A 72,089-nucleotide genomic window follows, 5' to 3' on the forward strand; every position below is an offset into this window, starting at 1 on the left:
TTTGTGAGCTACTTGCTCCATCTGCTCTTCCTGAGCTTTCTGCTGCAACATTCCTTTGTCCTCCATTACCTCGGCCTCTGCCTCTGAAGTTTCTTCCTGAGCCATTTCTTCCTCTCCCCCTTCCTCTTGGATTTGACTGAGCCTTGAATGCTTGCTCTTGGGTAGAAGAAGATGTGGATCTATTGATCCTATACTCATGGGTTTGAAGAGAACCCATCAATTCATCTATTGTCAAAGTAGTGAGGTCTTTTGCTTCTTCTATTGTCATGACCAAATGGTCATATTTATGAAGTAAACTCCTCAATATCTTTTCCACTATCCTCTGCTCTTGATAGTCTTCTCCATTTGAGTTCAATTGATTAATTACATTGGAGGTCCTTGAACTAAAGTCTGCAACTGATTCATTCTCCTTCATTTGAAGGTTCTCAAACTCCCTCCTTATATTCTGTAGCTTTACTGTACGAACTTTATCTATCCCCTTGAAGTTTTTCTCAAGGATATCTCATGCTTCCTTTGCATAATTTTCTATTGCAATCTTTGGGAATACTGTCTCTGTCATTGCTACTTCAATCAAACTTAATGCCTTAGCATCCTTCCTCCTTGACTCTTTCAAATGAGTCTTTTGTGCATTTGTGAGAGTAGCATACTGAGTTGGATCGGTCACATCATTGAATCCATTTACCACAAACTCTCACAAATCATTTGCAACCAGTGTGGTCTTCATCTTCTTTGCAAATATATCATAATTTTGTCCATTAAATGATGGTGGCTGCTGCTATATCTTTCCTGTATCTCTTGCCATGTCAAATATCCCAAAAAAAAAAAATGCCCTAACTCAATTTGGATGTGGGGCCTCAAATCTTTGATACCATGTGAGAAAAAATTAATTAAAATTTCAACAACTCACAACCCTAAACCTAAAATTTATACTCGGCACTTAAAAACTGCTCGGCACATGAAGGTGTCGAGTGCCAATTTTGCACTTGATGGTGTTGAGTGCCAGTTACACTCGACACTTGCTTGGCACTTGAAGGTGCCGAGTGACAGGGAAAGTATAGGTGTTGAGTTAGCTCGGCACAAGGAAGCCGAGTAAGCTCGGCACACAAAGGAAATGCTCGGCCACAATGGATGTTGAGTAAGCTCAGCTCCAACTAAAGTTTATAACTTAGAAAAATTCCAACATGAATGCATTCACCATTAAAACTAGAGAGCCAAAGCTTTAAGCTTTCAAAAAAATTTCTCAAATGCAACATACAAGGGAAGATCAATAGATTCAAGTATGCTTGCTTTCTTTCTATTCAATATTTCATTAAACTATTACAAAATCTAGGAGCATTCGGCTTCAACCAAAAAACCCTCAAAATAACCCTAAACTGATAATACTTCAAACTTCAATAAACTTTAAACTTGCAACTCTAATGGTTGCATACAACGGTGCCTGGAGCAACCACTACTTCAACAGGATGAATCTAACAATGAAAAACTTACAGAGTGAACAAAGAAACACGTGCAACTGTAGGCACAAACTTCCTTCCTTCTTCCTTCTCTGCTCAGCTCTGCAACTTCTCTTTGATCTGCTTGATCTCACTAAATAGAATGAATGTTGAAACATTCCTTTTATCATATTCTTCCTTTCCCTCTCAACGTTCAAATTTCAAACTCTCACCTACCAAAAATGAATGCCTGTCGTGACCTGACAAGGTAGATGGGCATGGGGCTCGAGGACAACCTGCAGGCGTTGACGTTAATTTTCAACAAATTGGTGGAGCCAATCAAAACAAATCAGGGATAATTCTCTTAAAGAAGATATTATTTATAAAGAATTGACCTAGCTTATTGAACCGAAGAGACCTTTTCATGCGTGCCCATTTGGTAAACAAACTATCTCATCCTTGTATAATTTTGGTCTTCAAAATTATATCTAGAAAGGCATCATGTGACTGTTGAGTCATTCATTCTATGAAGTGTAATTTTTTTTTGAACTCATGATCCAGGTGGATCTAGAGAACTTGAAAAATTTGCAGTCTCAAACTCTCTCAAAAATAACATCATTCCAAAGATCTCAAAAAATTATACCTAACATAACTTGGTATGAGTCAAAAGGATCTCATATGCAGAAGTTATGGTCAGTCAAAGGTTTGGTGAAATTGACAAATTAGAGGGCTCAGAAAAAGGTAAAAAAAAAAAGTCATGTAAAATGGTCAATATTGGTATCATTGTGAAGAGCTTTTTAAGAGCTTTCCAACGGTGTTTATTTCATCAAAATCTGAGATAAAATGTGGAAGATATTGCAGAATTACTTTTACCTTAGAAAAAGGAGCTCCCTATGTTCAAGTGCCCCTATTTTTGTGGGTTTATATTTTCTAAGAAATTAGCCACAAACTTTTTTTTTTTTTTTTAAATGTTGTTTACCATCCCTAGTTTAAAGGGTTGTTAAAATAGCAAGCTTTATTCTCTGCTATAATTAAGGAAACAAATCCTTAAAATATTAAATCTATTTCTAAGGGAGCTAATCAAATATTAAAATGATTTATTATTGTTGTAGATAAATCCGAGAAGGATTTCATGATCTACTTATAAATCATTTGTTCCTCGAAAATTATATTATAAGAATTTGTTGTAACAGAGGGATTTTTGTGTAAAAATGGGAGATTTGTCAAATATTATGGTTTAAACCATAATAGGAAAATAAGCTTGTATAAAAGGGGGTTATTTCTCTCTTGCAAGGATAATGAGTATTAGAGAATTTGTGTAAATTCTTGGGGAGAAATTTTGTAATTCTTGGGAGGGGAATTAGTTTGTGGCAAGAAAAATAATAGTGTTGGAGAATTTTTGCAGGGAGATTTTTTTTTTTTGTAAAGGAATAGTTTTCCTTGTGAGAGAATTTGTAAGCATGAAAGCATTGTATAGTGCTTTCAAGTGCATAGAATAGACTGTGAATGTTTGAAGCTTGGATTCTATAACAAAGTATTATTCTTGGCAGAATTAATAGAGCAGTCCCCCGATTGAGAAGCGGACCCAGAGACGTAGTCCTACCCGAATGAACTCCGTATCAAATTGTTTGTGTCTCTTCCATCTCTTTCTTATTTCTCTCATTTCATTCTTAGTTATGTTCTTTGTTTTATGTTATTAAACACATTGTTAATTTTAAGTGTTTAAAGCATAAATCTTAATCTTCTTGTAATTTCAACAGTTTAAGAAACATAACCACACAATTACTACCTAGATCGGGAATTAAATCTGTAATTTGGATTAAGCTAAAAAATTGTAAATCCTAGTTTACAAATCAAGTTGGTATCAGAGCCTCTTTTTGCAGAGAAATTGCAGGTGGTGAATGTTAACCAGGTTGAGGTTAAAGCAAGGAGAAGGTGAACTTGCAAAATTCAACCCAAAGATTGGAAAAAGAAGATCTTTTCCACGAATCATGGAAACTAAATTTTTTTTTCCTAATTTTGATGCAGAAGCCTTCCATAGAGCTTTTGTGAAATTGAAGGCTTTGGTAGACATTCTTCTTCAAGAAAGGCATGAACGACAGTTGAGAAAGGCAGACAAGGCTAGGAAGAAGGAAGAAGCTAAATCTTCATCAAAAGATGAAAAAGGCAAAGGAGTAGGAGGTGGTAGTGGCCCTCCTAAACCTCCATCCCCATCTTCTTCATCTTCTTCATCATCTTCTTCTTCTCTATCTACTTCTTCTAAAAAGAAACATTATGTGAAGACACCCTTGTTAAAGCTTGATGTGAAGTTTGATTTGCCTATATATAATGGTGAATTGGATGCCAAAAAATTGGATAATTGGCTTAAGAAGATTGAAGTGTACTGCAGGGTTCAAAATATTTTGGATGATTCTTCCAAAATCCAGCTAGCTACTCTTAGAATGGGAGGCACTGCATTAGTCTGGTGGGAGACAAAGATCCAAGATGATCTTGCTACACATGGTAAAATCATTTCATCTTGGTATGAATTTACTTCTGCTTTGAAGAAATAGTTTTATCCCTTGGGTCATATGCAACAAGCAATTATGGACTAGCAAAATCTAAGGCAAGGTAAAGGACACTCTGTACAAGAGTATACACAGGTGTTTAGGAAGAAGGCACTAACTCTTGGAATTCCTCTTTACACGCAAGATACTTTGTTAAATTATATAGGTGGAATGCATTCTTATCTGAAACATACAATATTGATGTTTAGTCCTTCTAACTTTGATGAAGTGTGTGTTCAAGCAACCCATATTGAAGTAGGTGGAGGAAACAAAAGTTTCAGTTCAAAGAAGGAATTGTTCCTCCTGAAGGCAACAAGAAGGGAAAGAAAGCAGCCACAGTGAAAAAAGAGGAAGGTGAAAAGCCTACTTGTTCACATTGTCAAAAGAAAGGGCATGTGGATGCAAAGTGTTGGAAACTGCATCCTAAGTTAAAACCAAAGTGGTTTAAGAATAATAACAAAGGAAAGCAAAAGACTATGATTGTTGTTCAAGATCTTGGATCAGATTCTGATGATGAAACAAAGATATCAGTTGTAGGTTTAAAAGGTAAAGCTTTTTCTGATTATTCAACTAATGTTTCATGTTCTTCTTCGAAAAGTCATGATGTTCCTCAAGGTAGTAAAAGAAGTGAATTATTTCATATAAGGGTGATTTCAAAGAACACTAAAATTGACACATTGATAGATAGTGGATCCCAAGTTAATTTAATTTCAGAGGAAGTTGTTAAACAATTGGGATTGGAAATTAAGCCACATAAGAGACCTTATCCTTTAGGTTGGGTGTGCAATGATAATAGATTGCGAATAACTAAGCAATGCAGGTTAAGATTGGCAATTACATCCAAATACATAGATGAGGTTAACTTTGATGTGGTTCCACTTGACATATGTGGGATTGTGTTGGGGAGCCCATACTTATATGATAGAAAAGCTATCTTCTATAGGGAGCATAATAAGTATCATTTGTTTAAGGATGGAATTGAATACATGGTAAAGGCTCATCACATGAAGAATGAAGGATCAATTGTAAACATAGGGCATTTGAAAATGATTGTAAATGCAAGTAGTAGACTAACTCTCATGTCTGCCACAAAAAGCGAGGATCAGATGCAAGTAGAATCAAGTCTTCAACCAATGATGGTAAAAGAGGGTTTGGATGATTCATTTTCTAATGATGTTTCTATGCAAAGGATCCAAAGAGTTGATAATTTTCATTTTTCATCAGTTTATTCAGTGTTGTTGCTTCTTTTTCTACTAGTTGGTACTATGTGGGTGATGGATGCAACAATGAATCTTGGTGGATGTATGGTTAACTGTGTCAACAATACTATCTCATTTTTAATTATGTTTGTGATGAGTCAGATATTCAGACTTCCTACAGGTTGTACAAGTGATACTGGACAAGTGAAGCAAACATGCCCTCACTTTCATTCTATGTAAAAATAGACTTTTGGAGGTCCAAAAGCTTCTCAGTGGGGAGGAATGATCCAAGTGGATCTAGAGAACTTGAAAAATTTGCAATCTCAAACTCTCTCAAAAATGACATCATTCCAAAGATCTCTAAAATTTTACCTAACATAACTTGGTATGAGTCAAAAGGATCTCATATGCAGAAGTTATGGTCAGTCAAAGGTTTGGTGAAATTGACAAATCAGAGGGCTCAGAAAAAGGTCAAAAAAATAAAGTCATGGAAAATGGTTAATATTGGTATCATTGTGAAGAGTTTTTTAAGAGCTTTCCAACGGTGTTTATTTCATCAAAATCTGAGATAAAATGTGGAAGATATTGCAAAATTACTTTTACCTTAGAAAAAGGAGCTCCCTATGTTCAAGTGCCCCTATTTTTGTGGGTTTATATTTTCTAATAAATTAGCCACAAAATTTTTTTTTTATTTTAAATGTCGTTTACCATCCCTAGTTTAAAGGGTTGTTAAAATAGCAAGCTTTATTCTCTGCTATAATTAAGGAAACAAATCCTTAAAATATTAAATCTATTTCTAAGGGAGCTAATCAAATATTAAAATGATTTATTATTGTTGTAGATAAATCCGAGAAGGATTTCATGATCTACTTATAAATCATTTGTTCTTTGGAAATTATATTATAAGAATTTGTTGTAACGGAGGGATTTTTGTGTAAAAATGGGAGATTTGTCAAATATTATGGTTTAAACCATAATAGGAAAATAAGCTTGTATAAAAGGGGGTTATTTATCTCTTGCAAGGATAATGAGTATTAGAGAATTTGTGTAAATTCTTGGGGAGAAATTTTGTAATTCTTGGGAGGGGAATTAGTTTGTGGCAAGAAAAATAATAGTCTTGGAGAATTTTTGCAAGGAGATTTTTTTTTTTTGTAAAGGAATAGTTTTCCTTGTGAGAGAATTTGTAAGCACGAAAGCATTGTATAGTGCTTTCAAGTGCATGGAATAGACGGTGAATGTTTGAAGCTTGGATTCTGTAACAAAGTATTATTCTTGGCAGAATTAATAGAGCGGTCCCCCGATTGAGAAGCGGACCCGGAGACGTAGTCCTACCCGGATGAACTCTGTATCAAATTGTTTGTGTCTCTTCCATCTCTTTCTTATTTCTCTCATTTCATTCTTAGTTATGTTCTTTGTTTTATGTTATTAAACACATTGTTAATTTTAAGTGTTTAAAGCATAAATCTTAATCTTCTTGTAATTTCAACAGTTTAAGAAACATAACCACACAATTACTGCCTAGATCGGGAATTATATCTGTAATTTGGATTAAGCTAAAAATTTGTAAATCCTAGTTTACAGATCAACTCAAGAGTTATGTTGGAGCATCAGGTATGTAATTTTAATGTTATAATTTGAAGGACTGGTTGCTATCGTCAATGCTTGATTGCATGATTTTGTATATTCTTAGTAGTAAATTAGCTTTCTTATGTGATCATCACAGAAGTTATTTGATCATTATCATATGTATAGCATCAGATGGTAGTGAGTGTTCTATAGATAATCAGTGTGTGGTTCATTGTGAGTTTTTATGTAGATAATTATAGTGTGGTATGTTATCAATTTTCTACCAAGATACTTATCATTTTGTAAGTAAAGCATATCTATATCTATATTATTATAAAGAAGAAAATAGTGTAGTGTTCATTATGGTGAGAAAGTCTAAGAATTTTGTGAAAAATTTAATCAGATTCATTCATTATTAATGAAGTGGATAGATTATCTTAAGTTTGGAAAATGAAGACTAATGGTCTTAGCGACTAGGAGATATAGTAATTTGATATGACAATGTGATGTCCATGCCATTAGAAATTAACATTTGGTGCCATGACAAGTATCATGTTATATCATAGACATCAAGAAAATAAATTTCCTAAAATAGCACATTACAATATTATTATTTACATAATGTGTTGAGCTTCAAAGTATATCCTCAGTAGCCAGATGGTGTGAATCTATCTAAAAAAAATGTGATGAAATGAGAGATTATCTAGATTTAATTGTACTGAATGCTTTAAAGAAACCAGAATTATTTTAATTATCACTAGCAGCCTTGATTCCCAAAAAGATTAGCCGCATTTGATAGATTGGAATATGTTCAAGTATGGAATATCTAGTGCCTAAATGAACTTTTGAGTTTTACATGTTTATTAAATCTGACCATGGTGAGACTTGGAGAATATGATACAAGGGACCGACTAGATCTCACGTATTGTGGTTCTATTTTTTCAGGAAGTTTTTTTCTTCTTCTTTAAACTAATATTTTCAGAAAAGTTTCCCAACCTCTTAGGAATGAGGAAGTTAAAGAGGTTAAGTTTAGATGATTTCTATAGTGTTCAAGATCTTCCACATGTTACTGGTTGCATTCATTTATAGTTTTTCCAAAATTGCATGGAGCATTCTAAATATCAAATTAACCTTCTTGAACTTAAATGAGGAAAGCTGAAGAAAATATTTGTGAAAAGTTATGACCATGGATTGAAGACCTATATTTCTCTCATTGTTCACTATGAACGATACAAGTGAAACCAGTTATAATAAAAGTCATGCTAAAATCTATTTGAAGGGTAAAATCAAAGAAGATTGGAACCATAAACATTGTGTTCATTAACAAGTACAACTCTTTGTTATGAGACATTAGTTCCTATTACTTATCAAGTTATGTCCCTATTGATGAATAAATATCAGTAAAGTGTGAATGTAAAAGCAAAGCACTTAAGGATTGGTGACCATGTTTCTACCACTATGTAGCTAACACATGACTTCAACATGATATATCCTCATGAGTTCTGCCAACCTGACATTTACTGGTATTGTTCACCTTTTTCTCTTTGAATTGTGATAACTTATTTGTTATTCATTCAATGATGGTAATATGAGGATAAATATGATCATGTACACACAAATATACACCGAGATTATAGAAAAGCCTGACTCCTAAAGTAAAAAAAATTGTTCAACTCTATGAAATTAAATTATTGGGAATTTTACGTTATTTACCTTAACCCAATGTTTTATTCCCATTGAAGGCATTTTCTTGTTTGATGCATATGGACCTTCATTGGAGAAACTTGTATCAAGAACATCAATGTGCAGATAACTATTTATTGTCCTTTAGTATTATATTTACTTATTTATTGTAGTCTCTATCTTACTTGTAATTTTATACATACTATAAGGGTTAGTTTCCTTGATCTTTTCCGTTATGTTTGAGGATGCTCTTATAGGAAAAAGAGGTTGGTACTTTACAACTACCAAATATTGTGTCTAGATTCAATCTAATGATAGTAGCTCCAAAGACCCCAATATGGATAAAGTTAGGCTCTTGAAGAAAACATCTTTGATGATTGAAAGTATGAGATCCTTATATATTAAGAGGGAGCATGACACTTCTTCTAAGGAAACACAAGAGCTTAGTAGATTGATACTTAGAGGGAGTCTAGAAATACATGTGGGTGATTGTATAAATGTTGATGGGCCTACTCATTTGTATATCATAAGGAAGTGATGACTTATCACTAGAAAATACAAAAAATGATATCAAATTTAGAGTGAGTTCAACAGCCATCCTTGGGTGAAGAGAGTTTCTAAGGAATTAACTAGAGGACCTGACCTACCAAGATTGATGTTCAGAGGGAGAAATTTTGAGATGCAATCCTTTGTGGATAATATCTTCCCTATGAGGAGAATTTCTTAGATACATTATTTATAATATTCTTTCCTCTATGAGCGAGAAGTATGAGGTGAAAACCCTTTGCTTGACCCTCTAGTAACAACTATGTTGGGTCCACCCTCTGACTTGGTTTATGGTGGATATCATGTGAGTTACCACATGATACTGTTGTGATTATGTCATGAAATATGATGATCTTTCATTGATATATATATATATATATATATATATATATATATATATATATATATATATATATGTGTAGGATCATGGTGTGCTAAAAAGTGGCGATGTGAAAAAAATAGAGTTTGAAGACGTCTAAAAGCACTTCAAAATCCACTCTGACTTTTTTTCACCTATCCAAGTACCAAACTTAAAAGGTAAGGCTGAGCCTTATCGGATATCCGGTTTGACATCGGATATCCGATAATTAGCATAATCATATTATAACAATATAATTATTATAATTATTATACTATACTATACTATTATTATTATTAAATTATAATAATATAAAAATATTATATTATAATAGTATAATATATAATATAATATTATAATAATAATAATAATAATTATACTATAATATAATAATATTATTATAATATTATAATCATATAATATTATACTATAATAATAATATTATAATGTATTATATTAAAATAATATAATATAATATTTAATATTATAATATATAGTAATGTAATATAATATATATAAAATATAATAATAAAAAATAAAAAATATAATATAATATAATATAATGTAATATATTATATATAAAATATAATATAATAATAAAAATGTAAGATATTATGTGTTATAATTAATATATAATATCAATGTGGGCATATCGGATATCCGATACTTGCACATAACATAAAATAAAAACACAAACCCACAAGCCCTCTTATTACGTTAATTTGGGGCTAGTATTACAAGAGTGATCGAATATATGATTCAAGATCAGATATCAGATATTAAGGCATGTTTTTCTTTTTTCTGACTCATTTTTAACCTAAATTCAATAGATTTTTAGATGATTTTATTTTTTTTAGTTGAATCTAGGGTTTTTTTGAAAAAAATGGTTAAAATTAAGGTTTTTCAAAAATATATATTATGTTTTGCAATTCAATAGGAATGGCTAATCAAAATGATGACACTGAGGCAAGGAATAATATTCTTCGTAACTCCCCACCAAATGATCCAGTACCCCCACAAAATTGTCCACCAAATGATCCTCTACCCCCCCAAAACCCTCCTCGAATCGAGGATTTGATAAATGAAAATATCACCGAGTTGAGAGGTTTGCATAGAACATATAATAATGTACCCGCATTGGCTCCTATGTTATCCACATTAAACACCATATTGGATAACATTGAAACCCTTATGAACTAACAAAATGCCACTCTTCATTGGCATGATAAAATGCATGAGATGTTTGATGATGGTTTGGATTATGATGAGGTTGCGGCCCTCAACATAACCAAAGATGATTTGGCTAGCCTTTTTGCAAACCCAAAAACGGGTTTACCAGTTGACCCAAAAAAATCTAAACTATCGATTAAATGGTGCACAAATGACGCCATACGTGCAAAATTTTGGGATCATTGGTGGATGGTCTTTGCTATCCCTCCACATGGAAATTTAGACACACCATTTTATTTCCTTAGAAAAATATATATAGAATTTGTGTTGAAACTTAAAGTGAACTATTGGAGCATGAAGCCCAACATGGGCTTAGGACTAGGAGCTCCTTAGGATAGACCCTCTTCCCAGCAGAAGAAAGCAGACACTTTTGTCCCCTCCACTAATATCTCTCCCCCTCCTCAAGTGTAGCATCCAGATATTATGATAAAGGCTAGCTCTTAGACCATCAAATCCATTCATAGGCTAAGTAGCCTAATGATATCTCAAGCTAGGTCAGTCCTGCCTCCTCATGTTGATGATGCTGGTGCTAGTTCATCATCGGATAGCTCATCACATGTTTGTGTGCCTCACACTTGCATTACGTGCAAGAATATTTTCCTGGGTCCCATAGGTGATCTTCCTGAGTATCATTTTGTATTAGACAAGGATACACCAGACACATGTGTAGAGGCTACAGACCCTGATGCGAGAGAGGAGGGGAATGTAGAGGCATGGACTCCTTCGGTGTCGATACGTGTATATGTTTTTTTGTTATGACATGCGATTTAAAGTTAATTTTTATAATAGAGTAATTTTAATTTTTAAGACATATTGACTTTTATATGTACGTGATCTTCAGTCATGTTTAGTTGATGACCAAGGAGGAGCTCAGACAGATTGATGATGCCACGCTCTCGGCCATTTCATTTGGCCTTGAGACATCTACAGTACATTATGTTGTGTTCGCATTTTTTTTTCTATTTGATATTGTAGCATATATGGTTGCTAATTTTTCTTTTATCTTGTAGGTACCACTTATCCGAGGGGGACAAAGTGTGGGGGGTGAGCTAGCATGCATTGACAAAGGAAAGGAAATTAGGTGCTTTCTATTTGATTAAATATCGATGCATTCTTGTAAAATGTTTGTGGTAATCTATTTTAATTATATTCTTTATTGTATATAGGACGTGGCTACTGGTGATGAGCCTGTATAGATTTCGCATTGTAGACCATCAGGGATTTTCATTTGCACTAAGAGCCCCATTGTATGTATAAGTATCATTTATTTTTTATTATCCTTATCTTCATAAATAAATTCAAAAATGGTTTCCGTGATATTAACAACTACTATTTTGTATCACATAAGAGACTCCTAGTGCACATGTGGTCTGATAGGAGAGTTATGTAGATTTGATGATGCGACCACTCTCTCCTGAGGAGGAGCCTACAATAGTAAGTTGTAGTTTGAATTCATGATTAAATATGCTATAAATTTAGCATGCTATGAATTATAATGTTATAGTTTAAATTGTAGATTCATCTGACAAACGCATTTGAACATATACAACCCACAATCAGAAAGGTACAAACATTGTCGAGGGCATACGAGAGGACTCCTGACTGGCGTAGGAGGTCAATGAGAGAGGTATTTATTATGAAATTTTGATAGTATAAATTTTTATTACAAAAAAGATCATTATGCATTTGAGTAATTCAATGTTAGATACAAAGAATCATATAAATTTAGTAGTCTAACTTTGAGTTTTCCTTTTTTATTTATGTAGGAGGCATTCTATCCACCTAGTGTAGTGAAGAGGTTGCATTTTTATCATCCACCAGCACCTTAGGATAGTATAGTCATTGTAGGATGCATCATGAGACATTTTGAGATGGCATATGCCACATTGTATACAGAAACATTGATATTATACACATTCTGCTGGTATGATCAGCCACATTTTGTATATGGATCTTTGTATTTTGATGTATATTTGAGTACTTTGTCTATAGATACATGATCTTTGATATATATTTGTGTAAAATGTTGTCTATGGATACATGTATTTTGATATATATTTTTTCCATTTATGTGCACAATGATATACATATTAATTTAGTATCTAGTATTGTTCAATTTATCGTGGATCATGTGTATTGTTCATGTTTATGGAATATCATTAATTTTGATTATGTTTGTTATATTTGATTCAAATGCAATAATTTTTTAATAACATTTTAACAACCTTTATTATCTGATGGGGACACAACCCAAGAATAGAATGGACACAACAGAAGAAGGGAAAATTGTATTAACTGAAAAATAAGCTAGTACATTCAGTACAGAGAAAATAAACTTCAAAACATGCCTAAGGGCTTACAATAGCATAAATGTGGGGATAATTTCTCCTTCCAGTACCTCCTCTGAGAGTCCACTCCAAACTACCTTTTATAATGCCAAAAATCTCCTTAAATAGACCCCAAAGGGTTAAGGACTAGGAGTACATTCTAGAAAGTGCTAGTAGGCATCCACCGACCAAATAGAAGGTTCCAGAAGCTGCGTTAGAAGTCAACACAAATCTAGAAGAATCCAGAAATGGTAACCAAACTTTCAGGAGGCATAACTTTTGAACCGTAGCTCCGATTGACGAACTGTTTACATTTTCGGAAAGCTCTCGAAGTGCTCTATAGCCCTATGGACCAGCTTCGCTCATCTCCCATTTTTTGGCCCTTTTTGAGGTCATTTAATGCCCCTAACTTGACTTTGAAACATTCTTAGGAGGTCTCCAAAACTTGAAAAATTGCAATTACTTTCAAACCGTGGGGCCTTTTGACTTGATTCTTTTGTGGGGCCCATTTTCCATTGCACCAAAAGCCATGACTGTTAGTGAACATGGAACACCACATAATTAACCACCTGTGGGCAGGGGAGCACGTTGCATCACCCAACAATCTCCCCCTCGACGTGCATACTAGGTGCTTACGTGGGTCGAGAAGGCACCGGGGAGATTTGAACCCATGACCAAGCCAAAACCAGGCTCTAATACCAATTGTGGGGCCCATTTGCCGTTGCACCAAAAGCCATGACTGTTAGTGAACATGGAACACCACATAATTAACCACCTGTAGGCAGGGGAGCGTGTCGCATCACCCAACATCTTTTTCTGGAATGCTCTAATTCACAATTACATTCATCTGGCTAGTTCACACCTTCTAGTTTACGAAAATGATGGGCCAATTACATGCTCCTATTTTTTTGAGATTTACACGAACACTGATAGTGGAACTATGAGAGTTGGAACCTTTATTTGACCCAAATGGGTATCCAAAAATGAAAACACATGAAACAGAAAATAAGTCTAAGTATATTTTTTTGGGTGACACAGGATTGCCCTTATACCTCTAGATGCTCCTACATCATTATCAAATTTGGATGCCTAGTATAATTTGAAGTGCTATCATGACATAAACACAATTGTTAACCTCCCACACAAGGTTTAGATAACCCCAAATCTGATTTTAAACTCCACCTTCAACCTTAAAACTAACTCTTGGCTTCAAATCTAAACTCAACATAGTAAGAACTCCACTCCTAAACCATGGATTCTATTCCCAACCACCAAGTCATTCATAGATTCATAATCTTTGATAACTAGCACTTCACTTTGTTACTATCCTCATACTACAACTTTTCAATTTCAACATAACTTCAAAATATCTCAATTTAAGAGACTTGATTGGAAAGTTCATTGATAGCCCTCATAAGATTCAATTTATTTTAGGCCTCAACATCATCGTCTTGTAGGATTCAATAGTTCATTGATAGCTCTCAAGAGCTCTGAGTTATGACCCTCAAAAGATCAACCTCAAAATGCACTTAGAGCACCTTGGAGACTCCTTGGTACGGGGTGGCCGCAGATGATGGATGGTCTCTGTGGCCTGAACAAGGGTGTGACTAAGGTTCACCCGCCTACCTAGAGCTAATGGCGCTAATGATTTGATGCCAAGATCAACGGTTTCAAAGTTACACTATGGTGCACCTATGAACTGAGGCACACTGCGAGTTTTGGCATCAAGCGAGATCGTTGTGCTAAATCAAAATGGAATGTGATCTCTCAAAAATGAGATAGGTTATTTTAGGCCTCAACATCATCGTCCTGTAGCATTTGACAATTCATCGATAGCCCTCACGAGCTCCGAGTTATGACCCTCGAAAGATGAACCTCAAAATGCACTTAGAGCACCTTGGAGACTCCTTGGTACAAGGTGGCCGCAGACGATGGATGGTCTCTGTGGCCTAAACAAGGGTGTGACTAGGGTTCACGCACCCACCCGAAGCTAATGGCACTAATGATTCAATTCCAAGATTAGCAGTTTCAAAGTTATTCTATGGTGCACCTATGAACTGAGGCACACTACGAGTTTTGGCATCGAACAAGATCGTTGTGCCGAATCCAATTGGAATGTGATCTCTAAAAAATGAGAGAAATTATTTTAGACCTCAGCATCACCATCTTGTAGCATTCAACATTTCATTGATAGCCCTCACGAGCTCTGAGTTATGACCCTCGAAAGATTGACTTTGAAACGCACTTAGAACACCTTGGAGACTCCTTGGAATGGGGTGGCCGCAAACGATGGATGGTCTCCATGGCCGAAACATGGGTGTGACTAAGGTTCACCAGCCCACCTAGAGCTAATGACACTAACAATTCGATGCCAAGATCAGCGGTTTCAAAGTTACGCTATGGTGCACCTATGAATTGAGGTACACTACGAGTTTTGGCATCAAGTGAAATCGCTGTGCCGAATCTAAATGACATGTGATCTCTCAAAAATGAGATAGGTTATTTTAGGCCTTAGCATCGCCGTCCTATAGCATTTGATAGTTCATCAATAGCCCTCACGAGCTCTGAGTTATGACCCTCAGAAGATTGACCTTGAAATGCACCTAGAGCACCTTAGAGACTCCTCGGTATGGGGTGGCCGAGGAATGATGGATGGTCTCCATGGCTAGAAAAAGGGTGTCACAAGGGCTCACCCACCCACTTGGAGCTAATGGCACTAACGATTTGATGCCAAGATCAGCGATTTCAAAGTTACGTTGTGGTGCACCTATGAACTGAGGCACACTATGAGTTTTGGCATCGAGCGAGATTGTTGTGTCGAATCCAAATGGAATGTGATCTCTTGAAAATGAGATAGATTATTTTAGGCCTTAGCATCACCGTCCTATAGCATTCAATAGTTCATTGATAGCCCTCACAAGCTCCAAGTTATGACCCTTGGAAGATCAACCTCAAAAAGCACTTAGAGCACCTTGGAGACTCCTTGGTACAGGGTGGCCGAAGATGATGGATGGTCTTCGTGGCCTGAACAAGGATGTGATTAGGGTTAACCCACCCACCTGGAGCTAATGTCACTAAAAATTTGATGCCAAGATCAGCGGTTTCAAAGTTATGCTATGGTACACCTATGAACTAAGGCACACTGTGAGTTTTGGCATCGAGCGAGATCGTTGTGCCGAATCCAAATGAAATGTGATCTCTCAAAAATGAGATAGGTCATTTTAGGCATTAGCATCTTTGTCCTATAGCATTCGATAGTTCATCGATAGCACTCATGAGCTTCGAGTTATGACCCTTGGAAGATCGACCTCGAAACACACTTAGAGCACCTTGGAGACTCCTCGATACAAGGTGGCCGATGATGATGGATGGTCTCTGTGGCTAGAACAAGGGTGTCACTAGGGTTTACCTACCCACCTAGCATTAATGGCACTAACAATTTGATGCCAAGATCAGCGGTTTCAAAGTTATGTTGTGGTGCACCTATGAACTGAGGCACACTGCAAGTTTTGGCATTGAGCAAGATTGTTGTGTCAAATCCAAAAAAATGTGATCTCTTGAAAATGAGATAGGTTATTTTAGGCCTTAGCATCATCATCCTATAGCATTTGACAATTCATCGATAGCCCTCACGAGCTCCAAGTTATGACCCTCAGAAGATCGACCTCGAAACACACTTAGAGCACCTTGGAGACTCCTCGATACAAAGTGGCTGCGGACGATGGATGGTGTTTGTGGCCTGAACAAGGTTGTGACTAGGGTTCACCCACCCACTCGGAGCTAATGGCACTGACGATTCGATGCCAAGATTAGCGGTTTCAAAGTTATGTTGTGGTGCACCTATGAATTGAGGCACATTGTGAGTTTTGGCATCGAGCGAGATCGCTGTGCCGAATTCAAACGGAATGTGATCTCTCAAAAATGAGATAGGTTATTTTAGGTCTCAGCATCACCATATTGTAGCATTAGATAGTTCATTGACAGCCCTCACGAGCTTGGAGTTATGACCCTCAAAAGATTGACCTCAAAACGCACTTAGAGCACCTTGGAGACTCCTCGGTACAAGGTGGCCGCGAATTATGGATGGTCTCCATAAAAAAAAGGTGTGACTAGGGTTCACTCACCCACCTGAAGCTAATGGCATGGATGATTTGATGCCAAGATCAATGGTTTCAAAGTTACATTGTGGTGCACCTATGAACTAAGGCACATTGCGAGTTTTGGCATCGAGTGAGATCACTATGCCGAATCCAAACAGAATGTGGTCTCTAAAAAATGAGATAGGTTATTTTAAGCATCAACATAACCATCTTGTAGCATTTGACAGTTCATTGATAGCCCTCATGAGCTTCGAGTTATGACCCTCAGAAGATCGACCTCAAAATGCACTTAGAGCACCTTGGAGACTCCTCGATACGGGGTGGCCGCAGATGATGGATGGTCTCTGTGGCCAAAAAAAATGTGTCACTAGGGTTCACCCACCCACCTAAAGCTAATGGCACTTATGATTCGATGCCAAGATCAACGGTTTCAAAGTTATGTTGTGGTGCACCTATGAACTGAGGCACACTGAGAGTTTTGGCATCGAGCGAGATTGCCATGCCGAATCCAAATGGAATGTGATCTCTCAAAAATGAGATAGGTTATTTTAGGTCTTAGCATCATCGTCCTATAGTATTTGACATTTCATCGATAGCCCTCATGAGCTCTGAGTTATGACACTCGAAAGATTGACCTCGAAATGCACTTAAAGCACCTTGGAGACTCCTCGGTACAGGGTGGCCGTGGATGATGGATGGTCTCCATGGCCTCAAAAAGGGTGTGACTAGGGTTCACTCGCCCACTTAGAGCTAATGGTGCTGATGATTTGATGCCACGATTAGTGGTTTCAAAGTTACGTTGTGGTGCACCTATGAACTGAGGCACACTGTGAGATTTGGCATCGAGTGAGATCATTGTGCCGAATCCAAACAGAATGTGATCTCTCAAAAATGAGATAGTTTATTTTAGGTCTCAGCATCACCATCATGTAACATTTGATAGTTCATCGATAGCCCTCATGAGGTCTTAGTTATGACCTTCGAAAGATTGACCTCGAAACGCACTTATAGCACCTTGGAGACTCCTCGATATGGGGTGGCCACAGATGATGGATGGTCTCTGTGGCCAAAACAAGGGTGTCACTAGGGTTCACCCACCCACTTAGAGCTAATGGTGCTAATAATTCAAATAGTTCTAGCCATTAGGAGTTAGATTTTGAAAAGTTTTTTCTCTAAGACAAGTTTTATTGCAAATTTGTTTGCAAATGGACTCTACAAACTCCTAGGGACCCTAATAATGTTATAAACTTCTAGGCTTACCTAAAAAACATGGAATTTACCAAAAATCTACTTTGTTGGACCAATTGATAGCCAAGGCTTATAGTTGCACCATGGGGTCTTGTGTCCATTACAAATTTGGATGGTCATAGGGAGATCATTAGATCTATCCTTAGACCTTATTAAATCAAGAAAAGAAAAATGATTAGGTACTTTGCACTAGTGTTCCATGTATTGATAAAAAGTGCATAGAATGGTTAGTGATTGTGCATACCTCATGTATGCGTTACTTGATTTTTTTTTTTTTTGATGAGATGTGGTTGGTATGTGATCGATTAATAAGCTGTCTTAGCATGAGAATTGTTGGATAACCAATCCAATTTCCTACTAATTCAAATGGGTGTGCCTAAGGGCTCAACATGTTTGGGTGATATTGAATCCACACGAAAATCACTTGCTCTTCTAGAGATGCTAAAGGGTGTATGCAAAGGGACTAGCATCCTTTAATATTATAGAATTTCATTTTTGTGCATTTTTATGGATATGCATTTGGAAACATGTCATGCATTCTTGAAAATTCTTTTTATTAGATGTAGTAGGTATGTGGATGATCAACAACCCTGTATTTCATTAATGTTATTGGACTAAGAACCAGTTTTCCTCTCAGTTGGAAGGGTGGGCCTAAGGGTTCAACACTAATGGGTGATGTTGAACCACCTTGGTAATGACTAGTTCATTTGGGGAGGCTTGAGACTACATGCAAAGGGATTCTTGTCTATTTTACTCTTGTTTCAAGGGGTGGGCCTAAGAGCTCAACATGTTTTGGTGATGTTAAATCACCATATTAATGAATAGCTCATTTGGAGATGGTAGCTAACCAAAGCTTAGAAGATTATTTTTATAGTATTGTAAAAGTTTTTTGTGAGAACCAACCTTGCTACTAAAAATTCAGAGTATATGCAATTTTCTTAATGATTCTAAGCATGGTAACCAATGGAGGAAGAGTTGGCATGGTTGTAATAATGCATGGTAACCATGATGAACCAACAAAAAGGAGAAACCCTATGAACCATGATGGACTTGAACATGAAGATGATTATGGAGAGGATCAAATGCAACATGTTGCTTCGGTCCCAAATGTTGACAATATACAAGGGTTTGAATTTGACAATATACAAGATCACATTATTAGAATAAAATAATAAGTAAAATATAGAATGGAAACCTCACACCATAAAAAATAATGAAATGCATTGATAATACTTGTAGTAAAAGGCTTACACAATATTAGCATCATAAAATCACTTTTTGTTTCAATGCCTCATTGTGAATGAGTATTCAAAATTATTGACACCTTCCCCAAATTGTTTTTTAAGAAATCAAGTATTCTAATTGTTCATCCGTACTTTCTAGATTTTTCTTATTTGATTAGTTTGATAAAAATAGTTTTAATAATCATAATGTCAGCTCTATGTCAAATATAAAAAATAGCCAAACTTGTAATAAGATATCCGCAAGCAATTATCTTTCATATAGTTATAAATGCTCTTAAAATTTTCCTTATAGCCTTGTATCACATGCAAATATGATTTGCAAGAACTTTTTCAATATCTTCTTCTTATAATTCCTTACAAAGAACCTACCAAAATACAAATTAGAATGTGCAACTAATTTAACCTGTCTTTTTCATTATTACAAAAACCATATACAAAAAAAAAATTCACATTTTACATCATAATACATCATAAATCTTAGAAATTCTCCCCAACACCCTCCCCCCCCCCCAACTCTTCATGATGTACCTACATTCCAATATCATAAAAAAATTAGTAACTTATTGTATTAAATAAGATAATCATCAGTTTTTTGAATCATTATGAAGAAAATAACATAAGAAGTAAATATACCTGGTCGAGTGTTCCAGTAGGGTCCTCTCTCTATTTTAGGGTCTCCAACAGGGCTTCATGATCAACATTAGCAATAGTAAAAAGTTCTTTTACTTTTGGTCTTCCTTGATGCTTCAACAACTTTACATTTGTTGCTATAATAAGATGTGAATATATGAGAATTATTTTGTGCTTCTAATAGTCTTCGAATACAAGAATTCCATTCCTTCTAAGCATGTATGTGCACAACCATGTTCCAGCGACAACCACTGAACCAGTAGGTATGTGAATCCATCATCATTTATGATCGATTGTGCAAGTTTTTGTTTACCTCTTACACAACATGCTAACCAATAATTGGATTTCTCATCATTTCCCTGTGGAGCAACCAATGCAAAGACATGTCCTGGTTGAGGTAGATCTTATAGATGGTTATGCTCAAGTGAACTTTTCATGTCATCATTTCTGATAGAGGGTATGATAGAAAATGGAGTAAGATAATGTGGAGCCCATGTGTCCACCCACTCACCTGACTCACAGTGATCCCAATCACACTGAAAACAACTAGGACAAAAGCAAGCTAGCTGTCTTATCCAAATGGTCCATGTACTAGAATTAGAGCTCCAGAATGAATGCATTTTTGATGAGTCTCTCACTGTAGCACGATCTGATCTATCAACTATGGACCCTTTCTCAACCAACCAAAAGAACTTGTGTACCATTGAATCAAGAGTCCCCCCTTGTGATAATGCTAAACTACGCCAATCAACAATGCTACGAGCATCAAGAAGCTCTACTGCTGAAATCTTTAGTTGCTCCTTAACTAGAGCTCTCTTCACACATGCCCCTGCTCCATCATGTTCCCTTTTTCCATGGCCGGACTCAAAAAAATCCAAGTATGAGCCACCCCTCTCTCTACATGCACCCTACACAACCAATAAAACATGCAAGCATTCTTGAATTGACCTGTACAGTTATCTGACCAAATGATATGTCTATCCATATCAATTGCATGCTCATGTAAGAAATCAAAATAATTCTCAAAACAATGTTGCACAAACTCGTGAGAGTGAGATCTATCATCACTCATATAAAAATGATACTCTCTAATAATCTTCCAATTATCTTCTGCACTATCAGGGGCATGTCTATATGTTATGTGAACAAAAATAGCAATTTGAATGGAGTTGTAATACTGAGATTGTGTCTCATTTTGAGGTTACAATGTGTAGTTCTCAAAAAAATCAACAACTGATGTAATATTGCCAATGGGAAAAGTCTCCTTACACATTCTAAATTGTTGATCCAACCACTGAGACCTATGACTATGTCTTGCATACTTGTAAAAAAGATTTTCTTTGAAATCTGAAATAAAACTAGCCACACTAATATCTTTTCCAACCAATTCACATCTAGAGCTCTCACCCCCACTCTTCAATGTGTATTTCACCATTTCATATACCTTTTTTTTCACTATTGTCTTTCCAAGATCTTGTTCGCATGCCTCATGGAAACATGTATCAAATTTGGATAAGCCACCACATTCTGAACACTTCTCATTTAAGCAAGCATTTCTATAAAAGAAACAACCATCAACTCTACGACATAAAAATTGATTTAACAAGTCTCTTGATGATTTTGGAAGCCCATTAGTACCACAATCATCCAACATTTCTTTACTATGCAAAGTAGAACGGATAGAGCATAATAGTTCATGGTGCAAAGAAAATTCAACATGATATTTGCAACAACATGTATTTCAAATTTTGAGTGGCACAAAATAAAATAGCTTCAAAGATTCAAAAGCCCTTTGTGATATATGAAGACTTGGATGACTCTCTCTAAATTGTTTGAACAACATAGTTTGACTTACCTCCAAATAGTGTTTAGGATGTGGTGTGCAGTCTCTGATGCCAATTCTCAATTTTAACACATCTTTAGCATTGGGTGATACTCATGAGCTAGAGTGTCAAAATTGTGTAATTTCTTCCTTTACATCATTGGATAGCTTCTTATCAAAATATGGAAGTCTCCCACCAAATGCCCATGTTTCATTTTGAAAAGGATCATCAATTTTCTCTCGTCAACTAAGTGCTCTTTTCAAAGTAGTACAATTTAGATTCAAATCAATACAAGTTTGTCTCATATATCTACCCTTTCTCAAATGATGACTTACCAAAGAGGTTGTAATAACCTTTCGAGCAGCTTTGTTATCCTTCTCCCTGCTACTTTTCCCAATGCTATTGAGAGCAATCAAAAGATTCTTCACAATAATGACATTTCTTTCCAACTTTATATTAACATGAATCTTCAATTTGGAAAGCATAGGTCTCATATTTTGCATCTTTAATAAGTGCATGAAAAGCTGACATTGCTCTATCACTATATTGTTGCTGAAAAACATCTTATATAGTCTTGAAACCCATAACTGAATGGATCTTTTTCATTTTTTCCCTTCTAAACTGGTAATAATCATTTCATCAATTTCAATTATCCATTTTTGTGTTTTAGAACCTTCATGTTGATTATAATTAGGAGATATGTAAGGTTCTTGTGCATTAGGTTCCTGTGCATTGTCATGTTTGACATGGTCAATTATGCAATTTGCATTATGACCTAGTAGTATTTCATTCTCAAAATTTTCATTTTCAATTACAGAATTATCATTTTCAATAGGTACACTTTCATTCCCCAATTGTACATATTCATTATCTAACTCTATGATTTCACCTTCAACTAATTCATCGTCAACTTGAATGATATTTAACATACCTTGTCTTTTTCTTCCATGTTCCATTTTGTCCCTTTCAGTATATGTCGTAATGTCTTCATTGGATACCTTCCTTTTGAGTTTAGCCTTTCAACGACTGCTACTCCCCATTCAAATGACAATATCAGACAACTAGGGTTATATTTTTTTAAAAAAATCGATTGGTTGGGCCCCAAAATATGACTTTTTGTAAAACCTGTGGAAAAAAATATCAAAAAGTGATGTTATCAGGTCTCCAGGGACAGGAAATATGTTGGAAAATGATGCCAGTAATATCAGATATCCGATTCAAAATCGGATATTTGATATCAAATCGAATATCCGACATGCTCACAAAAATATTTTGGAGGGAAACCTAAATATGTGAGTTATAGTTTGTGACTTTTCAATTTATTGAGTTATATTACTATGTAAAGATATATTATAATATTATATATATATATATATATATATATATATATATATATATATATAATAATGTAACATAAAGATATAACATATAATAATATATTATGTTATTCTTTTTATAATCTTTAAATATAATATATATTATTATATTATTATTATTATTTCTCTTATATTTTTATTAAATATAATAACTTAATATATATATATGTTATTAATATATCATAATATATTATGTTATTAGTATTAAATATAATTTATATATGTCGGAGCAGGTAATGGGGTGACCTATGACCCCCTTCAACCCATTACATGATGACATATTAGAATGCTTCTTATAGATGACCCCCTTCGACCCATTAAATGAGGACATATGTCCCTAGGGGTCCTAGGACCCCTAGGGACATATTAGAATCCTTCCTAGGGGTCGAAGGAGGTCACAGGTTGACCTGTCACCCCCTTCGACCCATTACATGATGACATATGTCCCTAGGGGTCCTAGGACCCCTAGGGACATATTAGAATCCTTCCTACGGGTCGAAGGGGGTCATAGGTTGACCTATGACACCCTTTGACCCATTACATGATGACATATGTTAGAATCCTTCCTATGCGTCGAAGGGTGTCATAGGTTGACCTATGACCCCCTTCAACCCATAAAATGATGATACATGTCCCTAGGGGTCCTACAACCCCTAGGGAAATGTTAGAATCCTTCATATGTGTCGAAGGGGGTCATGGGGTGACCTATGACCCCCTTCGACACATTACATGATGACATATGTCCTTAGGGGTCCTAGGACTAGGGACATATTAGAATGCACTTCATATGGGTAGAACGGGGTCATAGAGTGACCTATGACCCACTTCGACCCATTACATAATGACATATGTCCCTAGGGGTCCTAGGACCCCTAGGAAAATAGTAGAATGCTTCCTATGGGTCAAAGGGGGTCATGGGGTGAACTATGACCCCCTTCGACCCATTACATGATGACATATGTCCCTAAGGGTACTAGAACCCCTAGGGACATGTTAGAATCTTTCATATGGGTCAAAGGGGGTCATAAGTTTACCTATAACCCCATTCAACCTATTACATGATGACATATGTCCCTAAGAGTCCTAGGACTGCTAGGGACATATTAGAATGCTTCTTATGGGTCGAAGGGGGTCATAAGGTGGCCTATGACCCCCTTCGACCCATTACATGATGACATATGTCCCTAGGGGTCTTAGGACCCCTAGAGACATATTAGAATGCTTTCTATGGGTCAAAGGGGGTCATAGGGTAACCTATGACCCCCTTTGACCCATTAAATGATGACATATTTTTGAACATATTAGAATGCTTCCTATCAGTCGAAGGGGGTCATAGCTTGACCTATAACCCCCTTTGACCCATTACATGATGACATATGTCCCTAAGGGTCCTAGGACCCCTAGCGACATGTTATAATCTTTCATATGGGTAAGGGGGTCATGGGGTGACCTATGACCCCCTTAACCCATTACATGACGACATATGTACCTAGGGGTCCTAGGATGCATAGGGACATGTTAGAAACTTTCGTATGGGTCGAAGGGGGTCATAGGTTCACCTATGACCTCCTTCGATCCATTACATAATGACATATGTCCCTAGGGGTCCTAGACCCCATAGGGACATATTAGAATACTTCTTATGGGTTAAGACCATAGGGTGACCTATGACCCCCTTCGACCTATTACATGAGAACATATGTCCCTATGGGTCCTACGACCCCTAGGGACATCTTAATATCCTTCTTAGGGGTCAAAGGGAGTCATAGGTTGACCTATAACCCACTTCGACCCATTACATGATGACATATGTCCCTAGGGGTCCTAGGACCCCTCGGGACATATTAGAATCCTTCCTATGGGTCAAAGGCGATCATAGGTTGATCTATGACCCCCTTGGACCCATTACATGATGACATATGTTATAATCCTTCCTATGGTTCAAAGGGGGTCATAAGTTGACCTCTAACCCACTTCGACCCATTACATGATGACATATGTCCCTAAGGGTCCTAGGATCCCTAGGGACATGTAAGAATCCTTCATATGGGTCGAAGGGGGTCATGGGGTAACCAATGACCCCCTTTGACCCATTACATGAAGAAATATGTCCCTAGGGGTCCTTAGACCCCTAGGGACATATTAGAATGCTTCCTATGGGTAGAAGGGGTTCATAGGGTGTGACCTATGACCCCCTTCGACCCATTACATGATGACATATGTCCCTACGAGTCCTAAGACCCCTAGGGACATATTAGAATGCTTCTTATTGGTCTAAGGGGGCCATAGGGTGACCTATCACCCCTTTTGACCCATTAAATGATGACATATTTTTCTAAGGGTAGAACCCCTAGGGACATATTAGAATGTTTCCTATGGGTCGAAGGGGGTCATAGGTTGACTATGACCCCCTTCGACCAATTACATGATGACATATGTCCCTAGGGGTCCTAGGACCCCTAGGGACATGTTAGAATCATTCATATGGGTTGAAGGGGGTCATGGGGTGTTTTATGACCCCCTTCGAACTATTACATGATGACATATGTCCCTAGGGGTCCTAAGAACCCTAGGGACATATTAGAATGCTTCTTATGGGTCAAAATGGGTCATAGGGTGACCTATGACCCCCTTCAACCCATTACATGAGGACATATGTCCCTAGGGGTCCTAGGACCCCTAGGGACATATTAGAATCCTTCTTAGGAGTTGAAGGGGGTCACAGATTGATCTATTACCTCGTTCGACCCATTACATGATGACATATGTCCCTGGGGGTCTTAGAACCCCTACGGACATGTTAGAATCCTTCATATGGGTCGGAGGCGGTCATGGGGTGACCTATGAACCCTTTCAACCCATTACATGTTGACATATGTCCCTATGGGTCCTAGGACTTTTAAGGACATGTTAGAATCTTTCATATGGGTCGAAGGAGGTCATGGGGTGATCGATGACCCCTTTCGACCCATTACATGATTACATATGTCCCTATCAGTCCTAAGACCCCTAATGACATGTTAGAATCTTTCATATGGCTCGAAGGAGTTCATAGATTGACCTATGACCCCCTTTGAAACATTAGCTGACAACATATGTCCCTAGGGGTCCTATGACCACTATGACATATTAGAATACTTCTTATGGGTCGAAGGGGGTTATAGGGTGACATATGACCCCCATCGACCCATCACATGAGGACATATGTCCCTAAAAGTCCTAGGACCCCTAGAGACATATTAGAATCCTTCTTATGGGTCGAAGGGGGTCATAGGTTGACCTATGACCCCCTTCAACCCATTAGATGAGGACATATATCCCTAAGAGTCCTAGGACCACTAGGGACATATTAGAATCTTTCTTGTGGGTGGAAAACCTATGACCCCCTTCAACCCATTGCATGATGACATATGTTAGAAACCTTTTTATGGGTCGAAAGGGGTCATAGGGTGACTTATGACCCCCTTTGACCCATTACATGAGGACATATGTCCCTAGGGGTCCTAGGACCCCTAGGGACATCTTAGAATCCTTCCTAGGGGTTGAAGGGAGTCATAGGTTGACCTATGACCCCCTTCGACCCATTACATAATGACATATGTCCCTAGGGGTCCTAAGACCCCTAGGAACATATTAGAATCCTTCCTATGGGTCGAAGGCTGTCATAGGTTGACATATGACCCCCTTTGACCCATTACATGATGATATATGTTAGAATCCTTCCTATCGGTCGAAGGGGGTCATAAGTTGACCTCTAACCCCCTTCAACCCATTACATGATGACATATGTCCCTAGGGGAGGACCCCTAGGGACATGTAAGAATCTTTCATATGGGTCAAAGGGGGTCATGGGGTGACCGATGACCCCCTTCGACCCATGACATGACGAAATATGTCTCTAGGGGTTCTAGGATCCCTAGGGACATATTAGAATGCTTCCTATGGGTAGAAGGGGGTCATAGGGTGTGACCTATGACCCCCTTCAACCCATTCCATGATGACATATGTCCCTATAGGTCCTAGGACCCCTAAGGACATATTAGAATGCTTCCTATAGGTCAAAGGGGGTCATAGGGTGACCTATCACCCCTTTTGACCCATTAAATGATGACATATTTCCCTAGGGGTAGGACCCCTCGGGACATATTAGAATGCTTCCTATGAGTCAAAGGGGGTCACAGGTTGACTATGACCTCCTTCAGCCAATTACATGATGACATATGTCCCTAGGGGTCCTAGAACCCCTAAGGATATGTTAGAATCATTCATATGGGTTGAAGGGGTCATGGGGTGACTGATGACCCCCTTCAAACTATTACATGATGACATATGTCCCTAGGGGTCCTAGGAACCCTAGGGACATATTAGAATACTTTTTATGGGTCGAAGGGGGTCATAGGTTACCCCATCACCTCATTCAACCCATTACATGAGGACATATGTCCCTAGGGGTCCTAAGACTCCTAGGGACATATGTCCTCATGTAATGGGTTGAAGGGGGTCATAGGTCACCCTATGACCCTCTTCAACCCATAAGAAGCATTGTAATATGTCCCTAGGGTTCCTAGAACCCCTAGGGACATATTAGAATCCTTCTTCGGGGTCGAAGGGGGTCACAAATTGACCTATGACCCCCTTCACCCTATTACATGATGACATATGTCCCTAGGGTTCCTAAGACCTCTAAGGACATGTTAGAATCTTTTATATGGGTCGAAGAGAGTCATGGAGTGACCTATGAACCCCTTCGACCCATTACATCATGACATATGTCCCTACGGGTCCTAGGACCCCTAAGGATATGTTAGAATCTTTCATATGAGTCGAAGGGGGTCATAGGGTGATTGATGACTCCCTTCGACTCATTACATGATTACATATGTCCCTAGTAGTCTTAGGACCCCTAAGGACATGTTAAAATCTTTCATATGGGTCGAAGGAGTTCATAGGTTGACCTATGACCCCCTTTGACACATTAGATGACAACATATGTCCCTAGGGGTCCTATGACCACTAAGGACATATTAGAATGCTTTTTATGGGTCGAAGGGGTCATAGGGTGACCTATGACCCCCATCGACCCATTACATGAGGACGTATATTCCTAGGGGTCCTAGGGACATATTAGAATCCTTCTTATAGGTCAAAGGGGATCATAGGTTGACATATGACCCCCTTCGACCCATTAGATGAGGACAAAACGTAGGAGTCCTAGGACCCCTAGGGACATATTAGAATATTTCTTGTGGGTTGAAGGGGGTCATAGGTCTACCTATGACCCCCTTCGACCCATTACATGACGACATATGTTAGAAAATTTTTTATGGGTCGAAGGGGGTTATAGGTTGACTTATGACCCCCTTCGACCCATTACATGAGGGGTCATGTTAGAATCTTTCATATGAGTCGAAGGGGGTCATGGGGTGACTGATGACCCCCTTCGACCCATTAGATGATGACATATGTTTGTATGAGTCCTAGGACCGCTAGGGACATAGTAGAATGCTTCGTATGGGTCGAAGGAGGTCATAGGTCACTTTGACCCAATTATATGATGACATATCTAAGACCCCTAGGGACATATTAGAATCCTTCGTCTAGTCGAAGGGGGCATAGGTTGAACTATGACCAACTTCGTCCCATTAAATGATGACATATGTCCATAGGGGTCCTAGGACCCCTAGGGACATGTTAGAATCCTTCAATGGGTTGAAAGGGTTCATGGGGTGATCAATAACCCCCTTCGACCCATTAAATGATGACATATGTCCTTAGAGGTCCTAAGACCCTAGAGACATATTAGAATCTTCCACCCATTACATGATGACATATGTCGCTATGGGTTCTAGGACCCCTAGGGACATATTAGAATGCTTCTTATGGGTCGAAAAGGATCATAGAGTGACCTATAACCCCCTTCAACCTATTACATGATGACATATATGACCCCCTTCGAACCATATGAAGCATTCTAATATGTCCCTAGGGGTCCTAGGACCCCTAGGGACATATTAGAATGCTTCATATGGGTCGAAGGGGGTCATAGGTTGAGCTATGACCCCCTTCATCTCATTACATGATGACATATGTCCGTAGGGGTCCTAGTACCCCTAGGGATATATTAGAATCTTTCTTATGGGTCGAAGGGGGTCACAGGTTTACTTATGATCCTCTTCAAACCATTACATGATGACATATGTTAGATTCCTTCGTATGAGTCGAAGGGGGTCATAGTTTGACCTATAACCTATTTCGACCCATTAAATGATGACATATGTCCTAGGAAGGGGTCCTAGGACCTCTAGGAACATGTTAGAATCTTTCATATGTGTCAAAGGGGATCATGGGGTGACTGATGACTCCCTTTAACTGATTACATGATAACATATGTCCCTAGGGGTCCTAGGACCCCTAGGGACATGTTAGAAACCTTTATATGGGTTAAGGGGGTCATGGAGTGACCGATGACCCCCTTTGACCCCTTACATGATGACATATGTCCCTAGGGGTCATATTAGAATCCTTCGTATGGTTCGAATAAGGTCATAGGTTGACCTATGATTTCATTATCTAACTCTATGATTTTACCTTCGACTAATTCATCGTCAACTTGACTGATATTTAATATACCTTGTCTTTTTCTTCCATTTTCTATTTTGTCCCTTTCCCTATATGCCACAATGTCTTCAATGGATACCTTCCTTTTGCATTTAGCCTTTTGAAGAATGCAGCTCCCTATTCAGATGAAAATATCGGACACCTAGGGCTATATTTTTAAACTTTTTTTGATTGATAGGACCCCAAAACATGACTTTTCATAAAACCTATGAAAAAAAATCAAAAAGTGATGTTGTCGGGTCTACAGGGACAGGCAATATGTTAGAAAATGATGCCAATAATATTGGATATCCGATTTTAAATCGGATATCTTATATCAAATTGGATATCCGATATGCTCACAAAAATATTTTGGAGGGAAACCTGAATGTGTGAGTTATAGTTTGTGACTTTTCAATTTATTGAGTTATATTACTATTATATATATATATATATATATATATATATATATATATATAATAACGTAATGTAAAAATATAACATATAATCTATTAATATATAATAATATATTATGTTATTCTTATTATAATCTTTAAATATAATATATATTATTATATTGTTATTAAATATAATAATGTAATATATTATATATATATGTTTATTAATATATTTTATTATTATTATTATTATCTATAATATATTATTATTATTATGACCTATGTAATTAATATATCATAATATATTATGTTTTTAGTATTATAATCTATAAATATAATATATATATGTCAAAGGGGGTAATGGGGTGACCTATGACCCCCTTCGACCCATTATATGATGACATATGTCCCTTGGGATCCTAGGATCCCTAGGGACATATAAGAATGCTTCTTATGGGTCAAAGGGGGTCATAGGCTGACCTATGACCACCTTTGATCCATTACATGATGACATATGTCCCTAAGGGTCCTAAGATTCCTAGAGACATATTAGAATCCTTCCTATTGACCTATGACCCCTTTCGACCCATTACATGATGACATATGTTAGAATCATTCTTATGGGTCAAAGGGGGTCATAGGTTGCCCTATAAGCCCCTTCAACACATAACATTATGATATATGTCCCTACAGGTCCTACAACCCCTAGGGACATGTTATAATCTTTCATATGGGTCGAAGGGGGTCATGGCGTGACCTATGACCCCCTTCGACCCATTACATGATGACATATGTCCTAGGACCCCTAGGGACATATTAGAATGCTTCATATGGGTCTACACTATGACCCCCTTCAACCCATTACATGATGACATGTGTCCCTAGGGGTCCTAGGACCCCTAGCAACATGTTAGAATTCTTCATATGGGTTGAAGGGGATCATGGGGTGACCTATGACCCCCTTCAACCCATTACATGATGACTAGGGACATATTAGAATGCTTCCTATGGGTCGAAGGGGGTCATATAGTGACCTATTACCCCCTTCGACCCATTACAGGATGACATATTTCCCTCGGGGTCCTAGGACCTCTAGGGACATATTAGAATGCTTCTTATGAGTCGAACAGGGTCATAGGTTGACATATGACCCCCTTCGATCCATTACATGACGACATATGTCCCTAGGGGTCCTAAGACCGCCAGGGACATATTAAAATGCTTCGTATGGGTCGAAGGGGATCATAGGTTGACGTGCGACCCACTTCGACCCAATTACATGACGACATATCTAAGACCCCTAGCGACATATTACAATCCTTTGTATGGGTCGAAGGGGGTCATAAGTTGACCTATGATCCACTTTGACCCATTAAATGATGACATATGTTGCTAGGGGTCTTAGGACTCCTAGGGACATATTAGAATCTTTGATATGGGTCGAATGGGGTCATGGGGTGACCGACAACCCCCTTCAACCCATTACATGACTTCATATATGACCCCCTTCGACACATATGAAGCATTCTAATATGTCCCTAGGGATCCTAGGACCCCTAGGGACATATTAGAATGCTTCATATGGGTCGAAAGGGGTCATAGGTTGAGCTATGACCCACTTCAACCCATTACATGATGACATATGTCCCTAGGGGTTGTAGTACCCCTAGGGACATATTAGAATCCTGCCTATGGGTTGAAGGGGGTCATAGGTTTACCTATGACTCACTTTGAACCATTACATGCTGACATATGTTAGAATGTTTCATATGGGTCAAAGGGGATCATAGGTTGACCTATTACCCACTTTGACCCATTAAATTACGACATATTAGAATGCTTCTTATGGGTCAAAGCGGGTCATAAGGTGACCTATGAACCCCTTCGACCTATTACATGAGGGCATATATCCCTAGGGGTCCTAGGAACCCTAGGGACATATTAAAATCCTTCTTAGGGGTCAAAGGGGTCCTAGGACCCCTAGGGACATATTAAAATCCTTCTTAGGGGTCAAAGGGGGTCATAGGTTGACCTATGACCCCCTTTGATCTATTGCATGACAACATATGTCCCTAGGGGTCCTAGAACCCTTATGGAGATGTTAAAATCCTTTATATGGGTCGAAGGGGGTCATGGGGTGACCTATGAACTCGTTCAAACCATTAGATGATGACATATGTCCCTAGGGGTCCTAGGACCCCTAGGGACATGTTGAATCCTTTATATGGGTTGAAGGGTGTCATTTGGTCAGTAATGACTGCCTTCGACCCATTACATGACGACATATGTTCCTAGGGTTCCTAGGACCCCTAGGTACATATTAGAATGCTTCCTATGGGTCGAAGGCCCTATGACCGCCTTTGACCCATTACATGACGACATATGTCCCTAGGGGTCTTAGGACCCCTAGGGACATATTAGAATGCTTCTTTTAGGTTGAAGGGGGTCATAGAGTGACCTATGACCCCCTTCGACCCATTAAATGATGACATATTTTTCTAGGGGTAGGATCCCTAGAGGCATATTACAATGCTTCCTATGGGTCGAAGGGTGTCATACGTTGACTATGACCCCCTTCCACCATTACATGATGACATATGTCGTCAGGGGTTCTAAGACCCCTAGGGACATGTTAAAATCTTTCATATGGGTCGAAGGGGGTCATAGATTGACCTATGACCTCCTTTCACCCATTACATAATGACATATGTCCATAAGGGTCCTAGGACCCCTAGGGACATATTGGAATGCTTGTTATGCATTGAAGGGGGTAATAGGGTGACCTATGACCCCCTTCGACCCATTACATTAGGACATATGTCTCTAGCGGTCATAGGACCCCTAGAAAAATATTAGAATCCTTCCTAGGGTTCAAAGGGGGTCATAGGTTGACCTATGACCTGCTTTGATCCATTACAAGAGGACATATCTCCCTAGTAGTCCTAGGACCCCTAGGGACATATTAGAATCCTTCCTAGGGGTTGAAGGGGGTAATAGGTTAACCTATGACTATCTTCGACCCATTACATGATGACATATATCTCCAGGGGTCATAAGACCCCTAGGGAGATGTTAGAATCCTCCATATGGGTCGAAAGGGGTCATGGGGTAACCTATTAACTCCTTTGACCCATTAGATGATGACATATGTCCTTAGGGGTCCTAGGACCCCTAAGGAGTGGTTGAATCTTTTATATGGATCAAAGGGGGTCATGGGTCACCATTGACTGTCTTCGACCTATTACATGACGACATATGTCCCTAGGGTCCTAAGACCCCTAGGTACATATTAAAATGCTTCCTATGGGTTGAAAGGGATTGTAGGGTGACCTATGACCCGTTTCGACCAATTACATGATGATATATGTCCCTATGGATCTTAAGACCCCTAGGGACATATTAGAATGCTTCCTTTTGGTTGAAGAGGGTCATACGGTGACCTATGAACCCCTTTGACCCATTACATTAGGACATATGTCTCTAGGGGTTCTAGGACCCCTAGCGACATATTAGAATCCTTCCTAGAGCTCAAAGGGGGTCATAGTTTGACCTATGACCCCCTTTGACCCATCACATGATGACATATGTCCCTAGGGGTCCTAAGATCCCTAGGGACATGTTAGAATCCTTCATATGGGTCGAAGGGGGTCATGTGGTGACCTATCAACCTCTTCAACCCATTATTTGATGACATATATCCCTAGGGGTCCCAGGACCCCTAGGGACGTGTTGAGTCCTTCATATGGATCGAAGGGGGTCATGGGGTGACCAATGACTCTCTTCGACCCATTACATGATGACATATGTCCCTATGGGTCCTAAGACCCCTAGGGACATGTTAGAATCTTTCATATGGGTTGAAGGGGGTCATAGGTTGACCTATGACCCCTTGGACCCATTACATGATGACATATGTCCATAGGGGTTCTAGGATCCCTAGGGACATATTAGAATAGTTCTTATGGGGCAAAGGGGTTCATAGGGTGACCTATGACCCCCTTCAACCCATTACATTAGGACATATGTCCCTAGGGGTCCTAAGACCCCTAGGAACATATTAGAATCCTTCCTAGGGTTGAAGGGGGTCATAGGTTGACCTATGACCCCCTTTGACCCATTACATAAGTACATATGTCCCTAGGGGTCTTAGGACCTCTAGGGACATATTAGAATGCTTCCTTTGGGTCGAAGGGGGTCATAGGTTTACCTATGACCGTTTTTGACCCATTACATGTCAACATATGTTAGAATCCTATCTATGGGTCGAAGGGGGTCATAGGTTGACCTATGACCCCCTTCGACCCATTACATGATGACATATGTCCCTAGGGGTCCTATGACCCCTAAGGACATGTTAGAATCTGTCATATGGGTCAAAGGGGGTCATGGGGTGACCGATGACCCCCTTTAACCCATTACATGATGACATATGTCCCTAGGGCTCCTAGGACCCCTTGGGACATATTAGAATGTTTCATATGGGTCAAAGGGGCACATAGGGTGATCTATGACCCCTTTCGACCCATTACATGAAGACATTCATCCCTAGGGATCCTAGGACCCCTAGTGACATATTAGAATGCTTCGTATGGGTTGAAGGGGGTCATTGGGTGGCCTATGACCCCCTTCGACCCATTACATGATGACATATGTTCCTAGGGGTCCTAGGACCCCTAGGGACATATTAGAATGTTTCTTATGGGTCAAACGGGGTCATAAGGTGACCTATGACCCCCTTCGACCTATTACATAATGAAATATGTCGCTAGGGGTCATAGGACCCCTAGGGACGTATTAGAATCCTTCTTATGAATCGAAAGAGGTCATAGGTTGACCTATGACCCCCTTCAACCGATTACATGATGACATATCTAAGACCCCTAGGGACATATTAGAGTCCTTCGTTTGAGTCTAAGGGGGTCATAGGTTGACCTATGACACGCTTTGACCCATTAAATGATGACATATGTCCCTAGGGGTCCTAGAATCTTTCATATGGGTCGAAGGGTGTCATGGGGTGACCTATAACCCCTTTCGACCCATTAAATGATGACATATGTCTCTAGGGGTCCTAGGACCCCTAGGTACATATTATAATCTTTCTTAGGGTCGAAGGGTGTCATAAGGTGACGTATGACCCCCTTCGACCCATTTCATGATGACATATGTCCCTAGGAGTCCTAGGACTCCTAGGGACATATTAGAATGCTTCTTATGAGTTGAAGGATCCCTAGGGACATATTAGAATGCTTTTTATGGGTCAAAGGAGGTCATAGGTTGAACTATGACCCCGTTCAACCCATTACAAGATGACATATCTCCCTAGGGGTCCTCGGACCCCTAGGGACATATTAGAATGTTTCTTATAGGTCAAAGGGGGTCATAGCATGACCTATGATCCCCTTCGACCCATTACATGATGACATATGTCCTAGGGGCCCTAGGACCCCTAAGGACATATTAGAATGCTTCATATGTGTCGAAGGGGGTCATAGGTTGATCTATGACCCCCTTCGACCCACTACATGATGACATATGTCCCTAGGGGTTTTAGTACCCCTAGGGACATATTAGAATGCTTCCTATGGGTCAAAGGGGGTCATAGGTTGACCTATGACCCCCTTCAACCTATTACATGATGACATATGTTAGAATCCTTTGTATGGGTCGAAGGGGGTCATAAGTTGACCTATAACCCACTTCGACCCATTAAATTATGACATGTGTGCCTAGGGGTCCCTAAGGACATACTAGAATCCTCCATATGGGTTAAAGGGGATATGGGGTGACTGATGACCCCTTCGACGCATTAAATGATGACATATGACCTTAGGGGTCCTAGGACCCCTAGGGACATGTTTGAATCCTTCATATGGGTCAAAGGGGGTCATGGGGTGACCGATGACCCCCTTCGACCCATTAGAAGATGACATATGTCCCTAGGGTTCCTAGGACCCCTAGGGGCATATTAGAATCTTTCGTATGGGTCGAAGGGGGTCATAGGTTGACCTATGACCCACTTTGATGCATTAAATGATGACATATGTCCTGAGGGGTCTTAGGAACCCTAGAAATATGTTAGAATCTTTCATATGGGTCAAAGGGGGTCATTGGGTGACCTATGACCCCCTGCAACCCATTACATGATGACATATGTCCCTAGGGGTCCTAGGGACATATTAGAATATTTATTATGGATCGAAAGGGGTCATAGGGTGACCTATAACCTTGTTTGACCCATTACATGATGGCATATGTCCCTAGGGGTCCTAAGACCCCTAAGGACATATTAGAATCCTTCGTATGGGTCGAAGGGGGTCATAGGTTGACCTATGACCTCCTTCGACCCATTACATGATGACATATGTCCCTAAGGGTCCTAGGACCTGTAGGGACATATTAGAATCCTTCGTATGTTTCGAACAGATGATATTATAATTAATAATTATATTATATTGTATATTTTAATATAATAATAATATATTACTAGATTATATAACAATAATAATCATATATGTTACTAGATTATAGATTTAATAATAATAACAATATATATTATTAGATAGAATAATTTTGTTATATAATACTACTATATATATTTAATAATAATAATCATATATATTACTATAATATAATAATTATTATAATATTAATGGTCACACATTCATGAAATATATTTTCTTCTAAAATTGTCTAAATTTATTATCTCAAGTTTATTTCCCTTTGAATTTGTCTCCCTCCAAATTTTAAATTTAAGAAAACTTTCTTTTTAAAATTTCTCTGCAAAAATGGGTTGGAACTTACCAGGCCATATCGGATATCCGATTTGAAATTGGATATCCAATTAGGCCTGGTATTTACCAAGCCTACCTAGTCAACCCAAAAAATGTGTTTGAGGAGAGTTTCAGTGACACTCAGACTTCAGGTAGCCATCTAACAATGTTATTTTGATCGAAATTGAATGAAACAAAAAGGATTTTTTAATATCACTCTCGAGATTTCATTGATATAATTGCTATCAAATTCTGAGTTTGATATGTATTTATTAGTTAATTTTCAATGAAGATTATTGTAAAGTGCTGATTGACATACTGATTGAAAAATAGCCATAACTTTCAAATGGTATAACATTTTTTAAACCTAAAAGTTGCGTCACATTCTATGCTTCACCTAGTATAAGAAAAAAAAAAAATTGGTAAAATTTTCTGTTAGTTAAAGTGGTTAGACACATGAGTTTTTTTTTTCCAAAAAATTTTTGGTTGAAAATTCATATTTAATTATTTATTTGAAATAAAAATACTAAAAAATATGCATCACATCTAGGCATGAGTCTATTTTTATATCTATAATTATATTTTAAAAAATTATCATTTGATTTTGATTAAGGTGGTCAGACATACACCTACTTTTTATTTTCACCTTGAAATTTTTGTAGTACTGCATTGAAATCCAAACTTTTGACCAATCAATTATTTTTTTCTCCTAATAAGGCCTAGTAGTTTAGAAACTACATTCAATTTCCTACAGATTATTTTCTTACTACTTTTTACTATAAAGTCCATAACCACTTTAAAATTATGTGTCAAGTTGACATAACCCTGAATTGCTATTTTTTCACTGCCACTTGAGGCCATAGTTTGGTACACCATGATCCTGCACATACCCTATATATATATATATATATATATATATATATATATATATATATATATATATATATATATATATATATATATATATATATATATATATATATATATATATATATATAGGGGAGTTATTGAAAGGTGATGATCTTATCAATAATTGGACCTGTTATCATAATAGATTACATTAAGTTGTTTTCCCAGTGTGTTGGAAGTTATGATAACTAAAAAAAGGTAACTATTATAAGGTGACAATCTTATCGACAGATGACCAATGTTATAACACTAAAAGTGTTGGAGGTTATTGGTTTAATTGTTATTAGGTTGGATTTTGCCAGACACATTGATATCCATCATGGTTATTAGGTTAGATCTTGCTAGACACCATGCAAATTGTTGGTGTCATTATTATTAGGCTGGACTTTGCTAGACACATTGATATCCATTATGGTTATTAGGTTGGATCTTGCTAGATGCCATGAAAATTATTGGTGTTACTTTTATTAGGTTGGATTTTTTCGAACACACTGATACCGATATGGTTATTAGGTGGAATCTTGCCATACACCATGAAAATTATTGGTGTCATTGTTATTAGGTTAGATTTTGTTGAACACATTGATATCCATCATGGTTATTAGGCTGAATTTTGCCAAACACCATGAAAATTTCTATGGTTATTTGAGCAATATATTGTTAGACACCATAATTTAAATTTATTATAGACAAAACTTAAAGTGGTATTTAAACTTATATTAAAGTTATATTAATTGCTTAATTTTCTTCCTTGCTAAAAGGAAAAGTGTTGAGAAATTTAGTCTCATTATGAATTGCAAAAAATTCTATATATAATATGTGTGTGTTTTGATGGATTCATGTTGATATCTTTAAATATGTCATTCTAGGAATATCATATTGAGATGATATCTCTTCATATACTCAAGAACATAATATGTTGTATACCAACCCTTCCTAACTAAGAGGGAGTGTTAAGTTTGTAGTTACAATAAGATTGATATGATCATGAGTTTTATTATTGATGATAATATAAATATTCCTTTATATGTAATATATGTAGTTACAATAGGATTGATATGATGATCATGAGTTTCATTATTGATGATAATATACGTCAATAATGAAACTCATGATCATCATATCAATCCTATTGTAACTATATATATATATAATTTTACACTAACTAATGATGTTTAAATGTTGGAAACATGTCTCTTCAAAAGACATGTCTCCTTCTCTCATACTTATATGAGATCCAAATATGCATTTGACAAATATCTATAAAAATGGCAATATTATTACATTTGTAGACATGATCCTTGTTACTTAACATTAAAGAGTAGTTAAATGTTTAATGTCAATATAATCCATTTTCAATCTAAGATTCTTTTGGGCATTTACATCATTGAGATTAAACTCACTTTCTCATTTATGACGTATCATTATCTTCTTGCCCTTGCTCATATCAAGCCTTGCACTAGGATGAAGAACAACCAAAGGAAGAGGAAATTTTGTAGTAGGTTTATTTATTATTGTCAAGCACTATACAAGCAAGATCTCTAGTATCACATGAAGGAGCTATCATTCTATCATTAACAACACTATGACTTGACCAAATATGAGATTATAGGTATCCTATGCCACATCTTCAAATGCAATTTTTATTTTTATTTTTTTAAGAAATATGTACCCATTTCTTCCCACAAATGCTTTAAACATGCATCCAAACACTTGAAAAATATCATCTTGTTTATATTTTTAAAATGACTTTCCCAAAGCATATGGTTAAAAGCACTAGTAAGATCATCTTTATTTACATCAATGACCACGTTGTCCATTTCTACATCTTTTGTGTATTCTGCATGACAAGTCCATAGCTTATGTAGAGCATTGTTATAATCATCCCAATGAATTTTATACGTTCTCAAACATTTAATAGTACATTCTATGGCTACTTTACAACACAAATTTTGCATAAAAATTTCACTATTAGAGTCTCTTACTTGCATGTTAAGATACTAGAATGACTAGAGAGTTTTAAGGGTTTTCTCAGAAATAATGTCCTTCGAAAGGTTTGAAAAAATACTCTTCAGAAGAATCATTTTTTAGCCTTAGATTTTCATTAGAAATGAGAAGAGCTCTGATGAGTACAAAGATAATAAAACTTCATCACATTGCCTAAGAATGTACACTAAAATCAATTCCCCATTTTTATTTTCCATTCCACTTTCAAATTAATTGGCCATCAAACATTTGGAAGCTCTATACAAAGAGCATAAATTTCATGCTCTTTCCATTGCTCATACAACAAATCCAAAAATAGAGTTATAACATAACCAAACTCTACGATCTCTCATGATATGTGCCTCACCCTTGACTCATTAGAAACAATTCATCTCAATTCCCACAAAACTTATCGATTTAGGATAAATTATCATTAAAGCTTCTTTGACTCATCATACATCCATGCGCATGACCTTCTTGTCTCCAAATAATTTCACCTCCGATGAATGCTCTTGTCGAACAAATCACATGAGTAGATTTGTATTCACATCAACAATTCATGCAATCTTTGCTTGGTGTGCACACTCAGATCTACTAGATTGAGCCAATAGTGAATCTCCACCTAGATATTAAGAGCCGCTTGACCAAATTTTTACCATATCTTTGAGGATATGATGCCAATCCCCTTCCAAATCAATTTTACAAAAGCATCTATTGCTAATAACCTACAACCTTTGGCCAATTTGACATCCTCAGCCAGTGCAAGGCATTTCTCTACCAACAAGAAGTTCAAGATTCAACATTGTGGTAGATTTGAGCCCATCCTTGTAATTTAGTGGTACATTTGATTCAACCATGAGTTTTGACATCTAGATCTGCAAACTTCAAGTGGGTCCAAACCCAATCTCAAATGCTTGCATCAAATGTGATGCCCTTCATTGTAGCCTTCAACATCACATGAGAAAACACCCATCAATTCATTACAACCCAAGCTTCTTGCATATCTCTTCAACTCAATGATCATATCCCCAAAAAATGACTAGCTCTTATACCATGTTGATTTTAGGTGCTCGTTTACAATGGGTAATGATTTTCTCTCCCAACCATAGACAATCTCAAATTGTCTCCCCAAGCACTAAATTTTCTTGATAAAGTAGATCATATGATTTACATGTTTTGTTTCTCTTACAATAGAGGAAGGTTGATCTTCCTTTATACCCAAACAAATAGGATCAATGAAGGGACACCCTGCTTCCAAAGTTTAGGCCCCTAATTAATATAATTATAATATATTATACTATTACATATTATAATAATCCTGGCCCTCAATAATATAATAAGACTGGGCACACCTGAAAATATTAATATATTTTAATATAACAACATTATATAGATACAACCTCTCACAATAATATAATAATTATATTATCAATATAACTATTATATTATTATTATTATCACATAATATAATAGTACATTCTACGGCTACTTTACAACACAAATTCTGCATAAAAATTTCACTATTAGAGTCTCTTACTTGCATGTTAAGATACTAGAATGACTAGAGAGTTTTAAGGGTTTTCTCAGAAATAATGTCCTTCGAAAGGTTTGAAAAAATACTCTTTAGAAGAATCATTTTTTAGCCTTAGATTTTCATTAGAAATGAGAAGAGCTCTGATGAGTACAAAGATAATAAAACTTCATCACATTGCCTAAGAATGTACACTAAAATCAATTCCCCATTTTTATTTTCCATTCCACTTTCAAATTAATTGGCCATCAAACATTTGGAAGCTCTATACAAAGAGCATAAATTTCATGCTCTTTCCATTGCTCATACAACAAATCCAAAAATAGAGTTATAACATAACCAAACTCTACGATCTCTCATGATATGTGCCTCACCCTTGACTCATTAGAAACAATTCGTCTCAATTCCCACAAAACTTATCGATTTAGGATAAATTATCATTAAAGCTTCTTTGACTCATCATACATCCATGCGCATGACCTTCTTGTCTCCAAATAATTTCACCTCCGATGAATGCTCTTGTCGAACAAATCACATGAGTAGATTTGTATTCACATCAAAAATTCATGCAATCTTTGCTTGGTGTGCACACTCAGATCTACTAGATTGAGCCAATAGTGAATCTCCACCTAGATATTAAGAGCTGCTTGACCAAATTTTTACCATATCTTTGAGGATATGATGCCAATCCCCTTCCAAATCAATTTTACAAAAGCATCTATTGCTAATAATCTACAACCTTTGGCCAATTTGACATCCTCAGCCAGTGCAAGGCATTTCTCTACCAACAAGAAGTTCAAGATTCAACATTGTGGTAGATTTGAGCCCATCCTTGTAATTTAGTGGAACATTTGATTCAACCATGAGTTTTGACATCTAGATCTACAAACTTCAAGTGGGTCCAAACCCAATCTCAAATGCTTGCATCAAATGTGATGCCCTTCATTGTAGCCTTCAACATCACATGAGAAAACAACCATCAATTCATTGCAACCCAAGCTTCTTGCATATCTCTTCAACTCAATGATCATATCCCCAACAAATGACTAGCTCTTATACCATGTTGATTTTAGGTGCTCGTTTACAATGGGTAATGATTTTCTCTCCCAACCATAGACAATCTCAAATTGTCTCCCCAAGCACTACATTTTCTTGATAAAGTAGATCATATGATTTACATGTTTTGTTTCTCTTACAATAGAGGAAGGTTGATCTTCCTTTATACCCAAACAAATAGGATCAATGAAGGGACGCCCTGCTTCCAAAGTTTAGGCCCCTAATTAATATAATTATAATATATTATACTATTACATATTATAATAATCCTAGCCCTCAATAATATAATAAGACTGGGCACACCTGAAAATATTAATATATTTTAATATAACAACATTATATAGATACAACCTCTCACAATAATATAATAATTATATTATCAATATAACTATTATATTATTATTATTATCACATAATATAATTATACTATCTTACAATATAATAATTATAATATGGATAATTATTATATAATTAATCCCAATAATCAATAGTGTTGTTATATTTGAGTCTGTAATGTCCCTTTTTGGTAAAGTTAGGAAACAAGGATAATTATATCATAACCCAAGCTACAAGGAACTTCCTTCAAACAAATTTATTTATTTGTTAATATAGATTCTTGGCTAATGACTATGGCGGTGTAAATTATAACATAGGATGGGTGATCAAGACATGTAGATAGGGATTACTAATATATCTGACCTCATATGAAAAGTAATATAAGTTACTTTTATTCCCACATCCACAATATAGCCCTATCAATAATGAAGGTATTTATCAATTTGTTCCTTTAACAATATAATTTGACATATGCTCTAATACCTATGTGATTGTTCCTCATGCTTCATTATATTGGTCCAATGGATATCTATTTATCATACTCAATTGTGAAGAGTTGATGGGTGTATGGTGAGTGTCCATCTAAAATACTTTCAAAACAAGCAACATTGTTCTTGATTCAAACCTATGCATGTAATTGAATACCTTATTTTCTTAACAATACTTGGTTCTTAGTATTTCCTCTGGTTGAGATCATGGAGCATTGTTACTATAAAGAGGGTAGAGTGTAGTTCTAGATAAGAAAAAGATATATATGTTCTGATGTATAAACCTAGACTTCACAATATTCAATTTGTGCAAAAGTGGACTATCATTTCCTTGTTATCAATCAGCCTTGTATATATATATATATATGCTCTATGTCCCCAAGGAATGGTGAGAGAGATTCTTTATAGGTACTTTCTTAAGTGAAGGATCAAACTACTAAGTCGTCCCTCTTGTTAACTACTAATCATAACAAATGGTTGCATCTCCTCTTGATATATTTCAAGATGCATTGAGGCTTGAGTTGGTTGCTAGTCTCACTTAATTAAAATATTGAGGAAATACCGAGAGTGTTACAACTGAGTGATTTCTTTCATGAGTCCATTGTTCCTTCTTTTGAATCGCTTTGTGCATGTTGACATGAAGATCAATGGGCTCTATTGGTTTATTTATGAGATGCAATCCTCCAAATAGATAAATTATTGCTAGCATGTACATGTCCTCATTCTATTATCTATTACTTGTTGTTAACATTAGAGTTTCATAAACATAGATTGATTAGACTTACTACTCCTTCGTCTCTATTCTTCAGGCATGACAACTTTCTTTTCCTTGTAGAATTGGGTTTGATGTTCATGCAAATGGCCTAATTATTATTTAATACATTTTTAAAAATAATTTATCTGTCTATTATTATTACTATTATTTATTTGTCAATTTCAGAATATGTCAATTATCTGTTTATTATTTAATATTATTTATATGTTAATTTTAGAATATGTTATTTATAATATAAGATTTATAGTATAATATATTATTTTGTTGCTATTATTAATACTAACAATATATTCAATTTAATAATTAGTTATATTACACTCTTCTGTCAATTATTATAAATTTTATTATTATTATTATTAAAATTTTATTTGAGAGATGGGGACATGATAGAGTCAGCTAAGAAGGGATGTGACCTAACTACAAAAATCAAAAATTAATGTTGGAATTCTTTAGAATAACTTTGGGTGAGGGGGGGGGGGGGGGGGGGGGAGGGTGAATCAGTTATCCAAGGTCTAGATGTACAAATAAAACTTTTCAATGCTTAGTAGACCCATATCCATAAAAACACAATATATAAAAATACTTAAACTTTGTAGGTTATTGTCCTAGGTCAAAACAACTTTGCAAAAATGTAAACATGAAACAAAATAAGAACATTCACACAATTTGACACAAGGATTTTATGTGAAAACCCAATTTGAAAAAACCACCAGTAACATGCTACCAATTCTCACTCTTCTAAAGTGATGTCATGTAAAAGGCCAACCCTATTAAAGGTTACAATACACACTATTAAATGAGACTTGGTTAAAGGATTTCAATCACTATTTTAAGACTGAGCCTTATTAGAGGTCTTTAGACCATTCTTCATGAAGGATGCTCCCCTTAATACCATAAACCATAATAGAAACAAAGAAACAACAACAAATGTGAGAAAAAAAATGGACTTCTTATTTACACCACATATGTGGAATTACATAATTTACAAGTACAATATGCTAACCTGCATGGGCACCTTCATTACATTAATTCTACAAGACAAGTTGCAAACTATCACCTAGAGTTGTCCTAGACAATGTTTGGGCATTTCTTAAATAGGCAATTTTTATGCAACCTAGATAATTTCTAGATGCTCAAACTTAATACCTAGGGCTAACAGTCCCTAACAATACATATAGAGTTAGCCAGATACATTTTTGACATTTATTTTAGGAATTTTGGTTGGCCCAAATTTGAAAGGCCATAACTCTTGAACCATTGCTCTGATTGGCCATTATAACCACTTTTTTGAAATGCCAGCTCCTGGTTTGTGAGCTTAGGACCATGAAAGCACCCTTCCATTGAGTTTTTGGACCTCGTCTAGGAACTCTAAGTCCTCCAACAATGAGCCTAAATTTTTTTCTACAAATTTTTCCACCAAAAAATCTGCAATAACTTCTCTAATACTTAAGTTGGAGCAATGAGATTTTTATGGTAAGCTTACAACTCTAAAATGAACCTTCTTGTAGAAAATGAGAACATTTTGAGCTTGTATGAAAAACTTACTAGAAATAGAAAGCTCCAATAAATAGTAACCACCCTATCTACTAGTCCTTATTAAAATAGAAAATACTGAAAAGAAAATAATTTTGGGTGATGCAAGATTGCTCCTACACCCAAGATACTCCTGCATTAGACACCTGAGGTAATCTGAGAAGTGACCCATCACATCTTAGGTGTTAAGAGAAGAACCAAGATGGCTAACCTCCTCCTTTGCTAGCCATGATGAATCCTCTACTGGCCTCCCTTTCCATTTGACTAGATATTCATCATAAGTTATGTTCTTGGTACTTTTTCTAACACAAATGCCTAGTATCTCCTCAATCTCCTTGATAGTCAAACTAGCTACTGGAATACTACACTACGCTTCTGAAACTTCATCTCTATCACCTCCTTTACAATACTCTATCAAATTTAAAATATTAAATACTAGTGAAATATTCAATTCAGTAGCCAACTCCACTTCATGGGCATTTCTAGAATTGTACCTTTTCACTATCTTGCACCGCCCAAACTTCTTCATCTTCATCTTATTATATGCACCCACTGGAAAATGCTCCTTCCTTAAATGAACCATGAGTTCATCTCCAATCTAGAAATCCTTTTATGTCCTTTTAACATATTCCTTAGCCTTGTATTGTATATTCATCTTTATGATGTGTTTCCTCACCTCCTCATGGATTTTCTTCAAATGTTCAAAAAATTATTTTGCTTCAGCACTACTTAACTCTCCTTTATCCAACTGTCATAATTCAAAAGATTTTTTAGGACTACTCCCATACACAATGTGGAATGGTGATTTACTAGTACTCCTAATGATGGAATTATTATATGCAAATTCTTCCTATGGTGAAATCATATCCCATCCTTTTGGTTTATCTCCAACGAAGCATCTTAGCAAGTTTCCTAAACTGTGACTCACAACTTCTATCTATCCATCAGTCTGTGGATGATGTAATGAAGTAAACTTCAAATCTATCTTTAATTTCTTCCACAATGTACACCAAAAATACCCAACAAATTTGGTATCTCAATCTAAAACTATACTCTTTGGTAGACCATGTAGTCTCACCACTTATCTAAAAAAAAATTTTGCCACATGAACAACATCACTAGTTTTCTTGCAAGGAATAAAATGTGTCATCTTTGAAAATCTCAACCACCACAAAAATAGTATTGTGCCCACACTGAGTCCTCGATAATCCAAGAACAAAATCCATGCTGACATCCTCCCGTGACTTCTTTGGTATAGGTAATGGCTGATATAACCCCATATTCTGCTTCACTCCTTTCACCATCTGACATACCCTACAACTCTATACAAACTTCTTCACATCTTGTTGAAATTGTGGCCAATAATAATTCTGAGTAACCAAAGCTATGGTTTTATCTTTGCTAGCCAATCCTCCACTATGCTTCTCCTTGATGAGATTCTCCTTCATTAAACTTCTTGGAATGCACAACTGGCTTCCTTTGAAAAACATACTATCCTAGATCATGAAATCCAACCACTTTTTCCTATCAAGAGTAACAGGTTTTGTACATTCCTTCCACGCTTAACCAAAATCAAGATCATTTAGATACAAAGTACTAAGTTCTTTGAACCCAACCACCTCTATCTATATTTCTGTTAGCAAAATTTGTCTTCTACTAAGAGCATATGCAACTCTATTAGACTTCCCACTCCTATGTTTCAAAACAAATGTATAAATCTGCAAAAACTCAACCCACTTCAAATGCCTTTGGTTCAACTTTCATTGATTATTCAAATATTGCAAAGCTTGACGATCAGTGTACAAAAAAAACTCCTTAAGAAGAAGATAGTGTCTCCACTTCTTCATTGCTTGAACTATAGCATAAAGAACCTGATCATAAATAGAATATTTTATTTTTGCATCATTCAATTTCTCACTAAAATAAGAAATAGGTCTACCTTCTTAGCTCAAAATAGCTCCTATCATAGTACCACTAGTAGCATAGACAACTTGAAACACTTTGTGAAAATTAAGAAGTGCTAAAATAGGTTGCTTAGTAACCTTCTATTTCAATAGATTAAAACTCTTATCTACTACTATAGTCCACTTGAATTCTTTCTTATCCCCTCTCATTGTTTCATTCAAGGGTCTACAAATACTGCTAAAACCTCTTATGAACTTTCTGTAAAAACTAGCCACTCCATAAAAAGATTTTACCTCTATCACACTCCTTCGACTAGGCCACTTAAGGATAGCCTTTACTTTCTCTAGGTCTATTTTTAGACCTTCTGCCAAGACTACAAATCCAATGTACACCAACTCCTTTACAAAAACTACACTTCTTCAGGTTTATTAGCAACTTTTCTTCCCTCAACTTATCAAACACCTTGTGAATATGGATCAAATATTCCTCCAATGTCTTACTAAAGATGAAATATCATCTAGGTAAATAATTACAAAATTACCTAGAAACTCCTTTAGTACCTCATTCATGAGCCTCATGAAGGTGCTTGGTGCATTGATTAGCCCAATAGGCATGACTAACAACTCATATAGTCCTTCTTTTGTCTTGAAAGAAGTCTTTCACTCATCACCTTCTTTGATACAAATCTAATGGTATCCACTCTTTAGATCTATCTTTGTGAAATACTCAGCTCCACTCAAATAGTCCATAATATCATCCATCCTTAGCAATGGAACTCTATACTTGATTGTAATTTTTTTGATAGCATGAGAATCTATGCACATCCTCTATTCTCCATTCTTCTTTGGTGATAATACTATTGGTACAACACATGGACTTAAACTCTCTTGAATCAACCCCTTCTACAACAACTCATGAACTTGCTTGTTCAACTCTTCACTTTTTGTTAGTGTCATTCTGTGTGCTACCTTGCTTGGAAAACTAGCTCCTGGAACCAAATATATTTGGTGACTAATCTCCCTCATTGGAGCAATCCATTAGGTACGTTATTTGATACAATATCAGATAACTTTCCAACATATTTGCAACTTCTATAGGTACATCCTTTATTTCTTGTTTATTATCTTTAGGAATTATAGAAAAACACATATGCTCATGATTCATACCTTTGAGAAACACTTTTTCATCAACAAAACATATTCTAGTATTACTACATACCTTTTCTTCTTTATCCTTCAATGGCTTCAACTTATGTTTCACTGCATCCTTGGTCAGAGTGTAGGTATATACTCGCCCATCATGTACAACATGCTTTTCAAACTACCATGACCTACCCAACAACATATGACATATGTTCATAGGTATGATATCACATAGTACCTCATCCTAGTAGCTTCCAATCTTGAACTTCACTAAGAATTGCTCATTGACCATGACCTTGTGGTCATCTTGTACCTAAGCAATACGGTATGGATGCAGGTGTTTCTGTCTCTTTGGCTTCAACTTGGTGACCATCACTTGTGATACCAAATTGTTAGTACTTCCACCATCAATGATCACATCACAATATTTATCTTTACATCTACACCTTGTGTGAAACAAACTCCTTTGATCAAGTTCATTCTCACCATTAAATCAAACTCTTCTATTAACTAGGACTTCTCCTTTTTTAGCATCTTTAGAATGTGAGGAGATGGCATCTCCATCAACATGTGCAACTCTGGTCTAGCCTTTTGTTTTTTTATTTTTCTTTCCTTTGCACTGGGTACATTCAAATAATTTATATCCTTCTTCTCCATAGTGAAAACATTTCCCATAGAAGCCTCCTCTTCCATATCCTTGTCCTCTTCCTCTTCCTCTCTAATATTTATTATTATAATCATGGAAATGATTGGAATTATTTCCCCTCTAGTTTTGACTGCTACTCCCAACCTTATCCTTTTTCTTCTGATCATTATTACGGCCACCATAAGATCGTCTGCCAGATCTTCCATTGTGACCTCTTCCACTATTCTTGTTGTCAAACTTCTTGCTCAATTTTTCCTCAACTCTTAGGGAAAACTAGTATGCCTCCTCAATATTATTCATTTGACCTAGACTTATCTTGTCTTCAATACTTGGCCTTAACTCATTAAGATAACAAGAGACTTTTTCCTTATTAGCTTCTGCATGGCCTATTCTAATGAGAACTCGTTAGAACTCTTTGGTATACTCTTGAACAGATCTTTCTTCTTTCTTCATCCCTTGAATCTTCTTCAACAAATCAAGTTCGTATCCATGGGAATGAATTTTTTCTTCAATTTAGCTATCATTTGATCCCATCTGGTGATTTTTCCCTTTTCATTTCTATTTTGCTCCAATTGAACCTCTTACCACTAGATCTTTACATGTCCCTTCAATTTTTCCTTCACAAATTTGACCCTATTTGGATCCTCAATATCTTCATACTCAAAGTACTCTTCTAGTTCATTGATCCAATCGATCAGCTCCTTTGGGTTAAGATTTCCCAAAAATGTGGGCACCTCAAACTTAGGTCTTTTTCTAATCTTGGAGATGGGTCTAAAAAGCCTCTCTTCCTTTGGGTTTAGAACTAACTCTGGTTTGACATTATCATCTACTTTTTTGTCATCCTCACTTTCATCTCTTACAGGAAGATTTATTCCGCTGTGCATTTTTTCTTCCAATGCTTGTATTTTTCTTTAGAAGGCTTAGAAACCCTTAGGTGTAACACCTACAACTCTTCCACCACGTTCTCTTTATGGAGGCATTTTCACACTTTCACTAAAACCATAGTGCAAATTGCCTCACAATCAATGATCTGACTACACACTCAGCGCCAACCATGGTCTTGGTGTGAATTGCCTCACATTCAATGATCTATCCACACACTCAAGAACTCTACCTCTGATACCACTTGATGAAGGACAGTCCCCTTAATACCATAAACCATAACATAAACAAAGAAATAATAGAAAATGCAAGAACAAAATATGGACTTCTTATTTGTGTCACAAATGAAAAATTATATAATTCACAAGTACAATATGCTAACCCACATGGGTTCCTTCATTATAGTAATCTACAAGACAAGTTGGGAAGTATCACCCATAGCTATCCTAGACAATGCTTAGGCCTTTCTTAAATAGGCAATTTTAATGCCACCAAGGAAGGTTCTAGATGCTCAAACTTAATATCTAGGGTTGACAGACCCCAAAAATACATATATAGTCGATCAAATACATTTTTTACATTTATTTTTAGGAATTTTGGATAGCCTAACTTTGAAAGGTCATAACTCTCAAACCGTTGCTTTGATTGGCTATTACAACCACTTCTTACAAATGCTAGCTCATGATCTATAGGATTGGAACCATGCAAGAACCCTTGCATTGAGTTTTCAGACCTCATTCGGGCACTCTAAAGCCTCCAATGGTGAGCCTGAAGATTTTTGTGCAAATTTTTCCACTAAAAATCAGGAATAAATTCTTCAATAATTAAGCTGGAGTAATGAGATTTTTATGGTAGGTTTACAAATCTAAAATGAACCTTTCTATAGAAAATGAGAACATTTTGAGCTCATATGAAAAACTTACTAAAAATAGCAAGCTCCCATAAATAGTAACCATCGTATCTACTAGTCCTTATTAAAATATAAAAGACTGAAAAGAAAATATTTTTGGGTGATGCAAGATTGATTTTACACCCAAGATGCTCTTGTATCAATTCTATTAGAATGTCACTTGGTTAAAGGATTTACAAATGACTATTAGGTAAACCTTAATCCAAAGGATTTATCCTAGACTAATACAATGATTAGAAAGTAATAGTAAGGCTTGATCTGATAAAAAATTACAACTCACTTAGAAATTATAGATCTCTATTTTAGTCCTCCATTCTTCTTAGCATTTAAACTCTTTAGCTATGATAGCTTGTTCACCCTTCAAGCATTCATATAACTCTTAAGCCTTCTTGCTTTGCATGCCAACTATAGTTACCTCTATTTGACCACTGAATGAAGCAATACCCTAGAATTTTTATCTTCCTTAGGTTCTTTCACATGACAACCTTTGCTTCTAACCATCTCTATAAATAGAGAATTTAGATCTTTTTTCTCTTAACCATAATCATCCATTTTAGGGTTAGGTAGGATTAGGTAGGATTCAATGAATCTACCCACTATTCCATTTGGTTCCTCTATAAACTTCCTCTACAATCTTCTTTTTATTCATCAAAAAATGGTTTTCCTTGAATTTTGTGCAACCAACTCATCATAATTATCTTCCATATATGCTTCACATAATTCAAGAAAACAAAATAGTCAGCTTAGATTTGTCAAATATTCGATTTAACACTATTTTTTGTCACTTGACATCTATACTGCTCTATCACTCGAGCAACACTAGCTCACTCAACAAACACTAAAGTTTATTGATGCTAGGCACTAACTAAAATTTACTCAGCATATACTAATAATCACTCAGCTTGCTCTATTTTTCTTCTTTTCTCGACACCTCTTGTTTTTCACTCAACTTCTATTGATTTTTGCTTGGTGCTTGGCAAGGCTTGGAAGACACTTCTCTTACTTGATCTTCTTCTAGTCTCGACTTGAGTAATCATTCATTTTAGACTTTAAGTAGATAAATAATACACTATAGTATCAATTTTTTACTTGTTCTTAGTGCTTCTTTTACATACCAAATAACTCAACCTTTCTCTAGGTTCTATTGTCATCTCCTCTTTTCAAATCCTCTTTATCAATCAACTAAATGATAGCTTTCAAACCAAAAAGCAATTGTCTCACTAATAGGTAGAAGGTTTGACATCATTGAAATAATAATAATTTTTCCATTACAAGTTCTTTACTTCAAAACAATCTTATATCGACAAATCTCCCTCTTTGGCATTGATGGCAAACCAATAACAATAATAATACCAAAAAAAAAATCTTTGAAATTTCTCCCTCTATTAGTATATGTCCTTCCTTTGTATAGGGTAATTCAAACTTTGTCAATCTCCTTCAATGGTATCTCCCTTATATCTCCCTTATCATATTATTCCTCTCTCTCTCTCTCTCTCTCTCTCTCTCTCTCTCTCTCTCTCTCTCTCTCTCTCTCTCTCTCTCTTTCTGATATTTAGGTACTTATCTCTACTTATCTTTCTCTGTACTCATATCCTTCTAAACTTATATCTCCCTCTTTGACAACAATGCCAAAGACTTTTCATCTCTATATGAAAATATAATCAATTCTAGGTTCTCCCTCTATCACCTTGCATGTGACTATAAGTCTTCAAATTTAGCTCCTTCATTACTTTAGGAAGCTCCTAAAGTAATATCCAGTGCATCAAGTTACAAGATAAAAAATTCAACTAAGTTGATGCAGGGCATTACTCATGCTTCTTAAGTATTTTTTCATAGGGGTATCACCCCTAGCTTACCTCTAATATATTTATATGCATACTTAGGTAAAGATTTTGTGAATATATCAACTATTTATTCTTTTGTATTCACATATTCCATCATTGCTTCTTTTTCTTGAACCAACTCTCTCAAGTAATGGTATTTGATTGCAATGTGCTTAGTCTTTGTGTGCATCATAGGGTTCTTTGATATGTTTATAACACTTGTATTATCACAATAAAGTATCACAAGTTCAGTGATTTCCTCCTTCATACCTTTGAGTAGTTGTTTGATCCATACCAGATTTGTACAATTTACTATAGCAGCCACCTATCCACCTTCAATAGTAGATTGAGATATACAATTTTCTTTCTTATTGGTCTAGGTCACCAATCTCTTTCCTAATAAAAATGCTCCATCGCTTGTGCTCTTTCTATCATCAATGTTTCCTACGCAATCATCATCTGTATAGGCTCTTAATTCATTTTGTTTATTTTTCTTGTAGTATAGACCACAGTCTTCTATTCCTTTAAGATATCTCATAATTCTCTTAATAGTCATCAAATGATTCTCATTAGGATTTGAGAGAATCTTGCAATAATCCCAATATCTAATGTAATGTTAGGTCTACTATGTACTACATATTTCAACTTCCCAATCATAAACCTCTACAATGTTGATTCACATCAGTAGAACCATCATTCTTTGATAGTTTGCATCCTATCATCATAGGTGCGCTAACTAGTTTTGAATCCTCCAATCCAAAAAAATCAATATTTCTTTCATTGATGTAGATTGAGTGATGTATATACCATATTTCATCTGATATACTTACAAACCAACAAAGAACTTGATCACTCCAAACATAGAAATCTCAAATTCTTTCTTTGTTTCATTTGAAAATCCCTTGCATAATGCATATTGACCTCCAAATTATATATCATAAAAAAAATTCATCTAGTAAAATGCCTTTACCTCCTTCTACCTTCAAGTACAAATTGTTGTTATTATCAATCTTCTCAGAACCAATCTTCACAAGATAATTGTGAAGCCTTCCATACCAAGCTCTTGGGGATTTCTTTAAACCATATATAGCTTTTTGTAGTCTACATACCATGTTCTTGTTGTTTGGATCAAAAAATCCTTTAGGTTGTTCTATGTAAACCTCTTCTTCTAATATACCATTCACAAATGTTGACTTCACATCAATTTGATAAAATTTGAAACCTTTGTATGCAGAGTAAGCAAGCAGAGTTCTTACTCCTTCCAATCTTGCAGTCGGGGCAAATGTTTCTCCATAGTCTATTCCATCATCTTGTGTATAACCCTTGCAAACTAATCTTGCCTTATTTCTTGTGACTTCACCATTTTCATCTAACTTGTTTCTATACACCCACTTGGTTCTAATCACATTCTTGTCCTCTAGTCTGGGTACTAGAGTCCATGCTTTGTTCTTCTCAATCTAATCAATCTCTTCTTTCATGGCTTCTTTCACTATCTTAGTATCATGCATGCTTAACAAATATGTATCATTTCTTAGCTTATTCCTTTTCATTGGTCTAGCTTCTTTATCTCCAATAATTTGTGAAGTAGGGTGATGTCTTTTGACACACTTTGACCAATCTTGGTTATGCTCTTCTTTCTTCAATAGGTTTGCCAACTTCAAAATCACTATGTACTTACCTATTAGGAGGATTGGCATTCCTTTCATGTAGACTTGTCTTTGAATCAAAATGTACCTCAACTTCTATCTACAACTTGGTTCTTGAAGGAAACTCAATTCTTGAATGCAACTCAGTATTCATTATATGTGACTTGATAGTCAGTAAAACTTCTTGTTAATTTCCAACTTGGTTTACAACATCTTCATCAATAGGCATACTTTCATAAAATTATATAAAGGATTTGTACTCTTCAAGTTCCTTCATAGGTTTAGCTTCATGTACCTCTATATATCCATCAAAATTCACATTTGTACTTTCCACACTTTGTTAATTTAGGTATTCAAAAACTTATACAATTTACTTCTTGTGGAATAACCAAGGGATATACCTTCTTCACTTTTAGCATCTAGTTTACCATTCTTGAAATCTTTAAGAATGTAGCACTTGCTTCCAAATACCTTAAAATATTTTACATTGGGTGAGTATCCATACCATATTTCAAAAGGTATTGAATGAGTTCCTTTCTTGACTTGTACACAATTCAAGGTATAGATAAATGCACTTACAACTTCTCTCTAGTATTTCAAAGCAACATTCTTCTCCATCATGGTTATTCTAGCACAATCCCTTATAGCTATGTTCCTCCTTTCAGCAATACCATTTGTGGAGGGGTCCTACATGTAAAATCTTGTCTCTTGATTCCTCTATCATTATAGAACATCTCAAACTTATTTAATGTAAATTCTCTTACTTTGTCAAATCTTAGACATTTCAAGATTTTTCTTGTCTCCTTTTCAACTCTAGCTAAGTACAACTTAAATATTTGGAAAGCATTAAATTTTTATTTTAGAAACATAACTATCATCATCCTAGAATAATCATCAACAAATAGGATAATGTACTTCTCATCTTTGTACCTTTGTACATCAATTAGTCCACAAAATTAGTATGGACTAACTCCAAAAAAATTTTAGAGGCATGAGTCTTACTTTTAAAACTATATTTTTTCATCTTGCCTAACTGACATTGTTTGCAAATAATATTGCTAGGTTTATTTTAGTTGAGGCAAACCTTTGACTCTTTTCATGTTACTAATACTGACTAAGTTATCAAAATTAACATGACATTACCTCTTGTTCCATAGCCACACATCATCAAATTCTACAAGACAAGTAGCATAATTCATATCAAGATAAAAAAATATCACCTCTAGTCTGATCACCTTTCCCAATTAGTTTCCCATTAGTGTCATAGATCTTTGCTATCTTGTTCTCAAATTTAATTTTGCAACTTGAACTATTCAATTGTGAGACACTCAACAAGTTATAGTTGAATCCTGCCACGTAATATGCATTGTCACACATGATCTTTTCTGTGAGTTTGATTGATCCTTTTCATTTTAGTAGAAAAGGTGCATAATTACGAAACCTTACACTATTTCTTTCATAATAATCAAGGGTAATGAACTTACTTTTCTCTCTAGTCATGTCATGTGAACACCCACTGTCAATGATCCATCTATCATTCTTGTTCACATAAGATACTAGTGTAGTTGCCTCATCCTCATCAAAATCATCCTTCATTGTAACATACACCACTTCATCATCATGTTTGTCAGATCCATCTTTAGTTTCCTCCTCAACAATGTAGCAAGACTTATTTCCTTTATCTTTGTAATCAATGTTGTCCTCATATCTGTTTCTTATATATTTGTCTCCACTTCTATTGTTCTTCTTCTCTGGATGTCTAGTTGCAATATGACCATCCTCATTGCAATTAAAGCACATGATAGGTAGTTGAAATCTCATTTCCTACATTGCTTCAAGTTGTTCTACATCCTCCTCATTTGTATCAATGTCACTAGAAACACATTTTACCTTTTACTTCTTCTCTTTAAGTTCCTTTAATGTCCATTTAGCTTTGAAAGAATATTCAACATTCTCATATTTGAAATTATCAAAATTATAGTTCAAAAATAGTGAGCCTACCTACCAAACCTTCAAGGGATAGATTAGTACTAAGTATTCATCTTAGTTTTTTTATGAAAGAAACTCTAATATCATAGATGGGAAAAAGTGTCCTCAATACTTTTTTCAATAGTATAATACACTATCATCATAAATGATACCATTAGCTCCTCTAATAGCATTAACAACATCTTTTATTCTAGAGCAATATTGAACAATGTTCTCACCTTCTTGCATTCTCATGTCATCAAAGTTACCTCTTAGACTTTTAGATTTGGCTTTCAAAACATTTTTATCTCCTCCATAAATTTTTTGTAAAGTATCCCACATATTCTTTATACCAGTCACAATCCTTGATGTCATCAAACTTAAAGTAACTTATGGTAGAGGCAATCTCCAACATTTCCTGATTGTGTTATTTCTTCTTTTTTAGATCATCAATAGTTGGGGCTCTAATAGGATCAACATGCTTAGTGGTGATGGTGTGGTCTCCAAGACCTCATAGATGTAGCTTCATTAGACTTTTCCATGCATGAAAGTTTTCCTTGTTAAGCTTGGGTACCTCTTTTTTAGACATCTCTAATATTTTACTTTCAATACTTTCAAACTGATCCTCTCAAGCACTATGGCTTTGATACCAATTATTGGAATTCTTTAGAATAACTGAGAGGGGGTTGAATCAATTATCCAAGGTCTAGATGCACAAATAAAAATTCTCAATGCTTAGTAGACCCATATCCATACAACTTCAATATGCATGCATCCATTAGATCATTCAATACTTAAACTTAGTAGGTTACTGTCCTAGGTCAAAATAACTTTTCAAAAATGTAAACATGAAACAACATAAGAACATTCACACAATTTGACACAAGGATTTTACATGAAAATCCAATTTGGAAAAAACCATCAGTAACATGCTATGAATTCTAACTCTTCTGAAGTGATGCCTTGTGAAAGGTCAACCCTATTAAGGGTTACAATAAACACTGTTAAATGTCACCTAGTTAAAGGATTTTAATAACCCTATTAGGAGTAAGCCTTGTTGGAGGACTTTAGACCATTCCATTAGAATTTCACCCAATTAAAGGATTTATAAATGACTGTTAGGTCAACCTTAATCCAAAGGATTTGCCCTAGATTGATACAATGATTAGAAAGTAAATATAAGGCTTGATCTAATAATAAATTACACCTCACTTGTAGATTACAAATCTTTTTTTCAGTCCTCCATTCTGCTTGACATTTATACTCTTTAGCTCCAATAGCTTTGTTCAACCTTCAAGCATTCATACTCTTAAGCCTTCTTGCTTTGCATACCAACTATAGTTACCTCTATTAGGCCACTGAATGAAGCAATACCATAGACTCATTGTCTTCCTTAGGTTCTCACACATGACAACCTTTTCTTGTAACCAACTATCTCTATAAGTAGAGAATTTATATCTTTTTCTTCTTAACCACAATCGTCCATTTTAGGGTCAGGTAGGATTAGGTAGGATTAAATGAATCTACATAATATTCTATTTGGTTCCTCTAGAAACTTCCTCTACAATCTTCCTTGTATTCATCACAAAATAGTTTACCGTAAATTTTGTGCCACCAACTCATCATAGTTATCTTCCACATGCTTCACATATTTCAAGAAAAAAATAGTCAGCTTAGATTTGTCAAATATTCAATTTAACACTATTTGTTATTACTTAGCCAATACTAGTTCACTTGGAAAACACTAAATTTTATCGATGCTTGACACCAACTAATCTTTTCTCACCATCTACTAACAATCACTCAACTTGCACTATTTTTAATATTTTGTTGAAACCTCTTATTTTTCAGTCAACTTCTATCGATTTCTACTTGGCTTACACTGATTGCTTGGTAAGGCTTGGCAGACACTTTTTCTGACTTGATCTTCTTCTAGTCTCAACTTGAGTAATTGTTCATTTTAGACTTTAAGTAGATAATAAATACACTATAGTACCAGTGTCTTACTTGGTATTAGTGCTTCATTTACATACCAAATAACTCAACCTTTCTTTAGGTGCTATTATTATCTCCACTTTTCAAATCCTCTTCATCAATCAACTAAATGGTAGCTTTTAGACCAAAAAGAAATTGTCTCACCAGTAGGTAGTAGGTTTGACATCATTGAAAAATAATGATTATTTCATTATGGGTTCTTTAGTTCAAAAAAATCTTATATCAACAATTACACTATGATTTTTGGAACCAATTTTGGTGGATCCTTTTAGATAGACTTGATATTTTCTTTACTATAAATAATTTGAGTCTATTTATGGTTGATCCAAGGCAAGTTCATTAGACTACTACAAAATATTTGATGTCATATTGGAAGGTCACCATTCTTATGAATTGACTTGCTATGGAACAAACTTAATGTTGCATATTTGTGGATTCAAATAGAGCAAGTGAGGTTGATGCTAAGTAAGCACTTCAAGATTTTGTTTTAGCTTGAGATCAAGTATGATATCTCGATTCAACAAGAAATATGAAAAAGTACCATTTAGTTCAACTGAGGTAAATGTATGGAAGCTTCTTTTTCTAGTTATGATGCAATCCATCTTGATAGGTAGAAAGAAGAAAATATTGATTAATTATTGAAGCCAACTACACTATATTCTGACAATCAAAGTTAAATAAAGCTCTTTAAATACTACTAATTATCCAATATTTCATAATTGCTACAAGCATGCAGACATGTGTTCTTTAGATATGAAGTTCAAAATATTGCAGCACTTATTTAGCATCCACCAGCAAATGATTGGAAACATTCTGAGAAGCCCTTGTCAAAAGTAAAGTTTGTGATATTTTGAGCTAAGTTAGATTTGGTGAAGAACACATTCCTTTCATAGTGGGGGTATTAATTTTACTTTTTTATGATCTGTCATTGTTCTACTAGCTAGCCTAGTGGTAATTAATTTTAAATTTGGACACAAAATTATGGAGGATGGCTAGCAGACTAATGAACATATGTGGGCCTATCTAGGTGATTGAGTAAGACCAAATCCACTAATTGATGGCACATGAATACTAATTGGGAGAGCTCATAAAGGGCATGAATTGTTGATGTAATGCCCTGCCAAGGGATCCAAAGAATTAACCTAGAATTTCACTAAGTTTGGTAGCATTTTTTTTAAACATAAAAGTAAATACCACAAATAACTTATACACAATAACGGAAGCAATAGCAATGTCCATCTAAAAGTAAACATAACATACATAACAGATTACATTCTTTAAGGATCCCTTAACGTTGAATTACATCTAAATCAACTAACATTATTGAATCCATCTAATACAACATCCACATGAAATAATAATGATAAGTCCAATGTTTATACATTACATTTCTAAATGCTCAATCATCCACTGTACATATCACAGGGTATGAAAAGCTTAAAAGAAATATACACATGTGAAATAAGGTACATCATCCTATTCTAATCCATGATACATCAAAGTAAAGATAATCACATGATACACATGATACATCATTATAGAAGATATATACATCCATCATAAAGATCAAACATAATAAACTAAGTGCACAGTTCCTCCCAACTGTTAATAGCATCATTAGATCATCGTGGATCCTAGCCATCCCTCCGTGCATAACATTCCAAATCATCGAAGAGATCATCAGTATTAACATAGTAGGAATGTCACTCCTAACATATACTACATCATGTGCATAAAGTAATCTAACATGCAAATATAAGCATAAGATAACATCATCTAACATATGCTAATCATCACTAAAAGGATACATATCCACCATCATGAATGACGCATTAGCCACAATGTCTCAATGGATCTCAAATGATAAGAGTAGAAAAACACTACCACCTGACTGCGTGGTACCTAAGTGGTCCACTCCCACCATGCTAAGGAGATAATCCCAAGTCCCAAATAGGCTATCAAAATCACATAGCATAAATACTCTCTATAAGTCTCAGAATCCTAGAAGTATACTAACTCAAAGGTTCCAAACACAAAACCGACATATAATTTCTAGAGGCACACAAAGACATGTAGGAACCTACTATGCAAGCGAAAAAGTGTCATCGCATATATCATGTAGAAGTTACCTTGCAGTTAGCTAAACTCCACGAGTCCCTATTGATCCTTATGTGGCCACTAGTATCCTCTCATACTGACAAGTCATACTACGAAATGCAAGGTTGCAACCATGCGTTCTCTCTACTCCCATCCTAGTCTGTACAAGCACTTGAGGCATGGGCAAGAACAAAATAATTATCTTTTTAGGTTCATTTAGTTAGTATTAGGTGTGAATGTTTTCACTTATTAACCAACTTACAATGAGTTACCCTGGTAGCCTCTTAGGGCCCCAGCCCCCATTGCAAGCCACTTCCCGACACTACAAGAAAATAACCTACCCTAAGCTCACGGAATCATAAATCTCAAAATCATAAAAGATGATTCATAATAAGAACATCAAATATGCACAATAAAGGCATCAAATCTCCATGAGCAAGCATCCATAGAAAATCATGACCACAACAGCTCTCTATTGGCAACTGAAGCATCACTGATAATCAAAAGTATCCATTGGTTCTCAATAACCAAAATAAATCTCATATCATATTGATCAAAAAGTCCAAAATGGTTGAGTCAAACATGTCACAACTTAACATCATAAAATAACATTTCAGTCCCATCATGGTGACTAGAAAATAAACCAAGGATAACTGATCGATGACTCAAAAATGGTTAAGTCAAGTGGCTCATACATAAGAACCTCAACTATAACAATCAGTAATTACAAACATTACATAGAGCATTCCATCACATAACCATGGTTGGGTTCATAAAGATCGAAAATAAGACATCATCACAACATCACAATCATAACCCCTAAGCCTTTGGTAGACGTCCTATAACTGGTCAACACTAGTCAACCCAAAACTCAAAACAAATAGCATAAAAAATACACAATGCAAACACATGTTTTGGTTTTGCTAAAAATTACATCTTTGAATTTAAATGTATAGGTCTCAGTTTACATTTTCAAGTTTGGATAATGAATGGAGGAACATTTTGTATGTTTTTCCCAACCCATGTATAGTTCAGATGGATAAAAGTTTCTCCCTATAATTCTTAAAATCAATTTTCTAATTATATTGTTTATATAAATATTGTTCAAAATTAACTCCTATGGAGTTCCAAAGTCAATTATTAATATAATCAAAACTTCAATTTTACCTTAATTAAACTAAGTTTAATTAAGCTAACTTATAATATTTGACAAATTATCATTTATCTTTTAAAAGAATGACCTTTTTAAATATAATAATAATTGTTCATGACCATATATACATATATACTTATATATATATATATACATACATAAATAAATAAATAAATATATATACATACATACATAAATATATATATATATATATACATAAATATATATATATATATATATATACATACATACATACATATATATATACATACATACATACATACATACATACATACATACATACATACATACATATATATATATTAATAATACCAACATTTATAAAAATTGAAAACAAATCATAAAATGTGTTTTAACAAAGTCGAAACCGTACATGATAACAATGTCATCGCATGGTGGTACCGTGCGGGCCTACTATCGCAGGCCTATGACAGTGGTCACAGAGCCTGTGGCAGCAGAGCCACCGGCCATTGCAACAATGCAGAGGTGGGGTTACGGGCTCGGCCCTCCCCGCCCACATGCAAAGTGCGAATCATTTTTTTATTAAACGAAAGTTTTTTAACGTTTTCTTTAAAAAACATAAATTGCGATGTGAATTTATAATTTTTCTCGTTGCGATATATGTCATTCGACTTTCCAATTATATATATATGTGTGTGTGTGTGTGTGTGTATATGCATAGTTTTATCCAGTATCACAGCATACAAACATATATATATATATATATATATATATATATATATATATATATATATATATGTTTGTATGCTGTGATACTGGATAAAACTATGCATATATATACACACACATATACATATACATATACATACACACACACACACACACACACACACACACACACACACACACACACACACACACATATATATATATATATATATGTATGATTTCAGATTTTAAAAAAATATGATCATGTATGAACGTATGCACAATTTATTTAAAGGTTCCAATTTTCAAAAATTTTCTATAAACTATTTGATCTCTAAGTTTACCCAATAATTCATCTAATGGGTTTGGTTAAAATTTAAACCCTAGCCTCATGATCTCTTTAGATCTATGCATATAAGGTTTCTCAAATAAATTTTAACTATCCATATTGAGAACGCATACAATTTAAATAGGAAAATCCTCAAAAAACATATGCAAGACACGAAGAAGACAGGAAGTGCAAGATGCGAAAATAGCATAAGTAAAATCACAAGAATCTACCCAGATTCTGATGCTAATTTGCTCTTCCTCAAAAAACCTGTAGAGCAAGCTCCTCCCTTCTCCAAAGTACCTGAGTCCTCCAATGCTTCGAAATGCTCTCCAAAAGCTATCTCTAAGCTTCTAGGAATGCCTGAATATAAAGAGCTCTCAGGAAGCACCTAGAATGTCTCTAGAAATAACGAGAAGGTGTCACCAACTAAGCATGATTCTATTCCAACCTTCTAGATGAGTCATAAGGTTGTAGACACCATGTGCTTAATTGATGCACTAACCCCCGTGTTGTTGACATATGAGAAATGAAAAGGTGTGTTAACTCCTAGGCAAGCTTATAACTCTTATTTAATTTTTATATAACTTCTATTTAAATTTTTATAACTTTCATTATTATTATTTATTTATTACTTTATTATTATTTTATAATTATTATTAATTTTTAATTTCTAATTTTCTTTTATTTAATTATTTTTCCTCAATTAATTTTCATTTAATTAATTATAATCAAAATATCAAAGATCATGATATTATATTAATTTTCTCCAAATAATTAATTTATTAATTTAATCTATTTATTAAGATTTAATTAATAGAAAATTCACCATAGACCTCCAAGATAAAATATGAAAATCCATCATAGAACAATTCACACAAAATTAGTCTAAAGGGTTAAAAATCATGAATTATGTCATCCGACACATTTGGAAGGTAAAATATCTAGCTACTTGTCCTACCTCACTAGGAAAAATGGTTTATGGGTTTGGGATTTGGACGTGAGAATTTATCTCCCTTCTCTTATCATTGAGATAGTGTAATAGGGTACGCTCATCCTGGCAATTCAAGGAAGTCGATACTCGGTACCTACAACCTGTATAAAAACCATGCATGTACATACAATATATATAATACTAAGCTAAACAAGCAATGGCAGGAAGTGGTGCATCATGTAGATCCTGACTAGCAGGTGACTATGACTCCCTTCCTTAACCATATCAGAAATGCCATACAATAAGAGAAAACACGCACACCATACACATGCAAGTATGGGGCAAGTATCCATAATAAAAAACATGAGATAATAAACCATCTACCTAATCATCATCATAACTGAAAGCAATGTAATGATCATCATGCATACATGAAATGTAAAGTCTAAATGATCTCATCATATATCCTCTGAATCCATAACATAATATCCGATAGTCTCAAAACAATACCACTAATCCATCAACATAAAACTAGTCTAACATAGTCTGATAATAATAACAACAATATGTCCAAAAAGATGTGAACGAGGGCAGGCACTACAGTTGAATATGCCAACAATGATTTTCCATCTCCACTACCACCACTCCCAACTAATTGGAGAACATATCCTATAGACGGGCACTTATATTTAGTGTTAACATTGCTAAATCTAATCACCAATGTCATCTCAAATCTAACATTTTTTCTATTTGTTTTATCCTTTTTATCTCTAGTTTTAGATTATGGTTAAAATAGGTTTTGAAGGGACCCCAAAACCCTTTCACATCCTCAAAAAAAGAAAAAAAAATCCATCCATCAGGAAAGAGTCCTTATACCTACTAGAAGCAATACCAAAATCAGGTTTTACAGGGACCTTTTTATCTCTAGTTACTGTTCTAATTTCGCGACAATTTTAAGTCATATTTTAGAAAAAAACAAAAAAGTGTTAGAAAATCCATCTCTAAAGCACTTTAGTTTTGTTGTTGTACACCCAAGTCAATAGTGGGCACTCACCTTTGTAATATAGAAAAATTCAAAATAAGATGAATATTTACACAGTAATATAATTTTGATTCCATTGTACTTATTGGTTTTGTAATTTAAGAAAACATATTCATTCTTATTCATTTATGCTTGTTGAATTACTCAAAAGATGGCAATTTTGATTGACATTTTAGTTTTCTGATAAGGTTCTTCTCCATGTAGTATTTGCATGCAATACGCTAGATTTTAGCATATGCAACTACCCACCAATTATTGAGACAATTGTATTTAAACCATAAACAAAAACTAGCTTCTTTCAAAAGTGGTTTTGTCATTTTTAAGTATAAAACCACCAAAAAGAAACATAGAGCATAGCACATCCTTGTATTTTTTGTGCATTTAATTCTTCTTGTTGAAACTTTTTTATTCTTGACTACAAGACTTTAGAAATAAACTTATTGTTGAATTATCAGTGATCCAGAGATTCCACACATTTTTTTACCTTAGATGGAAATACAAAAAAGCATACACTAATTACCATCATAACATATGCATGGGTCATAAATACATTGCATGCTTATCCATACTATTTTTATATATAAAATGTGTAAGATAAAGGCTCAAACAAATTAGGATCAGATGTGTATATCAAATCAGATTTAAAATAAAGAAATGTAATACACACACTAAGTAAACCATAAAACTAGATGAAATGGAATCTTTAACTAGATGTGTATTTTTATTTATGTTATTCACATGAGAGAAATTATAATTTGTTTTCCATCACCTAAAATAACATTAAGAAATGATTGTATGAATTAAAAACACTACAAAAATGTTACATAGTCGTCTACCTACTTGAAGTCTTAACTCCAGTGATATTTTAATATTTAATTGCATAAGTACTCTATCTACTATTCAATCTTTTAATTAGTTAGCATGGTAAAATCACATAATATCATATACCATAGTAATAGAGAAGGGATACTAGCAACAGAAAAAGGAGAAATGCATCACTAGGAAGAGGGAACAATTACCTTTTGGGGATCATGTCTACCACTAGTTGACTCAGGTTTTCTCCAGGTTTCGAGTAGAATTTTTATGAACCATGAGATGTTGGGTCCCCAAAAAATCCCCACCTTTTCATTACCCCTATTCCAAATAAGGTTGGCATTAGTCTCCTAGTCAACCATCTTTTTTGGCCATGGAGAATTGTAATTGCACTAATATTATCAATCAATCATTTATCTTTAGGTATGAAACAAAAGATCAATGAAAACAAGGTCCTCATTTGATTTAGAAATAAATTTAAAGCTTTTCTAATTTTAAAAAAGAGAAATAGTTTCTAGGTCCTTGGATAGGGAAGAAAACTCATAAAGATATGTGTAAACTACTTGAATGATTCTTCAATACTAAAAATATGAATCTTCATTACACAACAATTTTATGTTTTCTTAAAAGATGAAAGCAGATGCAATTCAACCACAAAGAAACCCTTTATCAATTTTCCAACAACTCCTGAAGAATCTAGTTCCAACAAATTCCGTAATTTCAAAAAGATCAAACTATTACATAGCTATCCATCACTTTGACTTAAGGGCAGATGAAGCTTCAAGATCTGACTCAGTTTACAAGACTAGAAATCTATGTCAAAAAATTGTGAATTACAACACTCACCTGAAATATTTTGAAGAATGGCCACAACAGAAATGAATTTTATACAATAGACAATTAGGATACTATAATCTTCAAGAGAGAACAATGATGAAACTTTAGTCTTGATAAACAACTAATGTTCTCAAGGGGCATTGAGTAAACTCTATAAATTCTTTACTAACATTTATTTTCTCAAGCATCATTTTGGTGCTTTACATATACTATCATTGATTCCCCCTACTATTCTAAAGGGAGTACCCTACAATTATAAGGTAAGGTGGGCATGAAAAGATGGAAAGAAAGAATGTTATAGAATTAAAATGGTGTTAGCTAGAGCTATCATGTCAAATTTTCATTATTTAGGTGCTCTTAGCTTGCTTTTCTACTATTCCTTTATTTCTACAACAACACCTATATTGACATTATGATAACATACTTTAGTTACTCAAAACATTTCCCATTCATTTTTCAATTCCTCTTGGACCCATCTAGGCTATTTAAGATAAGATCACTTATGTCATTGTTCATTTCTTAAGAACATCACTTTCCATGAACAACAAATCAAATTTTTATGTCCTCTCACATAGACAAAGATGATTTCACCATCCATGGCTAGTAGTGTAGAAACTATTAAGTATCAAGTTAAAGATTGGTAAACTAGATTAACATTAATCCTTAGGCCATTTATACATTAACAATTTCCAAATCATCTCTCCCTCTTTGCAAATAAAAGAAACCACACCCATGGCTTTAAGATTCCCCTGTTAAAAGGACAAAATGTTCTCATACTAAAAAGAACAAAATAGTGTGAGACTTGACATTTGGAGTTGAATATTTCTTAAAATTAAGGGATCCTTCAAAAGATCTACTTATTTGACTTGTTAGGCTATTAATTCTCCTCCAAAGTTTTAATCAACATAGAAAAAGAATAAATTTAGATGATACAAATGAGTTTATGGTTTAGACTTTAGTGCATTATGTCTGAGGTAGCCTTTGAAGATGTGAGTTAACCAAGAAAACAAAGCTATTGTAATGCCCATTCATAGTTTTCTTTTTCGCTCTGATTGCTAAACCCTTTTGAGCTTATTTTTAATATATGTGTTAGTTTCAGAGGTATTTATTTATAGTTATATGACATTATTTCATGACTTGGATATTAGTGATGATTACTTAGTTGATTATATTTCATGAGTTATATTTAATGATTATGATTACTTGCATATTAAATATGCTTTAATTATTATTAGTTAGTAAATACAATTTATTTCATAATGATGTCTTATGATGTACCTCTAAATGATAATTATTTTACATTCATGATGCTGAGTTGTTATGTTTAAATATGCAATAATTTGACTCATGATTTATTAAGGTATTTACCCCACACTTGCATGTGTATGGTGTGCATGTTTGTTTTACTTTTATATTTGTTAAGGAAGGGAGTCATAGTCATCTAACAGTTAGGATCTACATGATGTACCACTCCCTACCATTGTTTGTTTAGCTTAGATACATATGTATATGTACATGCTTGTCTTTTATGCAAGTTGTAGGTATTGGGCATTGCCTTTCTTGAATTGTCAAGATGAGTGTGTCTTATCCCAATAACTCAATGGTAAGAATGGGAAGAAAATGATTAGATCCAATCCTAGCCATAGCCTAAATACTTGTCTTGTAAGGAGGACTCTTATTTGATTGGCTACCCTTTTAAACCTGTGAATATTTTTGTGTGTATATTGCTTGATTTTTTCTTTTGTTGGTTTTCCTTATGCATCTCACATGGTTTGAAGTTGTAATTGTTTTGGTAGAATGTTGATTTATGGTTTTTGGATTTATCATTAATATTTGAATAATTAAATGTTATTAAATTAATAAGGAAAAAATATTAAAATAAGACGATATTTCATTTGTTAGAATTATTAGAATATTTGGCTAAATAATTTTTTTGACTTAAAGTCCCAATTTAGAAAATTAAATTAAAGGAATTTAAGTATTAAATATTAAATATTATTTTTGTGTGAATATTTAATTAATATTGACTAAAATTAGAGTTGCATTTAAATAATGAATTCTAATTATCTTCATTGATTAAAATAAAAAATAATTGCTTTTAATGGGCTTGCATTTAATTAGAAAGTGGAAAATAAAATAAAAGAGTATTTTGAATATAAAGTGAGTAAATATGCATCAAAAGATAAATTAAATTAAATAATTATATTTTAGAGTTTTTTGGACATAGAAACCCTAAAGGGAGTTAGGGCTCTATATTAGAGGGTTTTTGGGATTTTGAGGAAAAATGAAATTTTGGAAGCTTTGAAGGGTTTTTCGATTTTGCAAGGGTTTCAATAGGTTGCCAAATTGTTAGCATCAATGTGAGGTAGGGTTTGAAACCCACAATGGTATGTTTCATTTGAAAAGATCTATATGTGTTGTGTCTTCTAGATGCTTGAAATTTGATTGTTGTTTTTTTTTTTTTTTAGTTTGGATTTGTGCAACAAAATGAAACCCATATTTGATTTTCCTACAAAAGAAATTTTTCAAAGAGAAAATGATTTAGATGGGTTAGGGTTTGATGGGAAAATTACTCATATTGAATCTACAATTTATTTAATTTCCTTTTAGCGGGGGTGATCTTGTTGGAAAAAAAATTGTACATCAAGTACTAGAGAAAACATAAAAAATAAATTATATATATATATATATATATATATATATATATATATATATATATATATATATATGTAATGGATTTTGATATTTTTATTTTTTTTAAATTATTTAATAAAATAGGAAAAGGGGGTCATAGACCTCCCTCCCTCTTACCTAATGCACTCAGCTATTGTAGTAGTTTGTGCAACTACCTTGGAAGTTGACACAGCTCCCATAGCATCTCCTCCTTAAAGGAGGCTCCAAGGAGCCCTCACAAGTTGTGATCCATGTGGGCCCACCCCACCCTTGGGGTTTATTAAATATTTAAAAGAAAAAAATTATTTAAATTATAATTTCTAATAATTTTCTTTAAAAGTATTTACAATTTTAAATAACTTTTAATATGTAATATTTTAAATATATATATATATATTTTTAAAAATGATTATTATTTAGTGTAAGTTAGTTTGAGTGGTTAAAATATATGCTTTGTTAATTTTATATTATTATTTTAAAATGTTTTGTAAGGTAGTAGGTTTTAGTTTAAAAACACATGTATTTAAGAATTTATTATAAACTTGTTTAAAATTTTGACAATTATATTTAAATATTATTAAAATTTAAATGTAATGGTGATATTTAGATATACTTGTTTTTAAATATAATGACATTAGTAGATTTATGACCTTGACAATATTTGTTAATAGACTTTAAAATTTAGACTAGAAAACATCCTTTGACTTTTGAAAAACATGTATATCATAATGTTTAGGAAATGTCCAAATGATCAAACTAGTCTTAGGAAACAAAGGAATTAAACCATATAATTGAGAACCCATGCATTCCTTGTAATCTTATTGGAAGTTATTTGGTATTCTTTATTTGTGATGTTTTTCATGTGATTTGTTTAGTTGGCCAACTAAGATGTACCCTAGAGGCTTTTTGTGATTTCTTCTATAAGTTAGTTTTGGATGTTATGATGAGCTTTGTGTTTTAAATTGAAGGATGCATTTATGAGGTTTTCTTTGTGGTGCATTTATGTTTACTTGGGTTGGGAGAACCAACTTATTTTTGGGTGCTTGTTAAGGAATTGAGTTTGATCAGTATGGGAGTTGTGGAATGGGACACAATTGTGATTTGTATGCTCAGGAGAGGTTGGCTAGGTTCATGTCTTTGGGAGTGGCTTGCAATAAGGGTCCAAGACCCAAAGTGGTCGGTACCAGGGTAACCTATTGTAAGTTATGTAATAAGTGATAATATAGTAAATAATATTTAGGAAACACATTAAAAGGATAAGATAGATATATTACCTCATCCATGCCTTGATTTCTTGTATAGGCTAAGTATGGGAATGGGATGATACCTAGTGAGAGATATGATTAGTTTTTCCTCATCTTCATGAGAGGGTATTCTGGTTTTGCAAGTGTCACATTGAGGGTCTAGGCTCCATAGTGGCTAGTCAAGGGTAACTCAATGCTTGATAGTGTAAGGTCTAATGAGAGACCAGTTGAGGGTAACTCAAGTGGTTTGACCATGTGATGGAACTCCATAGTATGTAGCCCAAGTCTCCTCCATAGATTTTTTACTTGCCTCTAGTGGTGTATTTATTGTTGGATGCACTTATTGTTAGTTATTTACATTCATTTATGGCAGTTGTTTTTTTTGTTGTACTTTTTACATGTGGCTTTTGACTTGAAGTGGATATCTTTCATTGATTTTAACTCTTGATTTTTGATATGTGATTTATACCTGGTATTTGTGTGTTGACTTTGGTATGTGGTGTTGGTATTGGATTGAGTGTCCTTTTGATTTTGATTATTTTTTCTTCTTTAGTAGTTAAGTACCCTTGAGGTAGTTTTGGCAATTAAGATTTCTTTCCTATGATTTTTTTATGATTGACTAGCCATATGTGGATCATTCATTATCTTCTTGGCATGGTAGAAGTGGGAACCTAGCTAGGTGACCACATAGTTGGTAGGTAGCGACTTCTTACCATTTGGGTCCCTCTCAGATTGATAGATATTAGATGTTTCTTTCTACAATTACACCATTATCATTCTTATTCTTATCTTGGAGATTTCTATTTTAGTTGATGTAAATATGTTATCATGTATCTTGTATTTTTGATGTACTTTTATCTATTCTCACATTCCTACAACGTGTGTAGTGGATGTTATTCATTAAATGCATTTCATTGCATCAATTGTATATTCTTATGAGATGATGTATCTTTTTTTTTATGATCATGAATATTGTACTTGATATTTAAACTAATTAATAAAACTTCTTAAATGTGACTCAACGTGAAGGTTGTATGGTATTTACTTATGTCTAATCAATGTATGTGTGTATGTTAACTCCGCATTATTACTTTGATATTGTTTTAACTTAAAAAAAGTATAATTCAGTAAACATTGTAACATGTTAGGTTTATTTCCCTTGGGTTCTTGAGTGGGGCATTACAACTATGCATGAGAAACTACTTGATCTTGCCAAAGAGGTGGGCAATTGCTTCAACTTCCAACAAAGCTTTTAACAAGAAATTCAAAATATATTATTTCTCACCATGGACATTCTTGAGGTTGCTTAAGGATCGCACAAGGTGGAGCTTCTAAAAACTCCTTATTGTGTCTTATTTTTGGTTTGTGTGTGTGTGTGTGTGTGTGTGTGTGTGTGTGTGTGTGTGATCAGGCAGCAAGTATGTTTTTTCCTATTTCATGCAATATTGTGTCTATTCCCCTCTTATAGAGGTGTTTTTTCCTATTTCATGCAATATTGTGTCTATTCCCCTCTTATAGAGGGTTTACTTTTTTCCTATGATGCTTGCTCTTAGATTATCTTTTATGCTTTCCTATTTGGTATAGGTTTGTAGCATAGTCCTTAGATTTTGGATATAGGATTTAGTCATGGCATTCCTTTCTTTGGATATTGAGTTGAGCGCTTCTAGATT

This window comes from Cupressus sempervirens, chromosome 3 (genome assembly GCF_028749045.1).
Source record: "Cupressus sempervirens isolate cs-2001-9-10 chromosome 3, ASM2874904v1, whole genome shotgun sequence".
NCBI classification, from domain to species: Eukaryota; Viridiplantae; Streptophyta; class Pinopsida; order Cupressales; family Cupressaceae; genus Cupressus; species Cupressus sempervirens.